General features: G+C 34.8%; 5 protein-coding genes across 9 annotated transcripts; 2 read left to right on the forward strand and 3 right to left on the reverse strand.

Annotated features, from left to right (window-relative positions):
• The first annotated feature begins 3,701 nt into the window (after positions 1-3,701).
• On the forward strand, positions 3,702-15,237 carry LOC121257096 (splicing factor SF3a60 homolog). The gene is given in 13 exon segments (XM_041157979.1): positions 3,702-3,972; positions 5,441-5,554; positions 6,027-6,131; positions 7,000-7,145; positions 8,767-8,831; positions 8,834-8,862; positions 9,465-9,629; positions 10,041-10,112; positions 11,024-11,182; positions 11,341-11,418; positions 12,345-12,473; positions 12,777-12,923; positions 14,521-15,237. Coding segments are annotated over 13 exon segments (1,530 nt in total). The 5' UTR covers positions 3,702-3,798; the 3' UTR covers positions 14,668-15,237.
• An 877-nt stretch (positions 15,238-16,114) lies between these two features.
• Positions 16,115-25,303, forward strand: LOC121257097. 2 transcript variants are annotated; one of them, XM_041157980.1, is made up of 5 exons: positions 16,115-17,139; positions 20,914-21,847; positions 22,637-24,020; positions 24,117-24,200; positions 24,565-25,303. In XM_041157980.1, exons 1-5 carry the CDS (start codon positions 16,569-16,571, stop codon positions 25,252-25,254), a joined length of 3,663 nt encoding a protein of 1,220 aa, XP_041013914.1. In that variant the 5' UTR covers positions 16,115-16,568; the 3' UTR covers positions 25,255-25,303. The 2 variants fall into 2 exon arrangements, with proteins under 2 accessions (XP_041013914.1, XP_041013915.1); XM_041157981.1 differs by having other exon boundaries at positions 17,009-17,144.
• A 2,003-nt stretch (positions 25,304-27,306) lies between these two features.
• On the reverse strand, positions 27,307-39,519 carry LOC121257098 (histone-lysine N-methyltransferase ATX5-like). 4 transcript variants are annotated; one of them, XM_041157985.1, is made up of 23 exons: positions 37,658-39,519; positions 37,492-37,547; positions 37,190-37,406; positions 36,611-36,739; positions 36,427-36,495; positions 36,246-36,314; positions 36,062-36,162; positions 35,663-35,755; positions 34,597-34,732; positions 33,632-33,737; positions 33,424-33,523; positions 32,318-32,442; positions 31,713-31,858; positions 31,197-31,301; positions 30,398-30,462; positions 30,017-30,230; positions 29,548-29,634; positions 29,371-29,430; positions 29,196-29,285; positions 28,241-28,327; positions 28,050-28,124; positions 27,704-27,804; positions 27,307-27,612 (listed from the first exon to the last, which is right to left on the reverse strand). In XM_041157985.1, exons 1-23 carry the CDS (start codon positions 38,615-38,617, stop codon positions 27,522-27,524), a joined length of 3,282 nt encoding a protein of 1,093 aa, XP_041013919.1. In that variant the 5' UTR covers positions 38,618-39,519; the 3' UTR covers positions 27,307-27,521. The 4 variants fall into 4 exon arrangements, with proteins under 4 accessions (XP_041013919.1, XP_041013917.1, XP_041013920.1 ...); XM_041157983.1 differs by having other exon boundaries at positions 37,175-37,406; positions 37,658-39,518; XM_041157986.1 differs by having other exon boundaries at positions 29,371-29,427; positions 37,658-39,517.
• A 10,842-nt stretch (positions 39,520-50,361) lies between these two features.
• On the reverse strand, positions 50,362-54,594 carry LOC121257099. Its single transcript, XM_041157987.1, has 4 exons — positions 54,318-54,594; positions 52,421-52,921; positions 51,460-51,603; positions 50,362-50,685 (listed from the first exon to the last, which is right to left on the reverse strand). The coding sequence occupies exons 1-4, from the start codon at positions 54,420-54,422 to the stop codon at positions 50,596-50,598; spliced, it is 840 nt and encodes a 279-aa protein (XP_041013921.1). The 5' UTR covers positions 54,423-54,594; the 3' UTR covers positions 50,362-50,595.
• A 12,532-nt stretch (positions 54,595-67,126) lies between these two features.
• LOC121257101 (protein BOBBER 1-like) lies at positions 67,127-70,652 on the reverse strand. Its single transcript, XM_041157988.1, has 6 exons — positions 70,121-70,652; positions 69,154-69,326; positions 68,977-69,025; positions 68,529-68,695; positions 67,435-67,518; positions 67,127-67,349 (listed from the first exon to the last, which is right to left on the reverse strand). Exons 1-6 carry the CDS (start codon positions 70,497-70,499, stop codon positions 67,311-67,313), a joined length of 891 nt encoding a protein of 296 aa, XP_041013922.1. The 5' UTR covers positions 70,500-70,652; the 3' UTR covers positions 67,127-67,310.
• Positions 70,653-71,548: the final 896 nt, after the last annotated feature.

Here is a 71,548-nt window from a genome sequence, read left to right on the forward strand (position 1 = left end):
CCTAATCATCATGGGGTAATAAAACCATTTCTACCAACCCAATAATAATAGCTTTTGAAGAGTTTGATTAGTCAAAGATCTACATTTCCTTGATTCTGTTTGTTTCCCTGGAAAGAATCTTGGAAAGGGAGGATATTGGAGAGTGCCACCTTTTTAGGAGTTAAAAGTTGGAGTCTCCTTCTACTCAAGTTGCAGGTTATGGGCTACTTTCATTTCACCTTCATCAACTCTCACTCCGAAACCGTCTTTAACTTCCCTTTTGAATTGGAAATTTCATTTCTGCAACATTATTGGCCCATCAAAAGCCAGCATTCTCATAGTCAAAGAATCATAAGATGTTGCATACTGAAAACATGTTAATAGAAACGGATTCAAGGATGTAATTCTTTTCTTTCTATTTGTTAGTTTAGGGGTAAGAATGATGTCATGTTAGCAGCAGCATCTTTGTCCATATGAAATGTCAAATAGAGACAGAGATTCGATTGGTCTCAATGAGTACAATAAATAGATGGTATTCATGAAGTTCGATCAACTTGGTGTTTATGTTTTGGTAGTTAAAGACACATTTTTGTGTGGCTGAGTACAGATTTCGCAGTGCCTTTTTGTTTTTTTTTTGTGTCAGTTTATACCATTAACAGATCATTATTCGGTATTCATCGATCTTAAAATCGATGTACGCACTCAGTGATGCAATAGACAGTAACCAATCTCGCTTTTAGATGCCTATCCCTAGATAAGTTCCCTAGATGTTTTTTGACAGTGAAAAAGATCTACTTTAAACTCTTGTAATTGTATCTTTTATTCTATAATATGCTTGCTATGAAAAAATAAAAAATATAACATATCATTATTCGGTGGTTGGAAAGGACAAAAAGATGTGCAGTCCTTTTCAATGGCTAATCAGCAACTAGAAAGAAGGCCTAGTTTAAAGCTTGAATTTTTATGAATCGGATGGCTAGTTGGGTTAGAAAATGTTCAGAGAGTCCAATCTGGTTTGTTTTTTGTTTTGTTTTTAAATATGCAAGGAATTGACTTGGGCTAGTCCCTTAGATTATCCAAGATACTAATGGTTAGCCTCTAGGCATGTTTATCAATTGCCACCAACTCCAACCGTTCTATTCTAAAAGCTTGTCACCAAAACAGATGGTTTGCTTGTTAACACTCGTTCTTTTGGAAAATACCTGTCCAAGAGCTCTCTTCCTTTTTCACTCTCTGTCTCTGACACCAGAAAGAAAGGCTAGAGGATAAACTCTCCCACTTTTTCACCCAAAAGAGTTCAGTAGAACAGAAGATGTCAACGATCATGTGAATAACTAGCCAAGAAGCCCACTCCCCGCTTTTCATTGCCTCCTAAAATAGACTCTGGAGCTTCCACATCGTCCAAAAATCAAGTTGAACTCTAGCTCTTTAATGGCCTTGAAGAGAGACCATTAAGTAATAGTTTAATGGTTCTTGAATTACTTATATGTACTTTTGTATTTATCAAGTCCTAGATTTTGAAGCCGAATATAAATTACTATAATCACACCCAAACAGATTACTTATTTGGCTATTATCTTTTCTTTTTCTTTCAATAAAAAGAAAACCTGGTACCACCCCTAGGTAGCCTAAGTGGTAAGAGCGAACTTGTGTGCATGAGCCCCATGTCACAGGTTTGATTCCTCTAGAAATCAAAATGCGACTTAAGTGGGAGGCCAATGAGTACTCATGCATTATTGAAGATATGTTTAAAGATTTGAAGTAAGATATGAAAAATATTAAAAAAAAAATCAATGTTAGAATGTGAGATTTTATTGTGGGAGGCCAATGAGTACGCATTCATTATTGAAGATATGTTTAAGGATTTGAAGTAAGATCTGAAAAACATTAAAAAATAATCAATGTTAGAATGTGAGATTTTATTAATGACCAAAAATAAAGATGCAAGTATGAATAGTTACGCCAATGAGTACGCATGCATTTTCGAAGATATATTTAAAGATTTGAAGTAAGATCAGGCCAATGAGTACGCATGCATTATCGAATATATGTTTAAGGATTTGAAGTAAGATCTGAAAAACATTATAAAAAAATTAATGTTAGAATGTGAGATTTATTAATGACCAAAAATAAAAATGCAAGTATGAATAGATACGCCAATGAGTACGTGTGCATTTTCGAAGATATGTTTAAAGATTTGAAGTAAGATCTGAAAAACATTAAAAAAAATTCAATGTTAAAATGTGAGATTTTATTGTGGGAGGCTAATGAGTACGTGTGCATCATCGAAGATATGTTTAAGGATTTGAAGTAAGATCTGAAAAACATTAAAAAAAATCAATGTTAGAATATGAGATTTTATTAATGACCAAAAATAAAGATGCAAGTATGAATAGATACGCCAATGACTACGCATGCATTTTCAAAGATATGTTTAAAGATTTGAAGTAAGATCAGGCCAATGAGTACGCATGCATTATCGAAGATATGTTTAAGGATTTGAAGTAAGATCTGAAAAACATTATAAAAAAATCAATGTTAGAATGTAAGATTTTATTAATGACCACAAATAAAGATGCAAGTATGAAATAGATACGCCAATGAGTACGCATGTATTTTCGAAGATATGTTTAAAGATTTGAAGTAAGATCTGAAAAACATTAAAAAAAAAATCAATGTTAAAATGTGAGATTTTATTAATGACAAAAAAAAGTGAAAGTATGAATAGATTTTTGAAAATCGAAGAAGAAACCAAGACAACTAAATATTAAGTGTGATTTTTGAAACTTTTTTGAGGGATAAATTTCTTTATACTGAGGCCATCTTTCAAAAAACATATACTAAAGCAGATTTTTAAAAGAGTAATATTATATACAGTCGTAGAGTACACAAATGTCATACAATCGATTTGAAAAAAGTGAGATTCACTATTAAAAATTTGATTTTCTTTTCATATGGGTCTCATATTTATTTATTTTTTTCAAAGTGATTACGCGGTGCTTGCATACTCACGATTGCAACTATCATTTCTTTTTTTGAAAATATTTGGGGGAGCCATGTCCTCCCAGCCCTCAATGTAGATCCATCCCTGGTTGCTGGATGAGTCCTTAGGGCTCGTTTGGAGAGTAAGATGAGATAAAAATTTTATGAATAGTAGTAAGATAGTTTGTGAATAATAGTGAGATAGTTTGAGTTGAGTATTTTTTGAGTTTTGGAAAATGAGAGAGAAAATGTTGAATACAAAATTTTATAAATTTAAAATATTGTAATAATATAGTTTTATAATATTATTTTTGTTTAAGAATTTGAAAAAGTTGAAATTCTTTTTTATTTTTTATTTGAAAATTTGAAAAAATTGTAATAATTAATTTGAAAAAGTTGTAATAATTAGTTTGAAAATTTTGTATTTAAATTATGTTTGAAAATAACTTTTTTTGAATTCGAAGATGAGTTGAGATGAGTTGTGAATATTAGTGAGATTTGTGAGTTAAAATTGATGAATAATAGTGAATAGTAATGAAATGAGTTAAAATGAGTTGAGATTGATTATGAATTGAACCTGAAAAAAATTCTCATCTAAGGCCCAAACCTGTTCACATAAAAAATAAAAATAAAAAGAAAATTTTTGCAAATGCCAATATGCGATAGACACGTCATCAAAAGTATCACATGATTTCCACGTGAAGTTTTCAGCCTCCGATTCGGTATGTGGCGAATCGCGATTGACCATTTGCTTCTGTGGAATCACTGCGAAATCATTTTTCCTGAGCCCTAACTGCAGTGTTTACTTTTTAGTGAGAGAGAGAGGAGGAGGAGAAGATGTCGTCGACGTTGCTGGAGGTGACGAGGGCGGCTCACGAGGACGTGGAACGGCTGGAGAGGCTGATAGTGAAGGACCTGCAGAACGAGCCTGCTACCAGCAAGGACCGCCTCTTTCAGAGCCACCGCGTTCGGAACATGATCGACACTATCATTTCCACCACCGATAAACTCGTATCACTCTTCTCTATCTTCATCTTTAGTTCCTTTCTTCTTTCTTTGTTCCTTTTTACTGAGAAAGGCATACGAAATAAAAATGAAGAAATTTCCTCGAATCCGTTCTTATATATAGGAACGGTGTCTATATATATATATATATAATTTTTTTTTCAATACACACGAAACACCAAGCCAAATGTAAGTCAGCATGTTGGAAGAAAATGTTTCTGTGATTCTACGAAGTACTTGGGTGCTGGGAAAAAAGGAGGAGAAGATTGGAAGTTTGAATCCTCTTTTGACATTTGCACTTACGAGGATTAGTCTAGGTGAAAATATTTTTTGATTAATTTTATAGTTTTGGAAGCAAATTTCTATTTGTTTATTTTTCTGAATGGGAATAGCTGTACCTTCCTAAATGATAACAGACATTAACCGAGTGATTAATATCAGAATTAAATCTGACTGACTCGAAATATCGACAGGGTTTTGTGGAAGAGAACTTTTTTTTAGGTGAAACATCACTAAAGTAGGGCGCTTTGGACCTACTTATACCAAATTATAGATGCTATTAGGTAATTTAGGAGTACTCCTAGTGAGAAATAGAACCTACGACGCCTACTTCGACCTTCATCGAAATTGACCACTAGGTTGCATTCTGGCATGTTTGGTGGCAAAGTAAGTTTCATTAAATGAGAAATAAGAAGTAAAAAAAGAAGAAAACTTTGAATCATGTTTAATTGTAATTTTATATTTAGAATTATTGGGGAAATCATGTCATTGAGGAAGAATAGTTGTATTCAGTCCGAGTAGTTGGAAATTTGTTCTCATCTTAAGTTTAAAGCAATCTGGAAAATGGTCCCCATATGTATGTGTTGGTGTATTTGGCAGGAGCGAAATGATAGAAGCTTCGAAAACCACAAGAGAACAATGGAGGAGTTGAAAGTTTTTTTCTTTAAAACATTGTTTTCTTGGGTGGGGGCCATTGTTTGTAACAGACTAAATGTCCATGACTTTCTACTTTCAGTTGTAAACTCTAGTTAGTTACTTCTCATGTATACTCCCTGTGTACTTGGGCTTTGCCTATTATTATGAATAAAATTTCTTGATTACCGATAAAAAAAAAATGTTTAAATTTTGAAAGATACTTGAAATTAGTTGTTTGTTTTGTTGACAACATTTTCTTTGTGATTGTTTGTAGAATCAATCAATTAATCTTATATATATATTTTTTATAAGTAATACGAATTTTATTGAAGGCACAAAGGGGCACAACCCAAGTAAATTAATCTCATAATCGTTGGAGAGAGTTTGTTATGCTTTCAGAGTAAGTCTTGTCTTGTATTGTCTTTGAAAGGATTGAGGTTACCTTACTGTTTTTAAGGCCTAGGTGTTGCTCTTGTATATGTCCCATGTACCTAGGTTATGCCTAGTTCTCATTAATAAGATTCTTATGTACTGATCAAAAGAAAATAAAAATTTTCAGGTAGAGATTTATGATGATAAGGATAATGCCAGGAAGGACGAGATTGCAGCTCTTGGAGGCCAAACTGCGACGGGAGCAAATGTGTTTAGTGCATTTTATGATAGATTGAAAGAGGTATCTGCAGAAGTACCTCTTTTTACTGAGCAAAAACATCTCACACATTATTCAGATATAGCCATCCTAGTGTACCGTATTGCTATATTCTATTAATATGTAACCAGGAGGAATGCTCTTTATTTTGTCATTGAGCATTCCAATGTTGTGCTTGAGTTACTCTGTAGGGACTGGTGGAAGCATTGAGAAGTATATGTTTCAAGTGGATATTTTTCCTTTAGTTAATAGTTTGGAAAATTTAGTTTTCATTTTTACATCTCTATCCGTTCAAAGAAAAGTAAGGCTTATTCTGGTCCTTTTACTACTTTATTATCATATATGTAAGAAAGCATATATTATAAAAACAATATGTAAGAAAACATACGTGAAAATATCACAGGACATGTGCAGTTCGTGTTGTGAAACTGTGCTATACAATTGATTGGTTGGACTTCTTATTGGTTAAGATTGTTAATATTTGCCGTATATGCAGATTCGAGAATACCATAGAAGGCATCCGGCTGCACGTGTTGTTGATGCTACTGAGGAGTCCGAGGCCCTACTTAAAGATGAACCTATAATCGAGTTTAGTGGAGAGGTCTCTGCACATATTTAATGGAATGCTTAATTTTAGTTAAGCTCATTTTTGCCCCCATGAAAATTATTACAATCAACGCTAATACACTTTTGTTATTTCCTATAAATTTTATGGTGCAATTTAACCATGAGATGAAAGTCATATGGTTAGATTTAGTACTATTCAAATAAGTGTTTCTATTAGGTATGCAACTTAAGCAAGCTAGCTGAGTCCAAATCCAATGTTAATTTGGGCTTTAAGCAATCTTGGCCTCGGGTTTTTCATGCCCTGATTAGGTCTAAAATTACTGCAAGATTACAATTCTGGCTGGCCTAGGGTTAAAGTCTCTAGAGCCAACCTGTTTGCCAAGAGCAACCCATGGCCCATAATTCGATTATTTGACTCTGTATATTTGCATTTCATGTTTTTATTATTAAATTTTGTTTTTTGTGTAGTGAGGCATGTCAATGTTAATTTTATGGCTTTCTGGGCTTTGATATTGTTGAACTTTTGGATTCCTAATGATGATTTAAGGTAGCTTCATGGTAACAAATTATGGGTTAGTTTGTAGCTTTAAGTCAACTGATTCTACTGGCTAGCGGAAAATCCCTAAGATTAGACCAGTCCAACAAGCAATTATAAGCCAGCCAAAGCTCACAAGATTTTCTATAAGCTTAAGCTATTCAAAAAAATCAAATCCAACCTTTTCTTGTCTTTTGTTTTTTGTATTTTTGGGGAAGGGCAGTTTAATCACATATATATAATTTGAATAAGCACATCTTATATTTTCTGTTTTGTTCCATTTGCTTGAATCTGACTTTTATTCTAATATAGTGTAATTTACAGGCTTTCACTTGTCTTTTTTAATAGATTTTGTTTTAAATTTCAGGAAGCTTTGGGGCGATACCTAGACATGCATGAATTATTCAACCAGTACATTAATTCCAAATTTGGGGACCCTTCTACTGAGTACTCTGCTTACCTTGATGCTTTTTCACTACCACATAAGATTCCTCGCAAACTGAAATTAACGAGGTAAACTACTTTCGGATTATATCTACATTTATATATTGGTTTGCAGTCCTCCCGCAAACATCAGGAAAAAGTCTGGTTGGCCTTGTTTACACTTACGGAATTAAAGTTGATTGAGAGGCATCCTTGGGTGATCAGGTCATAGCGGACTGAATAATATAAATGAAATACCTTGATTCAATCTTTGCTAGTGTATCGATTAAGAGAGTAGGCCTTGTTGAAATGGATCAAACGATGTTGGTGATGGCTATAGGTGGAAGTGCCGAGGGATATGGTCAGACCCATTGTGAGAGAGAGCCGCAAATGAGGGGCAAAAGGGGGACATGGTCAGGCCCAATTAGACATGGTGGGACTTGGAGTGGGGGCTTTAGGAGGGTGTTTTTTTACAGTTTTGGACAAAATTGGTTTTGACAGTAGAATCGGGCTCCCGTTTTATGTTGCCCGTCTGACGTGGGAAGGCCAACTGGCCTTTCCGTTTTAATTTTTTTTTTTTTTTTTTACTTCCTCCCTCACATTTTCTCCCCTCCCTGTGCGATCCCTCCATTTCCCTCCCTCACCCAGCTCTCTCTGACTCTGTCTCCCTCGCGTCTCCCCTGCCCAATGAAACCCATTTCATTCTCCATCTCCATCGCGTATCTTCGTCTCCATCTCCCATCCCTCACTTCTCCGTCTCCGTCTCCCTGTCCCCCCCCCCCCCCCCCCCACCCACTTTCTTTCTCTCTCGTTCAAACTTTTCATCTCAATAAACAACACCTGGGTTTGAAATATTTTGGTCTCTCTCACTCGCTTTTTTATTCCTGAAACGCCGTTTCCTCTCTTAGCTTCTAGCTCATTGAAGGATTTGTTGTTATCGCATTTGTTTGTCTAGGATTTGTTGGGCTTGTTTAGCTCTCTCTGATTTTCAGTTCAGATTTTTGAGAGGGAAAAGATGCAGACTTGTTAGTTGTTGGCGAAACCCCACCTGGGATTTTGACTTTGTACCTAACATTTTATTTCTCTTTGGACTTTTTGGCTGTTTATTTTCTTTTTCTAGTTTGTCACTCCAAAGTCACTAGAGATAGAGAGAAAATGGGAAAGGCCACAAGATGGTTGAAAGGCTTGTTGGGAATGAAGAAGAAGAAGGCTCATGTCGAAAATTCAAGTCAATTGACGGGAGACCGGAGGGAAAAGAAAAGGTGGAGTTTTGAGACGGGAGGTGGAGGGAAAAGAAATGGGTTTCACTGGGTAGGGGGAGACGCGGGGGAGACAGAGTGAGAAAGAACTGGGTGAGGAGGGAAATGGAGGGATCGCACGGGGAGGAAAAAAAAAAAGAAAAAGGAAAGGCCAGTTGGCCTTCCCAAGTCAGACGGGCAACATAAAACGGGAGCCCAAGTTGGGCTCCCTAGCATTTCTCTTGACAGTAATGGACAAGTTTTTACATGGTATTGAGAAGATTGGGGGGGGGGGGGGATATTTGGCTAAATAAAAATCAGATACTTGCTATCCTTCGCTTGAATGTCGAAACGATGGTAGACCCCCATATGTAAATTTGTATGAATATGTGTGTATGTGTATGTAAAGGTTTTGCAACAATGATTGTTCATTTTTGTTGACGTGCATCTCATGAAAATTTAATTTTCTGCAGACAGTACAGGGAATATATGGAGAATCTATTGGAATACCTAATATATTTTTTTCAGCGAACAGAACCTTGCAAGATCTTGATAGAATATTTTCAAAGGTACTTGCACACTTCATATGATGTTTTTCATTCAAGAGTGGATTGTAGTTTTAAAGTATAATTTCGGCCACTGTACTAAATTAATGATCTATAGTGTGCGCACTAGTACTAAAGTGAATTATTTGCATTAAAAGGTCCATTAAAATCAGTGGGCCTTAGACTAAATGGCATTGCCTGGCCCTGTAAACAAGTGGTGGACAGCGGGTTCGTAGATTCAATCCCATTCCGGTGCATGATTTTTACTTGCCTATAAGACTTTTTATACAATTATTAAGCTGTGGCAATTGGAGGTTGAAAGGCCTATGACATAATTGGCTATATTAGAAATTCATAATGTAGAAGGCTTTTTAATTGCTATGTAAAATGTGTCGGGAGGCATTTACTTGCAAAAGCCAATTTATCATAGTCCACTTTAGTGTTCTTTTCCTTGCTTCATCTATTGAGTTCTATTTCTTGTTGTTGATGGACTGTTGTATATTCATGCATACATGGAACGTGAACAAGATTTCATCAGAAGGGTCATGGATCCTTTTCTTAGATATGGAAGCTCTAATTGTGTTTTCTTTTTCGTGAAAAAATAATCTATGAAAGGCTTGTGGTAGGTTGTGACTGAATTTGAAGAGCAATGGGCAAATAGAAAGGTACAAGGATGGGAGAATGAGGGTCAAGAAAATGGACATGTTCCTGCTCAGCATACTGTAATTGATCTTGATTATTACAGCACAGTTGAAGAGCTGGTGGAAGTTGGTCCTGAAAGGTTAAAGGAGGTAAGGGGTCTGTGGATATATTGGTATTCTTGGCGACTTTTTGTTTTGTAAATGTTTTTTTTTTTTCCTTCATTTACAAACCTGTAGTTGCAGAGCCCTAATTCTAGAACAGATGTTTAAGTTGCTTTGAAGATCCAAACTTTAGAATTTATCACCGCTTTTCTTGATATTATCTTTCTTCTTTTTCCTGTAATTGATAGTGAAACTTACAAAATGAAAGGACCCTCAGCCCTGGTGCTGGAGGAGGGAGGGATTAATCAATGATTACATGGGAATTGGAAATATACAGGGGAGACAATGGAAAGAAAATGGAACCAAACCGAAAAGCAAAATCTAAATTTCTGGGTTTTGACTCTTTTTTGACAAGTAGGTCCGTTTTCCTTAACTGACCACTGCCTTGTTGCCTGGCAGACATTGGCTGCATTTGGACTAAAGACAGGTGGTACTGTTCAGCAGCGTGCTGAAAGGCTTTTCCTAACAAAGGTAATTGATCAGCTTTTGTACCTGAGATGTAAGGTGCAAGTCAGAAAAAATTTTGAAATGTGAATGAATGTTGTCTGTACTCCACTTTTCAAATTATTTCTTTAGTCAAATAAATATGTCATTTGTGTTATTATTTGGTGATACTATTTTTTTCTGATGATAAGGAACCCTGGAGACCATGCAAACACATGTCCTATATCTTGTTTAGTGGTACTAATTAATTAATTAATTAAAGGTGATACTTTTTACTTTTTAATTTGGATCTGCTGGATAGGGAGAAAACTTATCTTTCTTCTTTGGATTATTGTGAATGATAAACATGCTTTAAATTGGATTAGCAGCAGTTGGATCTACTTGAGATCCTGTAATTATATGCTCTTTCTGCTTACTAATTTTATTTAATATTATAGTCCTTTGGTATCCAAACGTGTACCTTTTTTGTTCTCTCAACTTATGCCTTTGTAGTTCTGTAACCAATGGATTCAGAAATACAATTGAATTTAAAAGAAGTTAAGGAATCTTTCCGTTATGAGACTTGATCAGGTTTGGCACATTATATAAATATCTCTTGGTCATTTTCTTCATTAAAGCAAAAGTAGTGAGGTTTCTCACCATTAACAGAAAAAGGGGGAGTAAGGGTAGAAGATTGAATTACTCAAATAAATTCTGGAGGTCGAAATGTTGACATTGACACTCTTTTAAAAGTTCTGTTTATTGTATAATGTTTCAAGGTATGCTAACTTAGTTACAAGGTACTTTTCGTTTAAGAAATTTAGCTATTTCTACACATTGCATATGTTCTATGACTAGCTTTATGTACTGTTCAGCTCACATTTGTCTTGAAATTTTTATCTTTACCGCAGCACTTTAAGATGACATAATTTCTCAATTACCTCATTTCTTTTGTGTAGCACACCCCTCTTGAGAAGTTGGAAAGGAAACATTTTGCCAAAGGTACTCGTGTGTCTGAACAAAATGGGGCTGGTGCTGCTCCAGAACAAAATGACAATGCAAAAGAAATAGCCCTAATTGAGGCCAAAATGAAAAAACTGTGTATCTTATTGGACGAGGTTAGCCTATATTTTTATGTATATATCCGTTGTATGTATTTGATGTTTTTAGAAAAGAAAATTTTTGGATGGGACATTTGAATATCGGTGCACAATTGCATATGTAAAAATGTTTTCAGAGACTGCTACATTTTTGAATTTTCTGTGACCTTGCACAGACGATTGCACGAACAAAAGACAATATCGTGAAGAAGCAGGCTTTGACATATGAGGAAATTGAAGCAGAACGTGAGGAGGTGAGTAAATAGACCTTTATTACAATCTTTCGAGTGTTTGTATTATAAGTTGACATCCTTATTATTATGGGACTTTGTTAAAACCTTAAAGTTTCTGTTCTATATAATTTTCTTTTTTGAAGTGTCTGTTCTGTGGCATATTATTTCAACCATTCAACACATTTAACTTACCACAAGTATGTTGAGCAAGTGTAAAACGCCCATTATAGGTGGCAACACTGGCAAGTTTGAGGGTGCAGATGGTTAACCTGTCCATACCCTATACAATGTCAATTTTGAACTGCCACAAGGTGATCCCAGCCTGTCACGTATCTCTTATCCTTGTCTCTTGACTAGAAGTGCCTATTTAATGAAGACTAGTGAAATTGCTCGACCAGCTGTTCTCTTGCATACGGCCCATATACTTGGGATATGCCTTGCATTTTTAACAACACTATAAGTGGTCCTTGCAAAAAATTTAATTAGGGCATGCCTCAAGTAAAATGAAAACTAGGAGTTTCAAATTCATCACAATTTGAGTGGCTTCCTCTTCAACGCCTAATTTGGCGCTCAACTGTCCAGCTGGGCAAACACATAAGCCAACTATCACTTTGGAAGCTATGCATGATATAATTTGTTTTCTGTTCCTCAAACCCACTACCCTCAGGTAAACAAATAGGAGCGTTATATATTTTCTGGGGATTTTTGCCTGTGCGATTATTTGTACCTACTTGTTGATTATACATGCAGTTTTTTTGTCTAATGCATGCGTTATTGCTTGATGTTTAATAGTCTTGCTCCCTATCTAAATTGGGGATTTATACCCCCACGCTTCATGCTGAAATATGCTTGGAGTTGGTTAGAGAATATTTTTGTTATAGCGTGGATCTTCTGGTTTGTGTTGGTTCTCACAATAGATAGTCACTTGGATTTGATTATTTGTGCAGGAGGAAACACAAGCTGATACTGAAAGTGATGATGAAGAACAGCAGATTTATAATCCCCTCAAGTTGCCAATGGGTTGGGATGGGAAGCCTATACCATATTGGCTGTATAAGCTTCATGGTCTTGGTCAGGTAGTTTTCCCATTTAATTGTAAGAGCCTTTTGAGCTATATTGCCTCCTATATTGGTTAAATTGCATGCATTGTAAGTTTTTAGTTATTATTCCAATCATTTTAGTGTTCTTGGAAGATTCTTTGATTAGCTTGGATCAACTGCATGAAAAAAAAAAGCACTATTGTTTATTATTGATTTCCAAACCATGGAGACTGGGGAAATAAGAGTGGCTTATCAGGCACTGGTGTCTGTTATGGGAGACATCTTTTATGAGGTTCTTTGTGGATCTCATGATTGTATTTTTTTTTCAATGCATCTCAGGAATTCAAGTGTGAGATATGTGGGAACTATAGTTACTGGGGCCGTAGGGCTTTTGAACGGCATTTCAAGGAATGGCGTCATCAGCATGGGATGCGCTGCCTTGGTATTCCAAACACCAAGAACTTCAATGAGATCACATCAATCGAGGTATGCTTTTGCATAAATTCTTTGTCCAATGGATTTCTCTCTGTATCACATAGTAGCATGAGTTGATCAGGTCAACAGTGTCAACTGTTGTTCTCTCACACTGGCATCCGTGTTACTCTGGTTGGGTTCTTGAACAATTGGACTAACAACACCCAGCTTAGACAAGGATAGCCAAAGTGATAGTGGGTTGTAAATTTGTTAATAATAATCCAAGTATAGTTTATTGAAATTACCCAAGTACTCCTATATTGTAACTCAGCGAAAATATCTACCAATTTACTTAACAGATTGCGGAAATATCTACCAATTCACTCAACAAATTGATTAGTCGTTAATCATGCAATTATTTAATAATTAAGCAATAACTTAAAGTAAATAAATTGCATAACACCAAGATTGGTATCGAAGGGAAACCCTTTAAAGAATTCTTTAAAGGTAAAACCCTACGGGGCAGCCAAACCCAGGAAAGTCAATTTTATTATTTGAAAATCAATTACAAGTAAAGCTCAATTACAAATCCTTTGTCAATTGACACTCTTACTTGACTAGACAAATGATCCATTTGTCTTCTACTGCAGTAGCAGCCAGAACATCTGACGATCTTCAAACATTGGTTTTTCTCCTAGAACTCCAGTGGCTGAAACTCGACCAATCAATTCTCCAACATGGAGCACGATCACACTCTTTGAGAGAAATAGTATAAAAATTCCCCAAGAAATTTCTCACCAAAATATGCATTGTAAAGTGCTCTAGAAAATATCTAAATCTGAATCCCTACAGATTCTAACCAGTAGGATCCTTTAAATAAATAATCTGAAAGCAATTTTAGTTTTAGTAGGACTCTGTTGACGGTCGCGAAGTCGTTTCTTGACAGAATGCTAACATTTCGCGATAACTCTTCACTGCAGTAACAGATTTTAGATCAACCTCTTCTCTGGATAAGTGCAGATTCCTTGGGACTCGATTTTCCCACTTATGACTTATCTAAACAACCTCTAATACCTCTTAGATAAACTTAATATTGTTATAGATAAAGTTAATAAATAATTTGCATTCATTCAAAATTACCAACTTAATGATAGGATAAACTCTATCATTTTAGTTACCTAATCCTATACAAACTTATCAATTTAGTCATCTAGTCCTAGCTAAATTTTTACATCTACATTTATCATTGGTATCTATGTGGAATTTTGGTTCATTTGTTCTTGTTGTCCTGCCATAGATTAAAAATCCTGAAAATGCCTGCGTCTTTGTGAACTGTTCTGGGTTTTTGAAATTGGTTTTAAATTTGACATCATAAAATTGGTTTTAAAACTAACAGAACTCAACTTCAAAACACATATAGAAGTCTTACATGACTACTTGCTTATTGGTTAGTTATTATGCTGCATTCTGGTCAAAGAAAACAAGGACTACATACATATTGATATGTACGCTATCTCTCTTGTGGTAGATCAGGAGCACGTGCTTATAATCCATGATGAACTGATGAGAGCATGTGAAAAAAGTTTTTTTTTTTTCCTTGTTTAGTGCTAATAATATTCTCTGTTTTTATCGTGATAATTCACCAGTATGTTTCAACATTTTAACGCAGGAAGCGAAAGATCTGTGGAAGAAAATACAAGAACGGCAAGGAGTGAACAAGTGGCGCCCGGATCTTGAAGAGGAATATGAAGACAGAGAGGGTAATATCTACAATAAGAAGACCTACAGTGATCTGCAGCGGCAGGGATTGATTTGAGAAGAGCAGTTATTTTGGAAAATCTTAATGCGTTTTGTGCTTTTGAAGGCGAAAGTGCTCTTCCCTTGGGATTTTACTGTATTTTTGAACTTCATGAAGGCGCCCCTCTCTGTGGGGGTGAAACCATTTGTTGGTATCAAAGCCTTTAGCGTTTAGACGAAACACATGAGCTCTTTATCCCTGCAATCTCCAGACCATGCAAAATACTGGAGTATCATCATAACGTGTCCCGTGTTCGCTCATCAATGAGACAGTCCAGCTGGCAGGTTCTCTCCTTTCTGTGGAAGAGAAAGCGAGTCCATGGTGAAGCAAGATGGCATTAAGTGTGGAATTCCTCCCATCCAACCATTTACCTTACCCATAACTTATACAGTAATTTGTAATGTTCCAAATTTTAAATTTGAAGCAAGAGTGTTGTTATATAGTATTGCTAATTGGAATTGCTACGAAAATTAAACAATCGCTGTGCTAACTAAATAATGCTTCTATTACATTACCTTTTCTCCAAATAGATGTAATAGATAATTTTGGTTCATTCTTTCCAAAGACATCCCTGCATGAGAAGGTGGGCACTCAAGAATTGATAACGTTGTACGTGAAAAACAGGAACTGGATACTTGTCCCAATGAAGACATAGTGATATGAGAGCCAGTGAACAAAGATTAATGGGCATGGTGTAGTCGTCTTTGTTTCTTTCAAAATACTGTTGATTTTATAGAAGTTTGGATCTATACTGCAAGTCTGCCACACTCGGTGGCAATAAGCGAGTTGACGACTAATAATGATCGAGAACGAGAAGGACGCTTGCAGCCAGCAGGAGATAAGTTTGGTACGAGCTTATAGCTGAAGGGAGTCTTGATTTTTGTGTTTCATCGATTCAAAGACACTGTGGATTGGATGGTTGGGGTGCTTTTACTTTTCCTTTATGCTAGCCCACCCAACACAAAAATGTAGCTACTTTTCCTACCTACTCCGGCTCACGAACAATATAACAATAATAAAAATTCTGCCAATATAATAATATTTATGACATGTAAGGAATAACGTTTATCGCTTATATTATAATTGGATTATATGATATCTCTTGTGGAGGCTGTTCATCGGTACAATTTGTCATTTGTCAAAGATATCAAAAAAATTAGAATACATCAGTGCACTTTGGATTTAATGAGTTTATGTGGAACCCAGCAAGCAGGTCTGGTCGAACAGATAAAAGGGGTATCCTGATTCCTGATCGCTTAGTTCCGCAATGCCTCTGTCGGGACTCGGGAGCACCCGATTACTCAGCATTGCACCTTCATATTTCTTACTAGCGCGTCACCTTTTTATTGGACAGTCACTGAGACGTGGTCACTTTCAAGACTACAGTGAATCAACACAAAAACCCCGAGGAATCTTCCGTCAAAAATACCAAGGGTAATATAGTCATACACCCACCAACCCCGCTCGGAATCTGGGGCTGAGACTCCCTTGGCCCTTAACTTCATATACAGTTCCACATTTATGCCCCTCCTCTCTCGGTGGCTCTCTCGTCCTTTACATTTGATTTCGATCCCAATCTCTTAGCACCCCGGCGATCCCTTCGTACCGATGAATGGCCGTCCGGTTGCCCTACTTCCGTCCACTTGTTAGGGTTTTTGTTTTCTCATAGTGGCCGGGCGGTTCAACGTCAGAATGTTTCGAAATTAGGGTTCGGGTTTCTGATTGGAGTGCTCGATTTTGTTGAGAGGCTTCACGGCTGGGGTTCTGATGCCTAGTCTCATTGGCGAACAACCGTTCGGGTTCTCGAGACTAGGGTTTTGAATTTCGATCTGAGTGCCAAATTTTGCTTACGAATTTGAAAATAGCTTTTCCGTTTTGGTTCGGGAGGCTCCTGTTCGGTTTTCTAGTTTGTTTGAAAGATGCCGAAGAGTTCGCGGCACAAATCGAGCAAACACAGTTCGAGGGAAGTGAGGGAGTACTCGGACTCCGAGAAAGATTCGAGCTTGAAGGATCGGAAGGGCAAAGAAGAGAGTGGCGGTGGCTCTAGGGTTTCGAAGGAATCAGGCTCGAGTGACAAGCGGAAAGTAGATTCTCTGAAGGATGCCAAGGACCTGTACGGGTCTGGGAATGGGGATTATTCTGAAGATCATGGCCCTTCAAAGCGAAGGAGGGAGCGGGCTGCCGACGGAGTTAGTGATCGGTGGAATGGCGGCGATGATGATCGGACTGAGGTTTCAAAGAAGTCCAAGGAGTCGAAGGCTATGGGTGAATTGAAGAGTAGTAGTAGCAGTAAGAGGAGAGAGGAGGGTGTGGGAGTGAATGGTGAGAGTGAGGAGGCAAGGAAGAGTAGTGGGAAGCACCGGGATTCGGGTCGAAAGGAGAGTAGGGAAGGCTTTGAAAAAGAGAAGAAGAGTAAAGATGGGAAAAGTGAGAGGTTGGCCGTTGATAACGAGGAACAGCGGGAGGCAAAGAAGGGGGTAGAAAAAACTGGTAAGGTAACTGGTTAGATTGTTGGTTAATATGATTTTCTGTGATTTGTAATCGCATTGTAACCTTACCCTTCTCTTGTTATGACTAATGATGGATGTTAAAGTTTTAGAACATTAGGTCGTATCCAGCATTCGAACTAGATACCGTTAGAACTTGAGGTTGTGTGAGATATTAGGGAGGACCTTGTGGTTTTTGAGTGCTGATCTCAAGCATCATAAGTGGAAGAATATTTTCTTTTTGATCTAGTTTTACATCCCCATTACTTTTTGAATTAACTTTGTGCCATTTCAGTGGCCGAGGGGCCTAAATACATTAGATTGCTTACTTATGTTAAATTCTTTCGTTCCCAATCTTTATATCTTAGTTATATCTCTAGTACTTCTAGAAAAATATTTTAGATATTTCTCATGTTTTCTTCTGATTGGAAAAAATGATACTAGTACATTGTGATGCGATAGTCTTACATATCCAGCAATTGTTCTCATGTTTATTACAAGAAAACACTGCTAAGTGTGTTTCTGCTCTTTAACCTGAAGCAATTATTAGAATTAGAAGCATCACGATTACTAATTAGGAGCACCATTTTACGTAGTGCCTAAGATGCACTGTAGCTATGCTAAAGAAGGTAGTTATTGAACTTCAAAATCTAAATTGTTAGTTTATTTATTATGCTAGTCCAATTCATGGGATCGTGTAATGAACACCACAAGTTATTATGCTAGTCCAGTTCTCGAGCCTATCAGAGTTTTCTCTACAGAATGCGTGGGATTTGGAGAGAATGGGAGTTAGATTAACCAAACCAAGTGAAGTGTTATGCCTTTTTTTTCCCTGGATTTTCTCAAGATAATCATGGGTTTCAGCTTATTTTACACGAGTTCTGATTAATTTGGTGGAATAATGTTTTAGGATTAGTAGTTAAAGGTGGTTTATTAGTAGTCAAGAGAATTAAATATTGGGAACTAGGAATCTTTCTTGAGATTCAGATGATACATGCATGTTTTTACACTTGAATTAAAAAAAAAAGGAATGTTAAAACTTATTGCATACAAATTAATGTTATACCATTTGTATGTTCACAATTATGTCCAGATCCTATGAGAAGATATTCATTTTTCTGAACTTAGTTTTTATGCCAACTTAATTGGATTGACTATTTGAATAATTTTTTCCATCTTTTACTTTCGAGGTCAACATACTTTGTTAAGTCTTTTGTAATGATGTCTTTTTGTGTCGCCACCCGTGCCTTTTTGGGCGTTCCTCTGCTTTCTTTGGTACCTCAGATTTTACCATGGTAACACTAGAACTAGCAACTGTGTTGTAATACTATTTTTGGGTGTTCCCTGGGAGATAGTTATAACAATCATAGATGGATCTTCAGTTTTTTTTTTTTGTTTCTAGTGTGATGTAGGTATTTCCTTTGTATATGTCCTGTGTATAGTGTCAGAAATAAATTCTTAGCTTTTAGCCTTTTCTATTCCCAGCTTGTATTTACGTGTTTTTTCTTGTATACCTCCTGTGTACTTAAGGCTATGTCTATTTACTTGTTAATATAATTCTCTTATTACTTAAAAAAAAAAAAAAAAAAAACTTGGCAACCCCTAAGGATTGGCTCAAGTGGTAAAGACCTTGGGTTTGGGGGTATACTCCCCCTAGGTCTAAGGTTCAAATCTCCTTGGGTGCAAACAATCTCTAGGGGCCATCAGACTAGGGGATTTTTCCCTTGAATTACCAAATGTGCACTTGTGGGAAACTCCTTGTTGAGGGCTTGTGCACCCCGGGGATTAGTTGGGACGTTGTGCTCCCAGACACTCGGTGCCAATCAGAAATAAAAATAAAAAATTCTTACATTTTTGTTAATTGTGATTTGTTGAGTCGGGTTTTATTTTTCCAGATATTATTATGAAGTAACGTGCTTGGTTTGAGTTTGGGGTGTGATTGCTCACATGATATGACTTCAATGTTCAGCATTCTGTTTGTATATTCCTGATTTTTAATGCACTGCCCACCTAACTTATCTTTTCTGTAATTATACCGATAAAAAGATTATCTTTCCTGTAATTATGATGATGTCTCCTGTGTTCACTAATAACATTTCTCTATTTTAGTATTAATCTTCTTTCTAGAACATCCTTCTTTTCATGTGTTTGGTGCCCATCTAATGTGGACATACTGAAAGCAGGCTGATGATTTCTTTTTTTTTTTTTGAGATGAATAAAATTTTTATTGAGACAAGTAACAAGGCAAAGCCAAGTACCCATGAAGTATACAAAAACTGAACCTATTACATGTCAGGAACTAGAAAAAGAAACAAGAAAATCATGGACACTAGTTCTATTAAATACAATAGCCGAAGCCCACTGAAATAAGGAATTAAAGAAAAAACATCTATTCCAAACAGTGGCTATTTGCACATTACCCCTTAAACCTCTCCAGCAAGCAAAAAGGTCTACCACCCACCTTGGCATCACCCAGGCCATACCACACCTATTGAATACTTCATAACATTACAAACTGGTTACATCACAGTGATTGCATAGCTTTTCTTGGATTAACTATTGCCACATCATGCCTCGAGAACAAAAAAATAATTGCATATACATTTGCTTGGTATGATTACTCTTTATGTTTTTTTTTTTTTTTTTAAATCACAAACTCCTTGATTACCCTTACATCCTAAGTAGTATTCAGGGTGAAATTCATGCTTGATCATAGTTTGCGGTTGCTTGTTAAAAAGCTTTGTCTTACTCATAAAAAAATAATCTGTGGTTGCTCATCATGGCATGACAACTCCTTTTCCAGTTTTTTGAAGATATAATGGTGGTTGAGCCATTATATAATATTTTAGTAATAGTCCTCAATGAAATAAGAAAAGAAGAAGACCCATTCACTCTTGTAACTTTTCAACTGCCTAGTAGTCTCAGATAAGTATTAAGCTTGAGTGAGGCATACGAGGAAATAGCATTTTATAATTGTATGCACTGCAATTATACCTTATGAAAGACATGTATCACATAGAGGAGTGTGGAGAAGTGATGTATCTGTAATCTTTGGTAAATTTTCGATCGGTTTTTGCTCTTGATTTTTCTTTGATAAGAAAGAACAGTTGACGTGGAGTACAATATATTATTTTTGAACGACCTTGAATATGGTGTTGGATGTAAAACTGGACTATGAACCCACTGTGTTAGTCAGTTTTCACAAGTAATTGTGCTCTTGAACTATTTTTTTAATTAGGTGCTTCTCTTGTATACGACCTGTGTGCAGGGGCTTTGCCTTTTGTCATTTAATAAAATTTTTTATTAACTATACAAAAGTTGTGCTAATGAAGAGCTGAGTCGTCGATATTACATAATTAAACTTTGTTTTGGGAAGAAAGTGTTTTATTAATAAAATTAGTATGTAAATGTGTTATATAATAATAAATGCTGTAAACTCATAGTGGCTTAATTCATGAATTGAGTCAAATGGGTGCTTTTATGCATTCATTTTTTTTATGATAACTTGATTGATCAACAAAGAATCTTCTTAATTTCAAGTTCAACTTAAACAAGTATTAGTCTGACTTGTGACCTAGTTCCCTGTCTCTTTTATTGTTACTTCCCTGATTTTTTCAGTGGACTTCACACGTTTTATTAATGAGATATGACTTATATGAGAAAACCATAAATGAGATATAAAGACTGTGTTATGAACTTTTATGTGAAAACCATGTAGATGATCCAAACTTCTCTGGTTGGAACTCCAATTAACATCTTCAGTTCTACCTGCTTGTAGATTTGAATGCCCGGGATGAGCTGCGAAGTACTGATGAAAACCAGCTTGAGAGACGAATGAGGAAAAGAAGAGATGGTTCTGGTGATTGGGAAAAGCATCAAGATGACATTCGAGAGATTAATGATAGACGATTATCATCTAGGGATGATATTGGCAAGGATGGACGACAGAAGGATGAAAAGCGCAAGGATGAGAGGTGTAAAGACAAGTATCGGAATGACATGGATAGGGATAACAAGCACCATGATGAGAAGAAAAGTGATGAGCACCTTGCCAAAGATCATACTAGCATCAAATCTGATGATAAGCATGCAAAGGTTGAAAAGGATGCTGTAGAAATACGACATAAGAGAATCAAGGACAGTGACCGTGATCGAGAGCGTGATAAGGATCATGGTAGGGAGCGAGACCGGGATCGTGAGCTAGAGGTTAGCCGAGATCGTGATCGTTGCCATGACCATGAACGTGAACGTGATGGAGACCGTGGGCGTGATCGCAACTATGATCGTGACCGTGACCATGACCTAGATTGGGAATGTGATCGAGATCGTGACCATGGTAGGGATCGTAGTCGTGATCGTGGGCGTGAGCATGACCATGACTATGATCGCGACCGAGAGCGAGACCAGGACCGTGACCGAGATCGGCATCGTGACCGTGATGGGTCCCATCTTGATGACCGGAGTGCTAGATACAAAGATGGCAGGGGTAAGAAAAGATCACCAGATGATCGTGATGATTCTAATGATAATAAGACTAGACTTGTCAAAGCTCACTATCCTGACATGGAAAATAAATCTTTCATTGGTGGTAAAGTTGACTCAGATGCTGATAGGGGGAGATCTCAATCACGCCAACCTCATGTTGACACTACTATTAGTAGCAACAGGCTCAGAACTTCGCCCAGCTCCAGTGTTGGTGCAGACGAGTACAGGTAGTTGTCTTACTTCCACTCCATTTAGTTGGGATCTGGTTGGAGTTAGCATATTTGTTTATGTAAATCATCTTTTGAATTGTCTTTGCTCTGTTAATTTTTATGGTGATTTTCTAGGTATGCTTGTGTTAGTATTTATCACTATCAGGCTATTCGAGTTTATTATATTTGAAACATGTTCTTGTACTATGTTAAAACTGTCTCAGGCGAGCCTGCTTAGAAATGCACTGTGGCAAACTCTTTGTTTTTTCCTTAATTTTCATATTTGTGGGGTTTTTTTTTTTCTTTTCTTTTTTTTTTTTGGGGGGGGGGGGGGGGGGTTGGTGACATAAGTTTTGTGTCAAATGACAAAGACATTGTTGAAAAAAAGATGGCTTTTCCCGGATGAAACGAAATTGGATTCATGTTGTGTCACATGAAATATACTTGTTGGTCCATGTTTATGGTTGTTCATTTGTTGCCCTAGGAAACCATCTTTAGTTGTATACTAGTTAAAATTATTTTGATTGTGGGTCCATGGTTAAAAGTGGTGATATTATGTATAGATTACTGTGTTGATCATGTCGAGAAAATAGTACTACGAGTGATTGTTTTGTAACGAACATTGTGTCATTATCTTTTGTACTAATGTATTTTTATGTCTCATTTGAGATGAAATATATGGAACTTGAATTCACATGAAATAGGTCAATAGAATTTTATTGGTTTGTGATTTGAACCATATATATTCTTTTGAAGCATATGGAATTCATAGTAAATTTGATTTACTTTTATTTCTTTGTGTTTCAGGCATTTAAACCCAGAAGATGTTAAGTACAGGGATAATAAGTCTGAACAGAGGCCCAGAGCAATTTCTTCGAGAGAGGTAAGTGTTTTATCTGGAGTGCCAGAAAAAGGTACCAAGTACAGATCCACGGAGAATTACATCAAAATGGATGACATCCATTTAGGGGATATGTCTACTGAAAGGTCTTCAAGTTCCAAGGCATCACCTAAGGGCTTTGTTGAAAGATCTCCTTCATCTACAAGTATTGACCGAAAATATATGAATAGAACTGGTGTTAGACGGAGTCTTGATATTGAAGAAACAGGGCGGAGGAGCATTGCTTCTATTGATGCAAGAGATTTCTCCACTACCGAGGACAGGCTGTATCGTGACCTTCCATCAGAAAAGCCTCTTTTGGATGATTCCCCTCGGGCAGATTCACCTTATTACAACAGAACTAGTCAGAGCAATGTGTCTTCTTTGATTCCCCTACCATCTGCTTTTAGAGCTGGAGGTGACAGCCCTTCTTTTGTGGGTTCATTTGAAGAAGATGGTAGACTGAACTCCACTGCTCGTTATAAGAGGGGTAGTGATTCCAGTTTGGCAAGAGGACATGGAAACGCGTGGAGAGGTGTCCCAGGTTGGTCTTCACCTGTACCAAATGGCTTCATTCCTTTCCAACATGGACCTCCTCATGGAGGTTTTCAGGCAATGATCCCACAGTTTCCATCACAACCTTTGTTTGGAGTTAGACCTGCTGTGGAAATTAACCACTCTGGGATTCATTATCATATCCCTGAAGCTGAAAGGTTTTCCAGTCACTTGCGCCCAGTTGGCTGGCAGACTATGATGGATGGTTCAGGCCCTCCTCCTCACTTGCATGCATGGGATGGAAGTAATGGTTCAGGCCCTCCTCACATATATGGGGGTGCTGAATGGGACCAGAAAAGGAATTCGATGAATGGTAGGGGGTGGGAATCTAATATGGACTTGTGGAAAGGACAAGATGGTGATATTAAAAGGGACTTGTCTTCCCCATCCCATAAAGGGGATCATCCAGTGCAGGCCCCTGTAGATGATACTTTGGCTGTGAAGGCAGGTCAGAGGTATCGTAATGAAGAGAACCATCAGGAGGTTTTGGCAAAAACCACTGAATTAAGTTTCACAGGCACTTCTCCACCACAAGAGACTTCTGAGGTTCTGCCTAAACCTGGCCATGGGAATGCAGCTGATCATTCTAAATTTTCAAGCGATGATCTCTCTCATTTCAGCCGCTTTTATCTTTCTAAGCTTGATATCTCAGCAGAATTTGCACATCCTGAGTTGTATAGTCGGTGTATAAGCTTACTGGATATTGAACAAAGCACAACTATGGATGAGGACACCACTATGGATGTATATGTGGAGGTAGAGAATCTTGACAGAAGTCTGTTACTTGCTTTGCTTTGGAAAATTTCTAGACTTATTGATAACTGTTGCATCAATTCTTTTATGATGTGACAGGATGGAGGAAGAGCAGATCTTAAATACTTTAATAACTTATCAAGTCATTCGCTTTTTCCTGCCATAAAAGATTCTGTTCTTCAGGTAACTTTTATGATGGATGAACATAGTAAAAAGTTGCTACTCCTGGATATTTATTTTTAGGTTGTTTTAGTCGTCGCTTGTAATGGTTTGCATAGTAGCGTGTCTGTGGGCTACACCTGGTGGTCAGGATGCACGCTTCTAATTAGAGGTTATTAAAGTCTTCAATTACTGGAAGAGAAATCTTTACTTTAGAGCTAAATAATACCTTTAGTTGCCTAGTATTTACGTATGATAATTGCAAACTAATCATATCTGTTTTCTCTTGTTGGACAGAATATTGCCCAAATTTTATATACAAAGACTAAATGTATGTATGGGTATTGATTCTAGATTCTCGTTAGTTGATATGCTTTCTGACTTGCAGAGAGCCATGGACCTCTACAAGAAGCAGAGGGTGGAAGTAGTGGGATTACTGTCAATTAGAAGGGGAACATTAGGCATTATTTCAGCATCAAACCAGGAGACAGTAGAAGAGCAAGCCCTTGTCTGTGAGGTGGTGGAAGCAGAGGAGTCAGTCCCTACTATGGACGTTAAAATGCCAAGTGCGCACATATCAACTGTAGATCTGAATAAAGTGGAAGCTGTTTCAACTGATGTCATGCAGGAAACTGAGGAGTCAGTTTCATCCCCCGCTCTGGGGGTGCAGAATTGCATCGGTACCCCTCGGATGGAAGCACCAGGCCAGGCTATTGGTGGTGAGAACCCAGGAGAACCACTGCCAGTTTCCAGCAGTGAGAACATGGTCAGCATGCCTCCCAAAGAGATGAATTTGGACGTTGCAGATGGGGCTTGTCTTCTGACACGGGAAAATGATACACAGTCGACCACCAATTTCCCCATGGATGGTGAGAACATCAACTGGGTTGGCAAGACCACCAATGGCAGTAGCTCTTCCTATTGTGCAGAGGAAGGGCTTTTGAGTGATGCCATAAATGGGCCTAAATGTTTTCCGGTTGGTTCTCCAAGGGCTTGTGAGGCTTTGATGCCTGGGTCAAATGATTCTGAGTCGGTAATTTTAAGTCGGATACATCGTTCTCCTGAAAGTACACATTGAGACAATTTCTATAACTCCGCTTTCTTTATTGCATTTTTGGTTTAAGGTATTTTTGTTGCTTCTCTTCAGCAAGGAAATTAGAATAAAAAGAAAAGAAAAAAAGAAAAGAAAAGAAAAGAGAAATCTCCTCTTTTGGTCCCGTGACAGGGGGGTGGTCAAGCCCCACATCATTTTGTGCGTTTATGCAAGATTTTTGTGTGCGGTGGTCCTCCATTGAAGCCCATTCTTGAGAAGGTCAGGTATCTGTGTTCTCTTTTCTTTGTTTTTTTAAGTTTTAGGTCGAAAGGGTTAGTATACACACGAACACTCTTACAACATGCCTGCATTTAGGTTGGACAACAATTTCCATTTATATTTGCTTCTTGTTTTATTTTTGAGAATCCGCACGCTCACACAAGCCTGCATGCTCGATGCACGTACCTGCACTTTGAACATTGACAAAAGTAAATACATTCCTCCATTTGTGGCTGGTCCATCGTTAATTTTTATTTCAATATGATATGCATTGAAAAAAAAAAAAAAAACTGGATGGTACATTGGGCAAGCACCTTTTTATGCCAATTGGTCTATAAAAGGCATAGTCCATTTTCTATGCTACAATAGACAGATGAGTCAATATCAGACATTTAAAATGTTCCATGCTCTAGAGCCACATTTTTCTCACTCTTTTATTCGAGAGAGAAACGGCAAATCTTTTGGACAAAGAAAAATCCGAAAATAAAAAACATATCGGAGTATTTTTGTGGAAAAAAAAAATTGTGAGATAGATTACTGCAACAATATTACCCTGATATTCACATATATCCTATTAAAGAAAACTGTGTACTTCACCTTAAGAATGAAAAATGTGTTATATGTATAGGTAATTTAAGTTAAAATTATTAAATTACAGTACTTTTCTTTATTGAGTTACAATTGCCCTCAATAGACTTCAAGTCTCTTTTTTATCGGGTTAGAACTACCATTTGAGAAAGGAGCCCGGCTATACATCAGCCGCACTCTCTGCACACCTTACATGTTTTTTTTTTTTTTTTTCTAACTCAACACATTAGGTGTGCTGCGGTTACAACCAACAGTAGGCTGATGTAAATAATTTTTCTTAAAAAAGATTACTGTCAAGAGGTGTCAAATTTTGTTAATGGGTCGTGTCAAGATATGTATATTATACTATATGGGTCAATCCGAACACGTCCCGTTAAGTTTATCGTGTCAAAATATCAAATCCTAATATGACCTATGTTATACACGACCCGACCCGTTTTGACAGGTTAATGAATATTACGAAATAGGTTAACACGACACGACCTGATCCATTTCAATCCGTTTATGTAAATTTGTTGAACATACCCGAAATTAGCCCGTTTGACCTTATTAAGCTTAGCATAATTTTATATAAATGTTAAAATCACAATATTTATAAACAATATAAAACTAACTACAAATCCAAAATTACAATCCAAACAATAAAAATATCAAAATTAAAATTTCAACAATTTTATTTTTAGGTATAAGGGTATAATAGTAACTTTGAACTTTCTTAACGAGTCATAATTGGACAAAACTAGTTGACCTATTATCAACCCGTTAAGCAATCATGTCTTAAAGAGTCAATTCGTTTTGACTCGAATTCGTTAAGAAAAATTTTCTTTAATGACTAAAAAGATTTACACAACTCGGCCTCGTTTGTGTTTGTTTTTGTAAATGAGATGGTATGAGATGAATTGAGATTAAAGTTAAAAGTTGAATAAAATATTATTAGAATATATTTTTTTAATATTATTTTTGTTTTGAGATTTAAAAAAATTAAATTGTTTATTTTATTGTGTGAAAATTTATAAAAATTGTAATAATTAAATGAGATGAGTTAAGAGGAGTTATAAAATCAAACGAGACCTAAACTCAAACTCACTATTATCATGTTGTGTTTGTGTTGGGTTAACGGGTCGTAAACATATTTTCACCTCTAAATTTATTTACACAAAACTTTGGAGATGGCATTTGAGGGAAGAAGCCATTGCCAAAAACACAAGTAAATGAATTTACAAAAAAGCCGAAGGGAATTAAAGCTTTTTATTAAGCTTTAAAGATTGTCAAGAGAAAATAAAATTAAAGAAAAAGAAAGAAAAATACATAAATGGCATTTTTCTCTTTTCTTTCCTCAACAAAAATGAAAATTTCAAATTTTGTATGAGTGTGAGATCCCACTAGAGAGGGAATGGGTTAGCGTTCCTTGCGGAGAAACAATGGGGCATGCACTGTGTATCATCCTAATTCATGAATTTCCGGCAGTTTGGAGCTTTACATAAACAAGGGACTTTAAATTCATCAGGCTCATCAGGATCAAACAAGTAGTCATACCTGCAATATGCAAAATCCATGATAGCAAAGTAAGCCCGAGTAGAGAAACAGAGGGAGTTCAAAAAAACAAGTGAGTTGGTAGAGCGTTTACGTCAGCTCGTCACCAGCAGATACGTTAGTCTTAGCAATAAGTACAATCCGGCTTTCATCATCACCCACACTCATGATTCTCGCATAGCAATTGGGCATACACTGGATGATTAAGGTAGTAAACAAAATTAATGACATCAATAACTGTATCATTAGGTGAAGAAATGAAAATAAACATGAATTCATATCCCTTCTATATTCCATCACATGATGGAAGGCTGCCTACACGATGAAGTTCAGGGGGTCAAGCAATTTATTTCAGGTTGATGAGGAAATGAGAAAAAGAACTGCAAGAGAAAGCAGCAGCATCTTAGAGCGATAAATTATTTCCTTCAATCACAACTCACCGAATGGTTGATAAGGCGTGCTATGTTTCCTTTCTCCGTGGCATCCACCACAACCTCTTCGCTGATCTTAAAGAGCTGCAAGATTATGTATCAGAAAAGTTTATGCATGAAGCAATATATATATATATATATATATATATATATGTGAATATATATGTATAACAGAAGCAATATATTCTTTAACCACTCACATAGCAGTCCTTGCCTTCAAATCTGTAGCGTGCCTCCCTTAGATCTGCAACACTACGCCTAACTTGTTCACCACGATATTCAAGAACCTACAGCACGTACAAGTTACTCCATATGAAACATTGATTGAATTTCAATACACGAGAGCCAAAGAAACTGTAGAATCCTCAAGCATGGAGAAACAACAGGGAAGAAATAAAAGGAAAGCGAAAAAAGAACAAAGAAAGGTAGAAAATGGAAAGAAAAAGTCAAAAGTTCAGGCTTTTTTTTACATACAGAAATCACACATTAAAAACCCTGAGAGGTATGCACAGGATAGACACAGAGACATAAGATACTTCGAATGTGTACTTAAATGCACATACCCTTCAAGAATCAATGTTCATTAGAACGTTCCATTGTGTTTTAATTTTTATTGGAAATAAACAGAGGAAAACTGCATTTAGAATAAGTTAATAACATTTATCAGCCTTTTAAATGGCTGTGATTCCATGAGCAAGGTCATCGTATAATTTCACATTATGAGAATGTGGTTGAAAATATCTTAGTAATAAGTGAACAGTTTCAGCAGTGGCCTGTTTTTCGGGCCATCCATGTTGGCACGCTCCCTCCTATTGTAGGCTTATTTTCCACTGGACAGTGTTACGGAAACTTCCAACGAAAATGGCTGCTTTATTCATTTCTTATAATAAGGAAAACACAAGGGAGCCATTTCAGTATCACAAGAATTATTTTTTATAGGTATTCAGTATCACATTCAGATACCCTCAAAAGTAATCGGTCAAAAATCATGCTCAACTACATAATTTCTGTATACGCAAAATCTTAAAGAGGAAGAATAAAAAACATACTTTTGCTATCTTATATATATATATATATATATATATATATATATATATATATATATATATATATATATATATATATATACATATATTCTAGCTTTAACCAACATACCATTTCTCCTTCTTGAATGTTTCTACGTGCAAAGAGGCCCCATCCATGTATACCAGATCTACCAAAGCAAACCCTATCATTTTCAGTTCTCTGCTATCATACATGTACCCCAAAAATAGTCAGGAAGCCAACACAGAAAGTAGATTAGTATACAATTGGAAGGATGGAAATTTGCCTGTAAGTGGTTGAGTCGTTCCCTGAAAGAAGAAAAGGTTTTAGGCTCGTCTAGTACCTGCTAAGGGGAAAAAAGAAGCATCATGTCACCTCTAGATTGATTTCTAGTGAATCCAAGAAAATCACGAAGGATAAAACTATAGAGTTGCATTTAATCTAGAAAAGATAAGAAAATTACTCTGAAGATGTTCAAACTTTGTATCGCTCCTGAAGGATGATGACAGGGACTCGTCACTTTGTGGGCAATGGCTTCATCCTCTACTCTCTAGCGAGGATTGGAAAAAAAAAAAAAAGGTGAGAAAATAGCAAGGTTAATGTTATCTCCAGAAATTGGAAAACTTATAAAATCCCAAACATGTATACACAACAGGAAAACTGGAACCAACCAGGTGTTTATGTTTAAAGCATGCCAAAAATTCAATTAACTTAGCCAGAAGATATTAACAAGTCCAGCACTTTCACCACTTTCCGGTATATAAATTTGCAACCCATTTTAGTGACTGCAAGTCCGTTTAGCCCAACACCGCATTTAGGACTATTTCTGACACAGGCAGCCCCTCTCCAAGAAACCCCAAGGAAAAACTCTACAGAAAATTATATAGGATATGAAGATAAATAAATAAATAAATAATTCTAGGACAAAGCACCTTCTTGTTATTGTTCAATCTTTTAAAGATCCGGCACCTAGCAGCTGAGAAAGGCTCTAGTTCAGCAGTTTCTTCTATGGGTATCTCTTCGATCTTTTTTCTGTTAGATGAAATTAACCTTGACCCAGCCTTCTTCTTATTTTGGAGAAGGCTTTTGGCAGAAAATACCCCAAGAGGAGTTTGGATAATCAAAACAGTATCCGGATTTGGAGCCCTGCAATGAAGTTGAAACAATAAAGACAAAAGGCTAAAACTGTTGACCGCACAGGTGTAATTGCTTGTAAAGGATGATAACAGTGTAATCCAAATCCACATATTAAGCAGAAGTGAGGGAGAAAGAAGAAAGAGAAAAAGACAAATATTGAAATGAAGATCCTATACCTGTGGTAAGCACAATAAGAAACCATCTTCGTGATCTGTCTACCATTCTTCTCCAAGCTATGCAACTGAAATTTACAAGGGAGAAATGCAATCTTTTATATCAGCGGAATAATCATAAATCTAATCCAAAGAAAAGCACATTATCAAGAGCCATTTAAAAAACCATATGAAAGAATGCAAAAGGCCAAAAACACAAGTTGGTTTTGATAGAGTTGGATGAAGCATCTTGTAGACTGATGGTTTGAGGACTGGAGGCAGTATATCATTTCCTTGGCAGGGGCTCATCAGCATATCAATGCAAGCTATTTTTTTTTTTTTTTTATTGGTAAACAAAATCTTATTGATTATAAGAATAGGCAAGAGCTCAAGTATACGTGACATATATCAATGCAAACTATTTTACAGGCACATCAACATTTTAGACATCTCACAATCAAACTCACATTTTAGACATCTCGCAATCAATCTGAGCTCCTTTGTGTAGTTATCATGTGAAGTTGACTAAATTTCGAATATTCACATGCAATTGCCCCAAACTATGCCATTACAACTCAACCGAGAGGCTTTTAAGAAGTAAGCATAGAATTTATCCTAGAAGAAGATGCACAAGAATAATGATTACAAGCAGCAGATGAGAATCATGATGCAAATATCCTTCAATTTCCATAAATTTAATTTGAAACAAGGTTCCCAGCACATAACACTACTAAACTTCAGGAACTTGTTTTTCACTTTTTATATAAATGATGTATGCCCTCTAAGATACAGATTGTTTTTAGAAATACTTATTCAAACATACCTCCATGCGATACCCTGCTCTCGATGCACACATGGCATGGAAATAAGTGGAACACTTGCAACATTGTGTGCACGAACCATGAATTTGCTTGCAAATTACACAAATCTGAATTTCAAGAAAACGGGATGCAATCAGATTGATATGCTTAATATTTTCAATACCAGTACCAACCGACTCATTAAAATCAGAACGCATTCATTAAGACCAAATGAGATAACTAAACAGGACTCAAATCACTCAATTTACGCAAGTCACAGAAAACACTCTTCACCTGGATGATATTGAATGAATCATTTATCATTATTTTCAATGTACCAAAAAAAAAAAAAGAAAAAAAAAACTATGGATCAGGATAATAATTTAATGGGCTGCATTAAAAGATCATTACAAGATTCAAGCAACAAATATTCAGACTTTTCAATATGACTTCCATCCTAAACAATGAGATAAAAAATTAAATAGAGGAATTAAGCTGGTACAGCAATGAAGAAGCCGCAAGTAGATCGTATTTTCCACCTTCACAAATGAATTAGATGGTATGCTCAAGATCCCAAGAGCTGGCTCCATCATTTCATCACTGGCAAAAGAAACTTCAGGTCGAAACCAAGCGCATGTGACATGAACCCACAATGTGTCGACATCAGTTGGCTTAAGAGCACCTCCTGAGGGGCCCAAAAAACATAATCAAAATAACATTAAGATATCAATACAGGTCGAAACCAACTTCACAAATGCTTGATGAATAATGGCAAAAGAAATCAGGACAAGACTCAGGAGTTAAAAAACCATCTTTAGGTGAGGAAAGCTGCCATCATAAATGTGATACATTTCTTAAGTAACGTACACATTAATAACTGGGTAAACACAAAAAAGCATGAAAGGCAGGTTCTGCATATAGAAAATGGAAGAATTTGGTTCAGTATTTTGCAGAACATACCAAAACGAAAAAGAAAAATAAGAATATAATAATTATGATAATAATAATAACAAAAATAATAATAACAATAATAATAATAAACAGAAATTTTCTAGCTTGATATCAAAATAATGCAAAGAACTTTAAATAGTCAAAATGACCGACTCAAAACTCATGAAAGTTAATCCTATGCAAATGAACATGCCTTTTACAGGGCAAAGGCAGCACTCCCTCTTGACTTCAGGTGTTTCACATGCTTTGCAAACCCAAGAAGTCAAATCCCTAACATTTCTGGCGCCATAGCACTCTTGATGAACAGCTATTTGACATCTGAAACAAACAATGAATCAACAATGAGATTCATGTAACAGCAGGACATACATCTGTAGTAAAATCTTGAATAAAGAGTGTCTTGCTTTATGATTCCTTTTGAAGAAAAACGAGAAAACAATCTCATCTTTGGTTAGCAGGAATAATTGGACTGACCGATAATGAAAGGGAGAAAGCAGACTAACTTGCATAAATGTGACTGAGAGCAGAATTTCAGTGCATATGAAATATTTCATGGGTTCAACCAAAAAGATATACCTCTTCTACTCAGGGCAAGGGTAAAAAAAGGGAGATATAATGTTAAAGAAGGTCCTAGGCAAATATGGTCATTCTGTGGGTAATTAAATTTGGAAGTAAATTCCATCTGGTCTCGTGTGGACCTCTATCATAGAAAGTATCATTCCTTCTCTTTTCCTTTTTTTTTTTTGATAGAATTTTTTTTATATTCTAGATTTTGGATTGAAAGTCTTAAGGAGTTGCCTTTAGTGCATTTCCTTTTAGTGCAGCATTATCCTCTTGTTAACAGAATGACTTCAAATGAATGAGCCCGACACAAAAAAGTCTCAGTTCACGAATTAAATATAAAGAGTCACCATCTGGTGCTAGTGCCCCCACCTTTTTTTCTTTTGGGAGGAGCTCTCTTGGATAAAATCCAACTCCTCAGCATTTTTTTGCATAACACAGCTACTCTCAAGACTAAAAAATATACACTAGTTCTTGGTATTCTGAAACTATATCGCTCTCCAGATAATGGTCTCTCTATTTACTAATTAAGAATTCTTTAACGAACTACATAAAAAACAAGACAAAGAATAGGAGTTTTGGTTAAATAGAAAAACAAGAAAATGTCCAAAGAAAGGATCCAAAGTCGCTTGATGTAATATACCATGCATTTCTCTGGTGTATTTAAGTGCCTGTTTAGAATTATTACGATTTAATGATTAATTATAATGCACATAAAATAAGACATATTGACTTCACCGGTTGCAGATTATAATTTTGTTATAGTCCCAATCTTCTACCCATCTACATACAGCACATCGCTCTGATGTCCACTTAGCATAAACAGGTTCATACTTCTCTGCACAGAAAATTTGAGAATGCCATTAGTACAATTATCAGTGGAAGAAATTCAGTTGGTGCAAAATCTTTGAAGTGTGAAATTCTACAGTTGGAGGAACGTAAATACCTTGCAAAAATGTAAGCAACTTCTGCTTTCGTTCTTTTATGGAAGGTTTTTTAGAAGGTCTTACAGAGACAAGGGCATTTTCATGATAATCTGCTAACTGCAGCATCTGCAGAGTACACCAAGAAGGTATTAGAATACATATGAATATATTGAGGTCCATAAATTTATAAGGGAAGTGTACACAAGCATTGTTCTTATCATAGAAGATGGCTCAGTAGAATAAAGTGAATAAAAGAAATGGATGATATGTTCTACGCAAAGGTTCTAAAATCCATAACATATGTTAAACTACAAAACTGAAAAGTGCAGCATGAAGCCCCTTGAAACTCATTACGGAACACCAAATTAGCAACACTACAGGAGGAGAGAGAGAGAGAGAGAGTAGATAATATATTACAATAATGGTTATAAACTTTCCAGAAGATGATTGAGGGCCCATTTGGATACTATATCTTAGTATCTGTGAATAATAGTGAAATTGTTTGAATTAAGATGTTTTATTGGGTTTTGGGAAAGGAGAGAAAAAGTTGAATAAAAATATTATAAAGCTAAAAAATTGTTTGAATATAATTTTTGAATATTATTTTTGTTTTGAAATTTGAAAAAGTAGTATTATTTTTTGTCTTTTGTTTGGGAGTTGGGAAAAGTTGTAATGATTAGATAATGATTAGATAAAAAATTTGAAGATTTGAAATTGAAAGTGTTTTGTATTCGAGTGATGTTTGGGAAGGCAACATCTGAAAATATCTAAGAATACTTGAGAGCAGTTGTGTTGCCAAACAGACCCTGAGAAACTTATTTTGTAATCACTACTTGGTGTTTTCCCTATGCAGATAACACCCTAATATCAATCCAACAACAAACACACTCTTCACATAAAAAGAATCTATCTGAAAATGTCAAGATAGACATGAATGACAAGATATGCAATATGAACAAGTAAAAAACTGAAGCATAATACAAACCCATTGTTCCAGTGACAGCATGGAGCCTTTCACCCTAACACTAGTCCTCCAATTTTTCAATTTGGAACCTGTATGTTTTACCCAGTCGGTAAGCGCTTGCTTTTCTGTCCCACAGAACCTACACTTGCAGATGACTCTGAAACGGAAGGAACAAAGAACTTAAAGAAAGCATTTTGAGATGTTAAAAAACACTTATATTGATTATCCCAAGTATGAATTTTTATTTTTTATAAATAAAAAGAATTTTTTTTTATCAGTAAATAAGAATTTTATTAAAATAGGCAAAGCCAAGTACATGGGACATATACATAAATAATAAGACTTTTATCATAAAATGAAAAAGGCATAGCCCAAGCACAGAGGAAGTGTAACAAGTAAATTGAACAGAACTTAAAACTAATGTCCCATTTTCCACAAATAAAGTGTTGGTAATCTAAATAAAATTCTAGAACCCTTCTAGGTCTTTCTTTTTATAGACACATAAGATAATTATCAACTAAGAATATCCAATTATGTATCGATATACTTGCCATTAGGGGAGGAAATAATTGTAGAAAAGACAAGTATAATGTAACCATTGTTCATCCTTTGATCCGAGAACATCACAGATCATCAACACAAATTAGTTATTAGAGTGCCCTGAGAGTTTTAAACTTCATGCTTCCTTTATTTACTCTCAACATAAATTCAGCACACGAGTTAAGCATATAAACAGTACACCACAAAGTGTAGCATTATGCTAATGATTTCCAACCACAATATTAAAATGGATTAGCAACTAACTTCTTTTTACGAAGTAAAGGGAAGAGATAATAAGACTATCGTGAATATATGTGGTGACTGTGATTGATTCGAGAGCTTTACTGACTACTAGATTGAAGACCTACTATAATGATTACTAGTAATATATTCTTGTGAGGAGAAAATCTTTACCATGCTCAAATCCATACTCATCATTTATAAAAAAATGGTTGAATCCACTATCTCTACTCGAGTTTTGTTGGAGGAAGACTTAAAGGATTATGGTATGAAAAATTTATGCACTCATGAAGCTATTTACTCTTACAAGTGAAGACTTGGAAAATATATGCCTTCCATGTCGTTGCAGAACACAGAAACCTTCTTAGGCAGAACCAATTGACCATTATTTTTGTTCCATCTGCAACAAAAGCTCCAATAATTAGAGATACGGAGGTGAAGAAAAATCTAATATCGATCAGAATGCCACACCAGAAATGGCTTGCAAATAACAATAAGCTATAACTATTAAAATAATAACAAAAAGGAGCAAATAACAAGAATAATACAACTGCTGCTGCTGCTACTCATTACCATTGCCACTACCTCTATCATCCTCATTCCGTTTGCAACCATGAACGTTACCATTGCAATATTTGAAAAAACAACCATGAAGAAATGTAGAATGGAATTAACTCATCAAACTTTAAAAGAAAAAATGACTTACTTGAGTTTTATCTCTGACTTTTCCGACTTTCCGGAATCTGATAATTCAAAATCAAACTTTGCTTTGCAAGTCGGGCAATAATAATCAGTTCCACCCAGATTCTACCAAACACAAAGAACTTTTTACCATCTCATCATGCGGACAGAACAGAGCAGTAATGTCAGAAATCAAGTGAGGGATAAACCTTAAAATGGTTACGGGAAATTTTGCCGCACTCAGCATGCACCCAGACTTTACAACCATCACAGCGTACCTAGTTCAGAGAGGACATCCAAACAGATTTTTTTTTTTATGTGATACAGTTCTAATCTTCCAGCAGGAAAAAAATCATCACGACTCTGGAATAACTTGTAGGGTGGACTCACCCAACTTCCACTGTCTGGATGATTCCAAATCTTCTTGCATATGCCACAATGATGATTTGATTTTGTTAACTGGAATAAGAATTTGAATAAGTGGAAGATAAACACAATGTAGTACAGATGAAAACTTAGTTGGTTTACAAAACTTATTTAAGAAGCACCATATGACAAGACAGGACATACGAACCCTAGCACATGTTTTACATAAGAATTGGCCTCCAGGAATAGCATTCTTGTTTTTCTTTGTCATTTTGAAAGGAAGACCCATACCACAGCCTTCACAAGGACGTGTGGCTTTCTTCTTCCCGAATACATTCTGCAATGAAACACTTTGATTATGGAGATTTTAAGGACAATATATTGTTTAGAATAAAGAGAAATCCTCTAATCTCCAATTGGTTGCATAGAAAACAGAGACTAGGAAAAGAAAATGTAATTTGCACCTAAGTCTTATCTTATGTAGGCTTCCTTAGAAAACGCAAGCTACCAGAGTTTTATCCCCTTGCGTCACAAAAAATTAAAATCATATCTATAAGACTTGAATCTTGTTTTATTCCTTGTCGTACCTTTGCAGACAAGAAGAGCAATATGCATAACCCACAAATTATGGAGAATGCAATCAATAACTCGTGCACAAATTGCAATTGCAAACCAGATTCTGCTGATATTTTAGTTTTGATTATATACTCATCCAGATGATTTTTGAGCAACTCTATTCAGTTACACAGTAATGAAAAGAAGAAAGTGGTACCGGGAAGCAGCTTGCCTGGTTGGCAAAGTGACAGTCCAGATCCTGGGTTGAACAAGTAGCTTCTTCAACCCCCCTAAGCTGAAGAGATTCATCAAAAGTTGTGTTCCCAGCTGCAATATTTATATCTGCTATCAACTTCTCTGTAAACCCATTTTCTGCCAAAAGCGCCTCTTCCATAGCCATCTGAAATTCACATGGCTTGCAGCCAATCAATTCAGACTGCTCCTGGAACCTAGACCAAGCATATTCCCCAGTGTGCACAACAGTCAACTTAGATGACACAATTCAAAAGCAAAATTCAAAAGCAATTTACATACCTGTATACATAATCCATAAAGGGAAAAATCATCCCACGCTTGACCCATGCATAATCCTGCTCAAGATTATTCAAAGCATCCCATTAAATACCAACAGTATTCAGGCACAATAATCACAAATTTCATAAATATAATGAACAAGCTCTACATAAAACTAATAACATACCCTTTGATTTTCATTTCCAGAGTACCCAAAAAACATAACACAGGCTGCATCCGCGATACAAGACCTCAAAACCAATTCAGGCGCTTGTGTCATTGGATCAATCACAATGGCAGGCCAATACGGCTCCTTCTTCCCCGGCTTTGCCCACACTATGTCACTTGAATAGAAGTCCTCCGGCCCATACAACCCGTCTTTCCTCCTATCATTCTCCAAAAACTCAACCTCTTCCTCAACTTCCTCGATCAGGCATCTTCTATCTTCCCCCAACTGCTCGTTTGCCAATGTCATTGTACACCGCAAACTCGAATACTTCCTAATATCATTGAAATTCTTAAACCCCACATACCCTTTTTCCTCTTCCTCATACAATGTCGCATTTTTCCTACAATTGAGCCTGGGTTTCTCATCGTATATAGCTCTTTTCACATCCTGACTACCCATTTTTGTCCTGCTAAAGCTAAATTTATCTTTTTTGCATTCAGTCTCTTCATCAAAACCATAATCACGCCCACTAGTCTTACTGTCTTTCCTCCAATCCTCGATAACCGAATCATTAAAGCGTGAAGGAAGTACCTGAACTCGGCCCCGAGATGTTTTCACCAGTGGCGGCCGTGGAACGTCAGCCGCAACTGTACGATTACTTTTCACCTTCGCTCTTGTCAAATTCCGGACCTGCTTTTCCGACTCGACTTCCCCGTGGGAGAACGACAATTCGGTGCACCACGTAGCAGAAAACCCCTTCTCCGAGCTGATTATCCCTTGGAAGCTCATGGGGATTATGCCGGCGGCGATTTCTCCGAGAAGATTGAGAGGGTAATACCCGTTTTTCTTGGAGTTGTTCTTAGTCTTCCTCTTTTTACGAGTCACGGCCAAGTTCTCTTCGTCCTCACCCGACGAGTTACCGAGTTTGCTCCTTTTCAGACTCGGCATTTGAGATTTCAAATTCCGCTTGATTATCATTGTCTCTAACAAAGAAATAATCAAATGCCCACCACTTGGAATTGGAATTGGGAGACTCCAAAACCCTTGAAATTCACATCAGAACTCCAGTCACATAAACACCCATAAACCCTAATTTGCTAGAAACAGAGCAATCGCAACAATAGGGTCTGAACACCTCTATTTTCCCGATAGGCAGACAACGAAACTCGAATGAGAGAGAGAGAGAGAGAGAGAATGTTGTAGGAATCAATCAAGAAGATCGAATAGATGGAGCCTGTTAGAATAGGGATCTGCTCGCTCTCTCAAAACTGCTTCAGAGCACAGAGAGAGAGAGAGAGAGAGAGAGAGAGAGTATAATATAAAACAATTTAATACAAAATTGTAATCTTTGATTACGGAAAGCAAGAACATGAAATAATAAAAAAGAATGTTTTCTTTTCAAATTTATGGGAAAATTTCCAAAAGAGAGAGGGTGACAGAGTCTGGGAGAATTCTACAAGTAATTCAATTGTACCAAGAAAAAATCGTAATCTCTGAGATTATGCAAAGAAATATAAGAACTAATAAAAAGATTTAAAAAAAAATTGTTGGGAAATTTTGCAACAGAGAGAGAGAGAGAGAGAGAGAGAGAAGAGAGAGAGAGTCTCGGCGTTATCTTGTGAAAGTGTTTAGGGTAATAAAATGCGTGAGAAGGAAGGGGGGGATTGGGGTGAAGGGCTAACGTGCGCCTCGCGTGTTTGGAGAGCAATTTCTTCTTCAAAGGTTGTCAGACTGAAACAAAGAGAGCTTTGATGGCTTGGGCTGGGTTTCTATTGATATTGCTTTATGCAACAAGTGAAACTCTAATGTAACATGAAAAACAACGTCACAGATCCTTTTTTTCTTCTTCTTCTTCTTGTTCGCTGTCCTATGAGAATTCTGTGTATTGGAGTCCCTTTAGTTTTTAGGAACTCCATGGCGTTTATAACCATAGATTCATATAGTTTTTAGTTAAATTTGTCATGGGCTTGCTTGGTTTGTAGCGCTGCCACTTTGAATCCCATGATCAATAACATTTCGTTCTACAAATGTTGTTGTCGACAATGACTTCGAAATCTTTGCAACACAATTTCTTCGTGGGATTGTGTTTTTGGTTTGAAGGGATTTTGTCAATGTCATGGATCGGAGGTGTTCAATGTTTTTGTGTTTAAACTATAAGCTTCACCAATGGAGGTCGTGGATTTTCCCACCAAATTTTGGAGGGGTATTTTGGGCAGCTTATTGACAAATAAGTTTGTCAACGGTTTGGAAATCAGTGACACTATTGGTACGTCGATTTTCATTTTTTTTTCGTAATTTAATCTCTTCTATTTTTTGTTATGGTTTTGGACCGCTGCAGATTTACTTTTCAGGATGCATCCCATCTAGATCGGTGAATTTTCTGCAAATCTAAGGTTCAGAAAAAAGGATACGTCATTTAATGCGTAAATCGTAAGCTTTTATTACTCTTTTTTTTTGTTCTTTTCGAGTTTTTGTTTTGGAATGTTAAGATGTGATGATCGTTTCGGGTACCTTAATTGTAGCTTATCAGATTTCTTGGGGGTCGGTCGGATTTCAGAGCCACCATTGAACGGATTTCTAATGGTTTTGGTCCTTTTTATCTTCGGTTTTCTACTGTTATGTACTGTAGAGCTTTGATTATCATCCAACATTAGGTATGTTGTACAAATTTTTATGAATAATTTTACATTCAGGTTTTCTGGGCAGTCTATTGTTGCTGGAAGTCGGGACTGAAAAGAGGCCGATCTGATCACATCAGTTTGCAAGAAATTTGGCAGAAGGGTTTGTTAATTCATTTCCGACTATGTTGTCGAGAAGATGCACCATGCTGTGCCATGAAATCTCATGAATTTCTGAACCATTTCCCAAGTTCAGTTGATTTTTGTAGGTTTTTAGAATATAGATTTGTAAGTTGACGGCTTTTTTTTTAATGGTTGTTTGACAAAGAAAACATGCCCATGCTCCTAGTGGTTCTGCAGATTTTTATCTTTCCTAAATAATGACTTGCTATGGTGGGCTTTCCATGCTTTTCCACCTTTCCTTTTCACTGAGGGAAACTTGGGTCATGTTGCTGCGAAGAAGAATAGGATGAAGAAGGAGAAGCCTTTACATAACTAAACTGGCATTGAGGTTTGAATTATTTTGCCATGGCCTTGACTTTAGTACAAGAAACAGAGGCATATTTCTGAAATCTTGAGAATTCTTATTTCCTTGTCTTGTTTGTGGCGTGTTCTGGAATTCGTGTAGTGGGGTGGATTTCAATCATGATGTTTGAAATAAGAGTTCTGAAATTCCACACAACGTTTTTCCTGAAATGGTATATGCGTAGCTCCAAGGCAGTGGCCAGAAAATGCGACCGATTTGGGGTTGTTTCAAAGCTACGGTCGCTGACTTGCTGTAAGAGATAAGAGTTCCCATGTAGTAAAAGATGGTAAAGTTCTCCCTTTTTTGTTAGTAATTTCAAACAGGTTTTTCAATGGATTTATGTTTTGAAGGAGCAATTAGGAATGGAAAGAATCGGCAAAAATAAGTGAAAATGATTTGTACAAGTCTTAATAGACAAGTCTTGCACAATCTTTTTTGTAAAACTATATTAAAAGATGTAAAAAAAATCTATTCTTTTTCAGTAAGACTCATTTTTTTTAAAAAGATCTGCACAAAACTTATATGTTAAGAATTTGTACCCAACGTTATTCCAAAAATCAGTTATGGATGAAAAGGAGTTGGGTGGCGATGGTCGAGTCAAATAAAAAAATATAATATATTTGATTGAATTATTTTGTTTTATTTAAAATTAGAAAGTCTTTAATTTTCCTAACATGTTCTTTTTATAATTTCTCAACAAATGCTCATTTACTCTAGCACACTACAAAATATAAATACCTTTTGGTCTATATTTTCACTCGAGCAAAGTTTGCGAGGTTTTTCATTACTAATATGGAAACAAGAGGAATAAAGGATAGAAGATCAAGTTGCTTAAACCAAAAGTTTGAAGATCAAAATACTAATATTGATACCGTTCTGCTTCCGCTTATGATCGGTTGGGCTGATATTAGGTGTTTAACAGCCCCCAATCCAAACAATACACGTACGAAGTATTATAATAGATACAATACATTTGATCTCATCTAATTAATCCTATGAAAGTAAATTTTGAGAATGTGGAGAACTGAAAAGATTTGAGCAAGTCTTGTGAAGAACCAGTCTACCACCACACGAAATCCAGACCATCGCCGCATCAAACTAGGTTCGTCGTCGCCACAACCGGAAAATGCCATCGCACCACCAAGCTCTGTGGCTCCCACGAAGCTCTTTCTCCACCAGCTTGTTCCGTCGCCCATCATAGCCTTCACCCACCACAGCCATCGCCACCATCATCTGATTTTCTCACAGTAATAAAGCTGATAGTTTTTCTGTTCTTCAAAAGTTATTGTGGAGAGAGAGAGAGAGAGAGCTCTTCTAACTATTGTCACACAGCGGTGGTTACTTCCTGCAGAAGGTTTTGTGTGTTTGTGTATTGAAAAGATAAAAAAGAAATAGAGAAATAACAGATAAAAATGAGTGAAGAAGAGGAAGAGGAAGAGAATCTCATAGTTGACATAAATAGCAATCACCACAAAAGAGAGAGTTCGAGAAAACTTTGAGTGGAGCCAAAAAAAAGTAAAAAATCTAGAAGATTGGTATTTCTGTGAAAATTGGTGTTTGTGTAGGGATTTGGGTAAGTTTGTGCTATTTAATGATGGGTCAGTGATAATTTTTGTGTGAACTGGTTGCTTCGTTGGCAAGTTGTGGTTAATTTGAAGATTTTTGCAGTGCGTTACAGTCAATTGCTGTATTGGGAACAATTTGCGATTAAGGTTGGGATTCCTTTTGTGGGAAAGTCTCCGAGGGATAACTTGTATCGGCAAGCTTCAATGCTGGGTCAATGAAAGTTTTTCTTTTTTATAAAATCCTTGGTGGATTTGTTGTAAGTGGGGTTCTTTTGCTGAATTTGGTGGTGGGTTTGAGTTAATGAGGTGTTTTATTGACTCTTAAGGTTTAAAAATCTGGAATCTCTCCATTTGAGTGTGGATTATTTGTCAAAGGAATTGAATTGTATAGTTTTTGGGTGTTTTTGCTCTAATTGAGAGCTTGTTTAGACCATTTTTGCGATTTGGCTGTTTCTGGTTCTGGAAGAGAGAGAGGGGGCTTCGAGGTGGAAGAGAGGGAGGGAAAGGGGAAGGGTTACGGGAGAGCGGGGTCACGACTCGAGGTCAAGGGACGTCGTTGACGTTGGTTCTTGGAGAGGAGAATGGTTAACAAGAGAGGAAGCAAACCAGGGGCTTCGGTGGAAGATGGAGAGGGTTTTCACGAGGAAGGAAGAGGTTTTTTTTTTTTTTTTTTTTTTCCTTTGATATCAGCTGTAGGCAGGCATATGAGATGTGTAATGGAAGAGCTATGTGACAAACACTTATTGGGGAGCTGTTATTTAAGGGATAGCAGATGGACCAATGGGAAGATTTTCTCATATTGATATTCTTTTAAAGGTTTTATTTATGGTATAGTGTATCAATATATATTAAGACTAACTTGAATCAATTTTACCATACAAAGTGGACTAAAATGTTTGAAAAACTCAAGGCCACATAATACAGCTCTATACACTTGTCTTTAAGGTATAAAGGTTTTTCATATAAGGTGAAGCTAACGTAAGTTAGCTCTGAGTTCTATGCTCTGCTTTGATACCATGTAAAATCATCATTTGTTTCAAAAACTAAAATTGATTGGACCAACTAGAAAGAGAGGTCTAGGAATGTAAAAGTCCAACATCCCAGGGTTCGATTCAAACAGTAGCTGTGGATTATTTTTCGATCATCAATCAACTTGTTATAGATTTGTGTCTATCCATGCCTGTCTAACCGGAAGCCACACTTCAAATTTTCTGCACTCAACTATTTCCACACGGATCTGTCTCTTAAATGGAAATGCAAGTAGGTTTCGGTAGTGAGAAGTGTTGAGAAGTTATGAATAGTAGTGAAAAAATAATGAAAAAGTAATAATAGAATATTGAATAGTAGTGAAAAATAATTAATAATAGTAAAAAATAAGTAAAAAGTAATAATAAAGTAATGAATAGTAGTTGAATATTTTGAGAATATCTAAGGTATTTTTGGTACCCAAACGCGGGCTTGCTTTTCTTGACATGTTTTGCCTGCAATACACAAGCTCCGATGTCCCAAAAGTTCACAAGTGTGCATTAAAACAACGACTCCATGAAAAAATACAAAAGAAGCCAAGTTATAATCTAAACAACGTTGTGCTAACTTGTGTATAAAAATCAATCGGCATGATTGTTTGTTTTGTCTTTGACAAAGAATGTAAAACTGTTGGATACCTATAAACTAACCAAAGCCGCTTCACGGGGACCAAAACTGGGTAATGACCTTAAAACTAAGTAGGATTCCGTATAGAAATAGTGACAAATTTCTAACTAAACAGCATAACAAATCATAATCCTTCAAAGTTCAACCTTGAAAAAATAGAATAAAATGTTAGACTACTGGTTTCCCTAGAAAACTATTTGTCTTTCTTAAGGTGATTCACTTCATCTATCAAGTATAGGTAATTGCCCTTAGTAAATAAAGTGGTTAACCCGTGTTATTTTTTTTATAGATGAAATAATGAGGGTAGCCCAAAGGTTGTCGGAGTAATAAGTAAGGGTCCCAAGTCTTGCCTATATAAAAGGGCTTGTATTTTCCATTAAACTCACCCATAAAGTTCCAAGGCAAAAGATTAGAAGTCTATTCTCTATAGAAAATCTCTATTTTCTTTTGTAGGCTTTTCAGTTCTCAAACTCAAATGGTTGGAGGTAAAAAATCCTATGGATCTCTTTATTTTTTCAAGAAGTTTTACAATTGGTATTAGAAATAAACCTTTCAGCTTTCGGCTTTTAAGTTTTTTTCTTTGAATTCATATCCGGATGGTTATGTGCTCATAACTATATTAATGGATTTCAAATGCATGTTTTGACTTTGGGCTTAATTTCAAGCTTTATACATATTGATAGGCCTTTGGGCTAATTTACAGTTAATGGGTTTTTACCTATTGTAGTAGATGTACAGTTGTATTTCTTTTGAATAATGAAGGTAATGCTACAGCATCCTTATTATTTAAAAGAATATATAAATAAATTTAGAATTTCATTGTAATTAAATCATAACTTTGAAGGATTTATCCCTACAAGGAAATCTTTAATTTTTGTGATTTAATTAGTATTAGAAAATGATTTTCGGTATTGACGGTAAAATTTGTCTTCTACCTATAGGTGTGGATAGTTTTATTTGTTAATATTCAGAATAATTTGTCTTATAAATAAATATAAGTAATTTTATGCTGTTATCCAACTTTTTTCCCACAGGAAGGTTAAAATTTACTTGAATTCATAGCATTAAAGTTTTTCTTAGTTTCTAAAGCTGTTATTCCACAATCCTTAGCTAATGAAGTTTATTTTATTCCAATGCTTGATGACACTAATTATTTTGATTGGAAATATTCGGTTAAGCTTACCTTGGGGTATATAGACCTTGACTATGCACTCCATGTGGAGCAACCACCTGCTGCTACGGATACGGATATATAGGAAGTCATCGAAAATCGCCAATGGTGAGAGCGATATAATTGCCTAAGTCTAATGCTCATAAAGTCTCGTGTGAGTAAGAGCATTAAAGATTCTATTGGTGACTGCTCTACAATTAAGGAATTAGTGCAGGCAATTTAGGAACAATTTGTTCGCTCTGACAAGGCTTTAACTAGCATTCTTATCAGGCAATTCACTACTAAAGTTTTTGACAGTTCTAAGGATATGCGTGCATACATTACAGAAATGAGAGATATTGTTTCTTAACTTAAGGGCTTGAAGATAGAGATATATGAGCTGTTCTTGGTCCATTTCATCCTTGACTTACTAACATCTGAGTATGGGCTTTTCAAGATCTCTTATAACACACATAAGGAAAATTGGTTAGTACAAATCTTCTGACCATGTGTGTGCAAGAAGAGGAAAGGATGAAGCACGATTGACCTGTAGGTACAAATATGATCGTGAATGATAAAGTTAAGATTGAGAAAGGCCAAGGTGGACCTCAAAAGAAAAGGAAGCATAATGTGCCATCAAAATCCAATGGATCTAATGGCAAAAATGTGACCTACTTCTTTTGCAAGAAAGAGGGTAATGTAAAAAAGAGTTGCATCAAGTATAAAGAGTCGCTTGAAAAGAAAGGGTTTTCTCACCAGAAGGAAACCAACAACAAGTGAACTTTGGGTTTTCAACGGAAATAAAGGGTGTTCACAAGTTGTTGCAGTTGGAGTTTTTATAATGATTCTCAAATCGGGACATGTTTTGGATTTAAATAATGCCTTTTATATTTTTAGTAGATATTTAATTTCCATTTCCAGACATATTATCAAAGGTTACAGTTTCTTTTTTGAAAATACTATGACTATTTTTAAGAATAAAATTCCTGTTTGGTTTTAGAACTTTGGTTGATAACTTATTTAAATTAGATATTCATCCTGATTTTGAGGAGAATTATCTCTCCCTGCATTCAGTTGGCATTAAGAGAAATCTTTTGAATGAAAAATCTTCTCTACTATGGCATAAGAGATTGGGACACATATCTATAGAGAGGATGAAACGGTTAGTAAAAGAATGGGTCCTACAGGATCTCGATTTTACTGTCTTCAAGAATTGTGTGGACTGCATAAAGGGCAAACAGACCAACAATAATTGTAAAGATTCAAGAAGGAGCTCAAGTGTTCTTGAGATTATACACACAGATATCTGTGAACTATTTCCTACCCCTTACCTGAATGGTCAGAGATATTTTATCTCATTTATTGACGACTATTCTAGATATAAGTATCTATATCTTCTGAATGAGAAGACTCAAGCATTAGATGCTTTCAAAGCCTATAAAGCAGAAGTAGAGAATCAAAGTGAAAAGAAAATCAAGATCATAAGATCTGATAGAGGAGGGGAATATTATGGTAAGTACACAGAACAATGACAAATGAATAGTCCATTTGCAAATTTCCTTTAGGAGGATGGCATTATTGCCCAATATTTAATGTTTGGCACACCACAACAAAATAATATTGTAGAAAGAAGGAACCATATGCTAATAGATATGGTAAGGAGCATGATTAGTAAATCTAACATGCAACTTTCCTTGTAGAGTGAAGCTTTTAAAACTACAATGTATATATTGATTAGAGTTTCATCCAAGTCTATCTCTAAAACACATTTTGAGTTGTGGAAAAGGTGGAAACCTATTAAATCATATACACATATGGGTTGTCCTGCTTAAGTTAGGATTTATAATCCTAACACAAATAAGTTAGACCCAAGGACAACTAGCGGTTTTTTTGTTGGGTATCCAAGTAACTCCAAAGGATATAGATTTTATTGTCCCAATCATAGCCCTAAAATTGTTAAATCTAAAAATGCAAGATTTCTTGAGGATGTTGAATCTAGTGGGAGTGTGAATCTTCAAGATGTCACTTTTGAGGAAACACTTGGACATTCTACTTTGCTTTCTTTTGGAGGAAGAATGGTTTTCTTAAGGTAAAACAGATCGCAAGATCATGCGATGACGCCAATTCAAGAACAACATGTTCCCGTAAATGAGGTTCGATATGAAGTTATTTCGCATTTACAGTCTGAGCCAATTGAATCATCTCCAAATAACGAAGTAGTGGCTCTAAGAAGGTCCTTAAGAATATGTAGGCCTGCTACTCCAGATAATTACATTGTATACCTAACTGAGTCTGATTTTGACGTTGGATTTTTAGAAGACCAAATTATGTTTTCACAAGCCATGAGTGGAGAGAAATCTACATTTTGGTCGGATGCCATGAGGAATGAGTTAGAATCCATTTATAAGAACCAAGTTTGGGATCTTGTTGAATTACCAGAAGGGGCGGCAATGGTTGGCTGCAAATGGGTTTATAAAACCAAACGAGATTCTTCTAGTAATGTTGAACGATATAAGGCTAGACTTGTCAATAAATGATTCACTCAAAAGGAAGGCATAGATTATCATGAAACCTTCTCTCCGGTCTCTAAGAAGGATTTGTTGAGGATAATCATGGCCTTAGTAACTCATTTTGATTTAGAGTTACATTAAATGGATGTGAAAACGATTTTTCTTAATGGGGATCTTAATGAAGTGATATACATAAAACAACCTGAGGGTTTCAGTGATGACAATCAGAAATTATGCAAGTTGAAAAAGTCTCTTTATGGACTAAAACAGGCTTCCCGTCAATGGTATTTAAAGTTTCACAAAATTGTTATCTCATACGGTTTTATCGAGACTCTTGTTGATCAATGTATATACTTTAAGGTCAGTGGGAGCAAATACATTTTCCTAGTCCTATATGTAGAAGATATTCTTTTTGCAAGCAGTGATTTGGACTTATTACATGAGACTAAACAATCTCTCCCTAAATGTTGAAATGAAGGATATGTGTGAAGCCTCTTATGTCATTGGCATAAAGATTCACAGAGACAAGAAACAAAGAGTCTTATGACTGTCTCAAAAGGCCTACATTGAAAGAGTTTTACAGAGCTTCGTTATGAAAGATTGTAAAGCCTCTATAGCTCCCGTAATCAAAAGTGATAAATTTCATAAAGGTCAATCACCTCAAAATGCATTGGAACAAGAGCAAATGAAAAGTGTGTCTTATGCATATGTAGTTGGTAGCTTGATGTATGCTCAAGTTTGCACCCGTCCAGACATATGTCTATCAATTGGATTATTGGGTTGCTATCAAAGTAACCCAGGTCTTTAACATTGGATAGTTGTAAAGAAGGTGATGTAGTATTTGCAAGGAACCAAGGACTACATGCTAATCTATAGGCATACAAAAAATTTGCAAGTGGTTGGCTATTCAGATTCAGATTTTTTCGGTTGTGTAGACACTGTAAAGTCTACTTCTGGATATATCTTTGTTCTTGCTGAAAGAGTTATATCTTGGAAAGTACGAAGCAATCTATAGTTACTATGTCTACTATGGAGGCAGAACTTATTGCGTGCTATGAAGCAACGACACAAGCCATGTGCTTGAAGAATTTTATTTCTGGTCTTAAAGTTGTCAATTCCATTCAAAGATCAATAAAGATTCTTTGTGATAACATCGCTGCAATGTTCTTCTCAAAGAACAATAAGAGCGAAAGCATAAGCAAGCATATTGACATAAAGTATTTGAGTGTGAGAGAGAGCATAAAAAATAATGTGGTGTATATTGAGCACACTAGTACAAATTTGATGTTAGCTGATCCAATGACCAAAGGTTTATCGGTAAAACAGCTTCAGGGTCAAGTAGATCATATGGGCCTATCTAAAGTGTAATCTCTATCATGTTGCTATATATTCCACAAAAAATAAAGTTGAATTCAATTTCAGTTTTAGGTATAAAGTAACGAATTCGTTATATCCATTGGGTGATTAAGTTGGATCCGAATGACTTTTATTAGTTGTTCATAAAGTATTTTAAGGAATACTATGTATTGTGACGTATGGAAGGGAAATGCTCACTATAGAGAGCAATACCATCATGGTTCATGTATAGGATATCTTGACAGAATTGAAGGCATTATTTTTTTGCTATTTCAATTTTACCTATTAAGTGAACCAAGTGGGAGAATGTTAGACTTTTGGTTTTCCTAGAAAACCATTTGTCTTCTCTAAGGTGATTCACTTTATCTTAGGGGCACCCCCTCCCCGCCCCGCACCATGCGGGTGTTGGGGGTTTTTCCCCCTCCCCGGTGCCGGGGGCGGGGGAAAAACCCCCATCTGCCCTGCCCCCCGCCATTATGTTAAAAAAAAAAAAAATTTGGTCTAAAAATATTTTTTTAGACCAAAATTATAATATAATTTAAATAATAAATTAAAATTTATAAATATAAAAAAAATTTAAACTCATTAGAGTTAGATTTTGGATTGATTTGGCCTCCTAGGCCAAAGCAATCCAATGACTTGAATATAATTTTAAGTCTTTTATAAATTGTGTATATCTATATACAATATATTTATTTAATATATATAAATAATTTTTTTTTAATGTGGGGCGGGGGCTGGGGCGGGGCCCCGCTGGGGTCATCCCGCCCCCCGCCCCCGCTATGCCCTTTCTATGAGGGGCGGGGGACCCCGCCCCCGCATGGGCGGAGCGGGTTAGCCCGCCCGCCCCGCCCCCGCTGCCCACCCCTACTTTATCTATCAAGCATAGGTAATTGCCCTTAAAAAATAAAGTGGTTAACTCTTGCTATTTTTTTATGTATAAAATAATGAAGGCAGCCCAAAAGTTGTAGAATAATAAGTAAGGGTCCCTAATCCTGCCTATATAAAGGGGCTTGTGTTTTCCATTAAACTCACCCATAAAGTTCTAAAGCAAAAAACTAGAAGCCCCTTCTCTATAGAAAATCTTTACTCTCTTTTGTAGGCTTTTCAGATCTCAAACCCAAATGGTTGGAGGTAAAAGATCCTATGGATCGCTTTATTCTTTCAAGAAGTTTTACTTAGAAAAGACTACACATATTGAAATATATTTTCTAGGAGTTTTAGTGCATGATGATGGCGCAAGAGCAACATCGTGACGGATCATATCATTTGTCAAGTGGAAGCAAGAATAGAGAAATAATAACGTTGCCATTACATAGCATATATATATGAATAACTACAAACTTTTGCTTCCTCGTTTATTTAGCAAACTCATGTACAACAACTCTACTTGAGTATTTCAATCTACATAGGTGGTTATTACTACAAATAAAGAGATGAAGGGAGGCTACAAGAGTTGGGGTCTCTGGTTTATTGAGAAATATCTATTTAAACTCTTCATCGAGTCTGAGTCTATTTTCCATGCTTCGGCTCTCTCTTTCATTACTTCACGATTCCTCGTACTGAACTAGTGAACAATTACTCCCTCTTGGCATCTGGTTCCTCAGTCTTTGCAAACCTTCCACGAATCCTTGGTTGACTGTCAGCAAGAGCCTTCCTGCAAGCATACTGAAACAAAGCCAAATCATAAGCGCAAGGAATCAATTCAGGGGCTGCTGTGTATTCAGTGAATGGCAAACAAGTGGAAAAGATTGCAAGCGAAAGATATATTCAAAGTGAGAGCATAAAATATGGGAGTTAGGCATTGGTTGTTCTGTGAGTTCTCATTTCTTTTGGTGTTATACGCAAAGCAATGTGCAGCTAAATTTGGGTACAGTGGGCTGCTTTTAGCTTTTAGATTTAAAGGATAAGTTGCCCACTCTCCTATATATGTAGGACAACATATGAGTAAAGGGCAAACAATGAATTAGCTTTTAAACTTTATTATAATGTGAATGACAATCATCAAACATGTAGATCAACCAATTAAAAAGAACTTCCTGAGGCCCCTGAAAGTAACGACAAAGGTCAATCAGTGGCTACTTTGAATCAAAGATCATTAATTAAGGCCAAAGACAGCAATATTTCCAAGGGATTAATTAACAAGAGTGGCTTTCAAGAGATCGCCAGTAGCAAACTTGAAAAAGACCATGTGATAAGTCCATGCTATTTGATGTGATGCACTCATTTTTTGCATTTCCAAGGGATGGCAACATTTGGACACAGCATGGTTATATAGCTGTGAATTCAGATGCTATGAACACAACTTTAACTCTGATAATTCTGAAGAAATAGCAGTGGACAAAATATTGTTTCTGATAAGTAAAGACAATCAATCATCGATTAATATTTCTTCAAAATTGTTAAGAGTTAATTAAAGGACACACATTGACTATTGATTACCTTGATTTTCCGGCCAAAGTTCCTCTTTGTCTTCTTATTCCTATATCTGGAAAGCTTTTCCTGGCGCTCTTCGGTAGTGCAGTTGCTGTTAATTAATTGGCGCTCACAAGGAGAATGGATGAGGTTCATGCCATTACCAAGAGTCTGTCACAAAAACTAAGTATCAATGATCCATCCCCATCCTGTTGGAATGGCCAGAAACATCTAAACGTTTCTCAGTCCATGACTTGTTACAAAGCCGATGAATGCTTGGTGTTCAATTATGGGCATGTTTGGACAGGCAAAAAATTCTCATAATTTTATTGTCAAACATCATTCAAACACAAAACACTTTTCAAATTCAATTTTTCAATTTTTTATCTGATCATTACCTAATCATTATCCAAACACAAAAATCAATACAACTTTTACAAAATTCAAAACAAAAATAATATTAAAAAATTATATTCAACATTTTTTAACTGGCAAAAGGACATAAAAAATTAAAGCCAGTTCTTAACATGTGTAGCGTCTCCGCATTGAGAAGCCTGAAACTTCTGATAAAATGAGCCTCAAGACATTATCCAAAAACTTGTATGCGTTTTATGAGTATTATGAAATACTAATGATATAAATGCGGTCCTTAGTAAATTGAAAATACAGCATACTCAATTCAACTAAGCTTTAATCCCAAATATATGAGTCTTAAAACCACATAGAAGAGTATCCTGTTAACTCCACAGCAAAGTACTAAAAGTGTTTCCTAAATTTTAGCATCCTGTGACATATATTCTTCTTTTCTTCTTTGCATCAAATTATCTTTTCACTTTTCTTAAAGCCATGCATAACCTCTTGTTGAACCGAATCTCTGCAAATAAATTAAATGCCGTTTCATTGTTGGGAGCGAACAATAAACTGTATAACAACCTCAACCTCAAATTATAAACATTTCAGAAAAATTGGTGAATTAATTAGGGCTAACCTTTATGTCTCCTTCACTAAATGCCCTCCGCATTCCATAAACTGCACCAAAATCCATGCCGTGAAAATCCAGGAAACTTGGCTTGGCGGCAGCTCCATGCATCCAATCCATTGAGCTTAAACATTCTGAGCTGACACTTTTCTGGAATGGCACAACAGGAAGTTTGTTCTCTTGAATTTGATTTTCATCTGTCCTTGAAAGAGGAATCTTGATATCCAGGACCTCAGAGAGTGGTGCTTCTATTGCGGCTTTTTCCAATAAATCCTTCCTGCACTCATAGAAAACCTCACTCAAAAGCTGCTCATTTTGAAGTGATTCAATGTCTGCAACCTTGAGTCCTTGGGTCGACATAACATCTTCCCCACAAGATATGATTGAAATGGCGGCCATCATTGGATCAAGGGTCACAACTGGTTCTTCAATGATGGGTTCAGGAGCTTTGAACAGATCCCCTTCTCCTCCCAAGTCATATTCCGATATAGAGGTCTGGACCAGGTTGCCCTGCATTACAAGAAGGGGAAAAAATTAACAAGTAGCCAGTAATAACAAACAAGACACTTTTATTGACCCTAATCTAAGGCACAGAGATTCAGTGGTAAGCAGGTGATTGCAATCGAATGGGAAAGTATTTTCAGTGAGTTTCCCACAATTCCACTCCAAATATAGAATTCAGGAAAAAAGAGACAGACAAAAGGTCACAGTTATCCAGCAAATCTACCCATACCAGCAAAAGAGTCAAAGAAAAGAGAGAAACTGGGGGGCAGGGGGGAAATCTAGAAAAGCTGGCTATCTTTGTATTCCACGTTAAATTTTGGAGAAGTTGGCTTGATATTACCAAAATTTAACTCATAAATGAGCATTTATATAGAAACCAAAACCACAAGCACTTTCCTGCTTAAAACTAAAGTTCGCACTTTCCAAGCACCTGATTCCCTATTTATAACTAAAGTTCGCAGCTTTCCAAGCACTGCACTTAGTAAGAAGCACTGTAAAATATAAAGTTGCCATTGAATCTTCTTTAAATGGCTTAACTCCGAAGCCTCTCATATTTTGCCGTGTAAATCACCCATTTTTAGCCAAAGCATAGATCTTATACCAAATTTAACTGGAGCCTTTTCTTTTCCTCCATTTTCCCTAATTTCCTTTTCAGCTTTTCAGAAAAAATAGACACCTTTGAGGAAAACGAAGGTAAAGATTAACTTTTCCATTTCCCCTACTCCTTTTTCTTAACAACCTCCCCCATCAACAAACCCAGCAAAGAGTTCACATGAAAAATTCAAAGAGAATAGAAGGAAGAGTATGGTACACGGAACTATGACCGAAATTTTTTCCCATTTATACCTTTTCTTTCCATTTCATATCCTTTTCCAGATCCAGCATGTAAAGGAAACCCATAGCTGTTTCCATTTATGTTCTAAAAAGTATTGCTAAAAACAAAAGCAAAGAATTGTTTGCCGTCACTTTTGTTGAGAACCCAACAGCAAAAAACACAAAGACACACCACACTTTCATTACCTTTTTTCCATTTCCCTCTATTTTTCTCAGCGACCAAACATTGGAGTAAACAAAGTAAAAAACTAAAAAATTAAAATAAAATCCTGAATTATGAACTGTGAATATTAGATTGAATTTTCCGAGATCCAAATTCAACGAAACACAATTGTTCCATTTGCTTTTGCCTCATTTTCTTAGCAAGCAAACCAAACAGTGCATAATTCAGAGTACAGAAAGAAACAGATGTAAAAGTACACATTGAAAGATTTCTTTTTTTTAAGAAAAATAATCCTTTACAGCAAATTAGCTCATACGTAGTTTAAAACCAAATCAACGAATGCAATCAATTAAAAATCCAGAAAGAGTAAGCAGCCGAATTAGAGAGAAGTAGAAGAGGCAGCACCATTGAAGCACCGGACCTCTGGGTTTTACAGTATTCATCAAGCTGTTGAGCTTCCTGAGTGAAATTCTGAAAATAAGGAAACAAAAACCCAGTGTCTGCATACATTTCTCCCCAACAACTTGAAGCTTCAGAGAGAAACAGAGCCTTTATATAAGAAATAAGAGAAGAAGTTATTACTTGCCCGAATAAAAATCAGAGCATAAATAGAGTTAACAGAGCAGCCTAATTGTTATTTGTTGGGTACTCACTTTTTTTTCAATGGGTGGCTTCCAATTAGGCCTAAGGAGAGAGAACTCGTATATATAATACTGGGACCGACATTTCTCCTCCAGAAAGTTGACCGTATAAATGTATTTTTTTATTTTTTGTTTTTATTTCAACTATTATTTATTTATTTTTTTTAAAAAAAAAATCAATTTATTAATGATGACTTCCTTAACTATCAAATTAAAAAATAAAAATTATAATTGATCACTCTTAATAACATTTTTCATATAATAAAAAATGGGGGAGCTGATGATGCAAGAAATAGAGTCCGGACAAACTTGGGAAAAGGACATCATCATCTTCATAATGCACTGTCCCACTCCTGTGTCTCTTATCTTGCTGCTGCTGCTGCTGCTCCTCCTTTTCTTTTTGAAGATGTTTATTTATGAAATTTTTTAATTTCAAAGATGTATTTTTTTAATATTATATTGCAATTTGTAACAGAGGAGTTGCACCAGCCACCAAGCCAAGATCTGTGGACTTGTTCGTGGGCTGGACACTGATCATCAGTCATCAGTGCGTAGTAAGATGCTCTTTAGACACTCTTGGGGCATCTTTGTTTTATTTGAAGGAAGTTTTATTTCATAAAAATAATTTTATAAATTAATAAAATTTAAGTAATTTATTAGATTTATTTTATAATAAAAATAATTTTATAATAAAAATAATTTTATAATTTGACAAATCACATTAAATCACATCAATTTATAAAATTATTTTTATATAATCATTTTGTAGTTAGAGTATTTCTCTTTATTTAAATTTCTTCGTTTTTCTTATAAAAACCAATACACATATATATTATATATATATATATATATGTATATGTATATATAAACACCTATATATGTGTTACTCGGACTAGAGGTAACATGCTCCAACCTTTTTGGAGAAAACAAATGCAAGTCGATTATCATCGTCCACTACTGCATGCTGCCATAGGTTAGATTAGCATCCTACCAAAAGAAAAAAGATTTGGGGAATTGCTAGATTAACATGCCAGTGCTCACGATCCAAGTAATATATGTAAAATAATCTGAATGCAAGTTCGCTTTTTTAATGTTGTGACTTATTCTATGGAAGAGTAACGACAGTTATTCCTATTAATAGATTGAGCAAGAGGGAACTCAGTAATATGGAAAGAAAAAGGCTATATTTTTTTATTTATTTATTTTTTATGATGAATTCATTAAAATGAATTACATATGATGAAATTTATATAGCAAATTAAAATGCTTAAACAAATGATCTTTGTCCTATAAACTCTAGATCGAAAGCATTAGCGTGGTTAATTAAGAGAAAAAGAATGTAAAAAAACTTTTCTAAGAATCTTAAAAACCTATTAGCATGAAAAAAAAAAAAAAAGGCCAAGGTACTTGTGTTTAGATAGGAGAATTTGAACTTAGATTTAAGTTTGGATGCCAAATCAACCGTATATGATTTCGAATATCCATGACTTTAGATTCCGAACCTTTATTTAGGCTCAATGGATGCCAAATGAATTTTAAAAGTTCTTTATCCAACCATATATAGGCTCAATGATTCTCGATCGTATAGAACTCTCTTGATTTTTTTTTTTAATTTTTTTTATACATTTCTGGAAGGAGAGTTTCGAATTCAAGACCTCCATTTTAGAGGTTGGAGGTTTATGCCAATTAAGTCACAATCCTTTAGCGTAGAACGCTCCTGAATTAGATGACCAAATGATCAATTAATTCAGCCAGATCATGCCAATAATAGTTCTAGGAACAAGTACTTGTGGAATATTAATTAATGGGCACTACGGCCGGGGGGCAGTCTCGACTCTTTCTCTCATATATGCTTAGTGGAAATTAAACTGTACATGATCATATTAAACTCAATTATCATGTTACATTAATCAAGGATGATATAATAACTCGTTGAAAGATAACAAATACCGACAAAATATATCCTAATCTATGCAGACTGAAGAGAAGCAAAAGTAGAACAATACTTTCCTTCTTAATTTCTTTTGCCTAATAAGTTAAATACAGAGCTTTCACGAGTTGATTTTAGAGTGTATTTGAATGTTGAAGTGAGTTGAGTTGAGGTGATAAAATATTGTTAGAATATTATTTTTTAATATTATTATTATTTTAAGATTTAAAAAAGTTGAATTGTTTATTATATTTTGTGTTGAAATTTGAAAAAGTTATAATGATGAATTGAGATGAGTTGAGAGTAGTTCAAGATCCAAACAAAGCCTAGTAATCAAAGAATGCCGTAACATTCGGTACTGGTTTAGATAGTGAGATAAGATAATTTAAGATTAGATAATTTTAGATGAGTTAAATAAAATATTGTTAGAATATTATTTTTTAATATTATTATTGTTTTGAAATTTGAAAAAGTTGAATTATTATATTTTATATAAGAATTTTAAAAAATTATAATAATGAGATGAGACGAAATGAAATCCAAACAGGGCCTCATAAAAACTTCACAGTCATGTCACCAACATAATTAAAAATTAACAACTTTTTGGTGCATTAATTGTAGAGAAATGCTACAGGTAACTATAAATAAATCTCATAAAAGTAAACTTAATTATAAACTGATATGACTTTATATAATCTACTTTATAATAAAAATAATTTTATAATCTAACGTATCACATCAAATTATAAAAATTTATAGATTTATTTTTATAAAAAATTTTTTGTGTCTAAAACATTTCTGTTAATTGCAAGTGTGAACAACTAGTTACTAGCATTATTGTTGTATACTGCATGATGTTTTGTATTCTGACATCCTGCCCATCCACGAAATTGTCAGCATGCATGCAATTTGGTAAGTATTTGTCCTGGTTTTGCAATAAAATGATACAAGTGGATCAAAAGAATCTCCAAAGTGTGTACAAAAATCTCACTTCATGAGCATTGCCTAAACAATCATAAATTAGACCTAATCAGATAATAATTTGCTGGTGTCTGCTCAGAAAGCAAGCAAGCATGTTGATATTAGTTAATGAATTAGCTGGTTTGTGATTTAGATTGTAAAAGTAACTTTACAATCTAACAAATCGCATAAAATCACGTCAGTTTGTGAGATAATTTTTGTTGTAATTTCTTTGTGGCTAGAGCATTTATCTATATATATATATATATCCAAAAACCATGTTAAAGAATGAATTAATTACCTGATAACTTTACCATATAATATATATATAGCTTTATGATACAACTTTTATCTGCTCCACTTTACCCATGTCGGATTGTAAAACGGTGGACCAATCGATTTGTTCATCTTCTTACAAAAGAAGAAAAAATAATTAGTATATCTAGATATACTAATTTATTTTTTTCTGTGAAAGGAAGAGATAAAAGATAAGATTCTGTCCATCAATTTGATCAACTTATTCAAATTCTCTGTCAATTTGAATTTAAGAATTAGCAAATAATCTAAAGCTTCTACCAAACTTTTGTCCCCTTTGCAAACTCAAAGAATGCATGACGAGTAGAGAATAGTTTTATTCCATAAAATAGAATTCATATATATACATTTCTCCAAAATTCATATATTTTTTTAGGTGAAAATTAAGAAATAACATATATATAAGTTTATTAATCCCGTTTGAATAGTGAAAATGTTTCATCTCATATTATTATTACAATTTTTTTAAATTTTCACACAAAATATAATAAACAATTCAATATTTTTATATCTAAAAATAATAATAATATTAACAAATAATATTTTATTTAACTTTTAACTTTTTTCTAAAATCTATATCATCTCATCTCACTATCCAAACTGTACTTAAATTATTGTTCTCGTGCATGTTCAAACAATGTAGTGATCATAACTTTTTTTTTTTTTTTAAAGATCTATATATTTCTTGTTTTCTCTCTTCTACCAATGAAAAATAACTTTAGTAATTTGATTTACAAATTTCTTAGAATATTAATGATTACTTTCTATTTTTTTTTTTTAATGGTGGGTTGGGGAAAGCTTATCATTTAGGGGGGGGATAGCGACAGCTTGGGATGAATGTGAACACTGAACACAATACCTAAATAGGAAAAGCCCACCATGGATTTCTTTTCGGACATAATAATTTAAGAGAAATGATAGATATAATAATGAGTGTGTAAGTGTCATATAATTATTTTTAAAATAAATAAATAAATATGAAATTTATATAAAAATTAATTTTTTAATAATAATTTTCATTCTTTTTTAAAACGATTGTATAGTACTTATTCATATCACAATTGTATATAACATTACTCATAATTTAATTATTATTATAGGTCAAATAGCTTTTAAGTTTGAAAGGAAATTTGTGGACTCGACATGGAATTTGAGATTGTAAAGTAGATTAATGATACTCACGCAACATATTTCACAACATATGTTATAAAATCATGATATTTTGATAAAATGATGTTACTTTTACAAGTTAATTTACAAAAATAACATTTTTTTAAAAAATATTATTGTATAAAATGTTGTAAAAAGTGATTCGTATTTATCATTTTTATGTAAAATAAGGAGAAAAAGGATGAAAGAATTTCAACCAAAAAGAAAGTGTGGAGCGGGGTATATGCCCCTAGGTAGCTCCTTTCTTTTGAGCAATGAGGAGTACTGAGGTGTACGTGTGTGTGTGTATATATATATGAGTAGTGATAAATACACAATACTTTACATAATATTTTTTATAATACATTATAAAATAAGGATATTTTTATAAAATGATGTTAGTTTTATAAGATATTTTATAAAAATATCTCTCTTTTTAAAATATTATTGTATAAAATATTGTATAAAATGTTGTGTATTTATCATTTTTTTATATATATATATACACACATAAAGACCTAGGGTTTCCTCGTGAGAGCTACACAACCTTAAATTCCCACATTAGGAAAAAAGAAAAAAAAAAAAGAAAAAGAAAAAGAAAAGCTCCCTAGAACCTCAATAAAAAAGATGATGTCCATGTACTGAATGGGAAATTATGGATTGATGCCCGTGCCACCTTGTCGGCCGAATTTTTGTAAGAGAATATAGCAGACAAAAGAATGAAAAGGAATATCTTTTTGTTTTATAAAATTATCATGTGAAATTATTGAGGCTGCATGCCACATTACCTGGGTCGATCCGCATAATATGATTGCTTCATCCTGTTTGGCCCACCCAGTATTGAATTGATGCTATCATATTATATTATAATTTGTAATCACTCAAAAGCAAACGGCGGACTGCCCGCTTACTAATTATGTTATAATTAATGAGTATATATGGTCATGAGTTATTTATATTAAAAATAATATATTTATTTTTTATTTGATAACAAATAAACAATTAATAACGTACTGAAATTTGAGATCATCGGACCCATGGTTGAATTCAAAAGAGTATATAAATAAGAAATGATTTGTATAAGTCTTAAATACATAAATTTTATATAAATTTTTTATAAAATAATAGATCATATTAATAAATAATAATTTTTTTATTAATGAGACCTATTATTTTATAAAAAATTTATATAAAATTTATCTATTTAAAATTTATATCTAGTATTACTCTATATAAATTGTTAACGGAGGAGGAGATGAAGTGAATTTAGTCATTCCTTTGCAAGCTTTGCAGCATCTATGACTATGAATGACTCTTTTTGTCCCCATTCCTTTTCTTACAATTGTACAAAGAAATTAACAAAAAGCTGCTGCATGCCCTTCCCACTCCACTTTGTCCATTAATATAGATTCTAATTTAAATGATTAAAATCAGCCGTCATTACACTCAGATAACATGTATTACAGTTTCTCCACCATCTCGTATTAATTAATACAACATGCTTTCTACTATCGTATAAATATTTTATAATTATCTTTATTGATCTATGTCTCTCCTACTAGTTAGGATTTTGCAATGACCATATTGCCCAACTATATATTTGACTTTTATCTTAATAAAATCATCTGTATCTTTATAGAGGTAGACACGTTATTAAATCACGTAAATTTTGTATGGGATTGGTTTTGTTTTGACTTTATTTTTTCTTTTTCACGTTGTTAATATTCCGGATTAATTAATATTGAGTTAAAAATGGGACAACTAAAAATTATAATAAGTTTTAATTATTTTTACATAGAGGAGAAAATATCAACATCAACATCACATCTGAATATGAATGCAACGGAAAAGTCGTAAAATCGACAGTGATAGAATCATTGTCCAATAGATCAGTACCCATGCTCTGTATGGCTTGATGGGAGAGAAACCAGGTCGAACTGATCGATCTGACTTATCGTATATGCAGCTTCCACAATGTTCTATGGTTCGTTTGGGAAAGAGTACTGCCAGAGCCACCGCTGGTGGCTCCCGCTGGAGTTTCAGTTCCTCTAACATGTATTTTTTAATGTGTTTTTTTTAATTATCTTTTATAAAATTTTTTTAATAGTTTTAAATATATTTAAAATAAATAAAATAAATTTAGAATATTATTAAAAAATACTTTCTTAATCATAAAATAAAAAAAATTATTAATTTATTTTACTTTATGATTAAGAAAGTATTTTTTAATAATATTATAAATTTTTTTATTTTTTTAAAATATTTAAAATTATTAAAAAAATCTATATAAAAATACTAAACAGTAGCTCCCAACGGGAGCGAAACGCTTAGCACTTTCTTTTGAGAAAAAGCATGCATGAATATGTGAAATAGATATATATATATATATAAACAATTTTATTTTATTTTATTTTATTATTATAATTTTTTAAAATTTTCACATAAAATATAATAATATTTATTTTAAATTCTAAAATAATAATAATAATATTTTATTCAACTTTCATATAAAACTATCTTATCTCGTTTGACTATTTAAATAGCGCCTTTATTTCTTTTTCTTGTTTTACATGATCCTTATAAATTTATTTTGTGGGATAAAAATCATTTTCCAAATCCCATTTGAGACAATTCAAATCCCAGTAATTCACATCACATTCCTTACAAAATTTCTTATAATTTAACAAAAAACTATATTTCCTAAAACTTTTCTAGAAATTTTACTCACATTTTAAAAACCTTATACATTTTAGTACCTATCATTTCTCTATTCTATTAAAATAATATTTTTTTATTACTTTTTTTCTCTCACTTCTATTTACAAACTTAATTACTCAATATTTTTTCTTATGTTTTGAATTATTAATCTAGTAAATATTTTAAATAAAAATTTAAATTATTTTTTTTGCGGGTATAATAATATTTATAAAATTAATTTTTTTATATTTTTGTAGTTATTTAAATTATTTTAAAACTATTATTTAAAACTATAATAAATATGAATACGAGAAAAAGTGTGGATAATTAAAAGAAGAATTAATTTAATTAAAATAAAAACAATATTAATAAAAAAAATTTAAAAGATGAATAATAATTTTTTATATTTATAAAATTACTATTTATCTCCTAAATTTTTTTTAAAATAGGAATCCGAATGCGAACTGATCCTTAGAGAAAAAAGAAGTTACAGGGCACCGAATCGGAATTGAAGCTAGTTTGTCAAATCTCAAGTACTTTCTTCCACGATACAGCTAGCCTTCACCAGTACTACTGCCACATAGCCAAAACCACTATATATATAAATATAATTTATTGCTGTATTGTCATTATCTATATATTTCTGGGGCTGTACGTGTTCATCAGGCATGCATGCTGCATGCACAGAAGTACAGTCTCCAAATGGATCTGAAAACCTTACGAGAAAGTCTATTATGCAGTCTACTGTTATTGCTCAATTTGACCGTTTAATTTTTTTTTATTTAATGGTTTAAATATATTGGGGTATTTTTTTATTTTTTAAAAATATTTAAATATATTAAAAAAAAAAAAAAATTACTGAACGGCACGTTCAGCGGTAAGAATGGACCGAGATAATAACCCCACTCAAACATTATATACCATATAATATACAGCAACTTAAAGTAAGTAATTATCACCGTTTCATCAAGTTTTCAAAAGTATTCATACTGTTTTGATATATATATATATATTATATATATATGTTTTGATTCTTTGCAGTACAAGAAGATGGAAAAAGTACAAGAAGAAAACGATAACATGACTTGACACATGACTCCAATATGGTAAAAAAAATAACAACAGCTATATATATATGCCAAAGGATCTGCAAGTTTTTGCGCAACACCCACCAGGGAGCTGATAGGTTCCCAGAGCCCAGAGGCTTTAAATTGGAATAGGGACATATCCAGGGTCGGTCCAATAATGTAGGTGGAGGTCCACTTATACGTATTTAATTAAAATATTAGATATTAACAAAGAAAAAAATAGTAGTAAAATTGAGGGACAGGTGGGATGCCACATCACATTCTAATGTCCAACTTGGCATGCATGCATATATGTTGTTGTTGTTGTCAATTATTTGGAGTACTTGATAATTTGGAATTTTCACTAGAAAATAATACGAACCAGATGAATTGAATATATTAACATCTATGAATGCTCTTTAAGACTTTGTTGTTTTGGACATCATGTCATTAGCAAAAATGTTATAGTGACATGATGTTTGTACTGTATATTAATATTGGACCATGCGTGAGATGAGATAGATATCATGTCACGAAAATTTTAATTTTTGGAGTATTTGAATGCAACAATTGCCTTTATGTTTCAGTTGTCGTAGCCTGTAAAAAAAAAAAAAAAAAAAAAAGTGTATTTTTATCTATCATTTTAGGTCCGTGAGATGAAATGAGATGAGATGATTTTAGATGAATGTTAAAAGTTAAATAAAATATTATTAGAATATTATTTTTTAATATTATTATTGTTATTTGGAGATTTAAAAAAGTTAAATTATTTATTATATTTTATATGAAGATTTTAAAAAATTATAATGATAAAATGAGGTCAAACCGTTTTTATATCTAAAATCAGTAATTGTGGTTCTAAAATAGTTTAGATTTTTCAAAGAGATTCTTTGAAGTGGGTCTCTTTATGCACTCCTCCTTTTTCTTTTGATATTAGTAAAAGATATTTTCATATATAAATATATCAAATAGATTTTCTTGCTTAATGTTACACTTACGGCAGTTATTTTTATATTCACGTTTTTAATCCAGAAGACGCCACCACCGAAAAAAAAAAAAAAAAACAAAGTCCCAGAATATGCCAAGCATGTTCGTTCACCTAGCAGAACAATGATGTCAGGTCATGATCAATATCATCAAGATATTAGGCCACCTTATAATTTTTTTTTCATTCAATTATCGACTTTTGAATGCTGAAATTGCCTCTGAAATTCTCAAAACGACTATATATATATATATATAATATAGTTAGCTATGAATTTTTATTTTTCTATTGATCATGGGCCCTTTCTTTCATTAAAAAATTTGCTGGAAACTCTCAAAGCGATTATAATATTACGAGCAATAATAATATATAGATACAATATGTTATAACTTTTATAAAATAAATTAAATTCAAAAAATAATAATATTTTATCAAAGAATTGTATGAAAAATGTAAAAAATATATATAATTGTCTAATTTATTTGGTAACTAATAACTCACTTTACATGTATTAACGTCGTGTTTCGTACGCCTTTAATCTAAAATCAAGGAAAAGAAATACGGATCAAGTCGACCGACAAAGAAGAGAACATGATTAGCACAAAAACATGTCATCATCGATCCACATCCCTCGTTTGAATAGTTTAGCTAAATGACCTCCTCTTCGTGTAATTATAAACACTAGATTTGTGGCAAGTGAAAGAGAAATAATATTATTCATAATTCTCTTGGCCATCATTCCATGATGTTTCGTTATTAAATAATATATATTTTGTTATTTTTCTACGTCAATCACATTTATAGTATCAAATCAGAAATTATTTTTAACAACTTGCAAGTATAATTTTTTTTTCCATGATATGAACCTAAAAGTACTATAGTTATAGATATATATACAAAATCTGTGATTCAGACCGATTTTCTGATGATCATCTACATATCAGTGTAAAAAATCTTAATCTTTTAGGTGTCGTGTACATAAACTCCAAAATTCAAAATCAATTCTGTCAAGTTTCAATGGAATGCAGGGTGCAAATATGAAACCAGCACAAGAAATGGACAATACAACCCATTCAAATATTGCTATAGAATCTTTATGGCCTCTTAGACTGCGTTTAGATGTTGAACTGAGTTGAATTCTTTATGAATAGTAGTGAATTGAGATAGTACAAGTTTTGTAGGATCCACTTAAGATGAGTTTAAATGTGTTTTGATATTAAAATGAGTTTAGATATATTTATGAAAATTTGACAAAAGTTATGAGTCTCGCGTGTAAAGAGGTGTTGAATTGAAAAAAATTGTGAGTCTCATGTGTAAAAAAGTTTTGAGTTGAGAGATGAATTTAATGATTTATGAGTTAAGTATTTAGATGTTAAATTTAACTTAAAATTAGACTGAACTATATTAATTTTAATAGAGTCTAACAATCAATCGGGGCTTAATTCTTTTATTAGGATTTGAGTCCCCCTCCAAGGGGTGAAAAAAAAATAAAAATTGTACTCTAGAAAAAGCAGATGAAAACAGGAGTCATTTCTTGGATTTGGGCTAAAATCTGTAGGGTCAATGAACCTGCCTCAGAACAAGACAACTGGAGTGGAGCCCCCAACTGAGTCCATAACCTTTTTAAGGAAAGAGTGTGCGAGAGTGACCCCCCAAGAATCATGTACAGTACAGGCAAGTGTCACAAAGTGGTTGCATTATTCACAGATTGGAATTGAAAGGTGTCTGCCTCTTCACTTTCAGGTTTTTGTCCAAACTAGGAGACACTCAGCTACAGTGACAACCAAGAGTAATGAGGCAGGACTTTGACACTATGGCAGGCCTGAGCTTGCCCAAAGTTGTGAAGGGGTCAAAAGAAGGAACCCTACCCAATCTTACGGTTCTAATCTTCAAGCCCAAAGCCTGGGCTGAGCCAACTTTATGGATCCCATCTTTGTGGCTAGCAAGTCTTCTTGGTGCTTTGGATAAATACAACAGAGCTATACTACTCCCAACAAAAGTGTCGAGTAATATATAAAGAGTAATATCAAGTACAAGTTTCAAATAGATAAATTTTATATAAGTCTTTTATAAAAGAATAGATTGTACTAATAAAAAATAATTTTTTTTACACCTTTTTTAAGAGGGGTCTACTTTGTTATAAGAGTTTGCATAGCCTTGTCTATTTGGAGCCATTTTTCATATATAAAATCAACTTCTTAATACGTTCAGATTGATAAAATTAAAAGACATAATTTTAGACTTGAATTTAAATGAAAGGTGTTTATTAATAAGCCATATAAGAGTCTTCTCAATGGCTTATCTAAACTTCTATACAAAATGGTTAACCAAAACTTATTTTATTTATTTTAACTAGTTACTTTAACAAAATAGATCTGGCGTGATTTTATATTGTAGCCCTTCTCTAGATCGCTGCCATCGGTAATTTCACCCATTTGTTTTCTCAAATTAAGCTCCAATATAAAGCCAAGTTCTTAATTGATACGTTGTCTAATTTGATTCAATACATATTTTCTACCCAAATTATCCTTTACCAACATTGTTAAGACAATTGTTTTACCTTGATTTTTTAAAAGGGTTGCTAGAGATATAAAAGAATTTCACAAAGAGATTCCACACATTGATGTGACTCACGTCTTTATTTTTTCTTCCTCTCTTTCTCTCCCCTCTCCCTATGCCTCTCCCCTCCTCCCCTTTCCCACTAGGCGACCACCCCTCTCCCCGTGCCGTGTCGGCGTTGTCTGTTGCCAGTAAGCTAGCATTGTTTGCGCCCCCCCTGGGGGTGCACCCTGATCCAACTGATGACGACCATTGACCATGACACATTGCATGGCAAGCTCACAGCATTGCCATGAGCTCCATGTACCCGCCGGCGGTGCCACTTAGATCGCCGAAAACTTCTGCCCATCCTGAAATGGTCCTTGACTACCATGGCGGGCACGGGAAGTGGGGGAGAAAGAAAGGGAAAGGGGGAGAAGCACGGAGAGAGGAAAAAAAAAAAAAAAGGGAGAGACGTGACACACTGGCAATATGTCACATTAGTGTGTAATCCCCTTTGTGAGATTCCTTTGTCTCTAGTATTTTCCATTTTTTAAATGGTAATTTCACTTGTCAAGTTTTACCCTTTCTCTATCCAAGTGTGCTTCACATTTAGACTGCGTTTAGATGCTGAGATAATCTCAAGTAATCTGAGTTGGACTACGAATAATAATATTTTTTAGATCACATTAAGTTGTGTTTAAGCTGTGTTTGAATATACGAAATAGATTGAGATATATTTTAATTTTTTTATAAAAAATTGAAAAAGTAGTAAGACTTATCAATAATTGATTTAAGATAGATCGAGATGGCTTGACAAACCTATCTAGTTTCCTTTTGCTCAGTCTGCTTGAGCGTGATCCTCTAGTACAGGTCCTCATTAAGGCAAGAAACATGAAGTACTGGAAAAACTTGGAAAAAGCCGCTAGACGAAAAGAAACAAAGACTACATTCCTTTCCATCTTGTAAAATATCATCCAGAGTCCATAACTTGTCCTCCAAGAAAAGGGTGGAAAAAATAAAGAAAAAGTCCAAAATTTCTACCAACATATAAATGGGAAAGCTGGAGTACATTACAGGTCGCGCAAAGAGCATCACCAACCAAAACAGTCCCATTTAAGCCATCTTTGCCCTAGAAAAGTCCATCTCCGGATGCTGCAGCAAATCAAACATTTATTACCATAGCATTTTACAGATTCCATTAGTGAGGGGAATTTAGCAATCAAAAGCTTATATTTACCTCAGCCATAAATTTCTTCAGAATCTCCTGCTTCTGCATCTCATCACTGGTTGGGAGGCCCATAGTCTTCTGCCTCTGATCAAACTGGAAAAAAAGCACACAAAACTCCAGAATCACAAACCAATTACAAAGATCAAAACACTGAGACCAACCAAAATTTTGCAAAAGAAGGGTAGAACATAAGACAAGGGTCAATGAGCAAATAAGGCGCTCAACTTCTGTGGCACCGGAACACGAGCTATATCTTTAGATGCCAGATGGAGTAAGCATACCCCATGAGTGAGTGAGGGAGGGAGGGAGAACTTGGCTAGAAACTCTACTGTAAGGGCAGCTAGAGCTAGACTTGCATACTACCTATTATTTGTCCTCCTACAGAATAATTTCAGAAACTCTATGTAAAGGGCCAAAAGCTACAACTGTGCCCACCCAAGGCTCGACTGGAACATGCCTTATAAGGTATATTGGATTCCTCAACTCAACGTACGGCCAATAATTTGGTACACTCAATAATAATTTTGGGAACTTTACATGAAAAACACAGATGCTTGGTCAGAACATGCTCTTACGGACAAATTAGATTCCCCTACCTAATGTACCACGAATTAATTTGGTACCTAAATAATTACATGGTCCTAGCAAAATTCTACAAATACAAAACATAGAAACCCAAATGTTTATATAAATCAGTAGAGTTCAACAACAAGAAATACAAATGGCTTTTAAACTAACATAACTTCGTTTAACACTCGATTAGTAAAAATTATTTGGGAGCCTGACTCACAAGCACTCGTGGAATAATTAAACATGGCCACAATGCTAAAAAGTCTAACCAGAAGGGAAAGATAAGGAATGCTCACAAGAGGATTTTCATGACCTAAAGCTATTGACTTCAATGGGCTAGATTTTCATGATTTTCTTGTCTCTATTTCTTCCTCTTATCTCTATTGTATTCGCACTTGGGCCTATTCCTATTGATAATCTTTTTACTTATCAAACAAAAGAAATATAAGAAAGAGGATCAGTGAAACAACCAAATATGCACATGGAGATAGTAGCCAAAGGCCAAATTTAGCAATAAAGCATCAATTATTTACCATCATCTTTTCGACAGTCTGCCGTGTTTCTGGATCCAGGTCAGATAGTTTGCTGGACTCAGGCTCAACTTTCTGGGTATCAATTTCAGGATCACCTTTGACCACCGCTTTCCACCACTCCATTTGATTGTGCTTGGTCAAAAGAATAGATATGGCATTCTGATCCTCTGAAACAACGGGATTTATTGAGCAACTAAGAGACTTCATTCATGGCTGTTGATAAAAACAACAGCAAAAACAATGCACTACCATACTCTGCCCAAACATACAAATATGTACAGCATTTATATGATTGATTTAAGCATATATTTGGCATTTTTGTGTGGTAATAGTAAGAACTTCCCACTAATGTCTTCCATTCACGAACTTAATCAACTTGCAATTTGTCTTGAGACTAATCAAATTTTAAGCTTCAACTAGTTCATGCAGGTATTTAATGATAACATACCTATGCTCCAATAACAATCATCAGGCTTTATAGGCTGATAAAGCTCCCCCTGCAAGCATTCAAAGTGCATGATGAGCCAAGGTAAAAATAAGCTGAATGCAGCATTTTACATAGAAGGAAACAACAAATCCAGAATAAGGTTTAGCACACTACAGAAAAGCCTGCAAGCAGACTTACATCAATTATTGGAGGAAGACCCTTGAGTCCAACTTTCAGATGGTTCTTCTTAATATCACAAACAACAAACGTTGCTTTAGTTCCAGTTGGCACTGGGACATTAACGGTGACCTCCTGCAGGGACTGCGTCCAAGAATACTTCTCCAGATCAAGGCCGTTACCTCTATTTGGAGCTGCGCAGACATTCCAAACAAATAATAATAATAATAATAATAATAATAATAATAATAATAAAAATGAAAAGTTGGATGTGCTCATAGACATTTCTTGAGATTGAAGGGCACGCCTACGCAGAAGAGATCTTTCAGACAACCAGACTCACCCTAAAGTAGATTACTGCAACATTCAAGCCACGAGACTCATCCTGAATTATCAATTTAAAAATGTAAAGAGGTCGCAGGATGCAGACTCACGTAGGTGCCAATTAGAAGCGTTAGGAGTCTATGACTCAGAAAAAAAAAGAAGAACTCATCAAATAAATCAACATATCATTGAATAAGTTTCAATTTTGTTTTTGTTTCTATACATGTTTCCAGCTATGCGCAACGATTAACTAAGACCTAGTTGTGGACATGGCTCTATCAGTTTGCCACATGGGGACTCTTATTGTCTTACTCAATTTCTCAGTAACCCAGCACAAAAGAGTCGGTCAAGTGATCAACATTACCATCAAACCCAGGAAATGGGATAGGCAATAAAAAGTTCAAAACTTTAAAAGTTAAGCCCTTTCACTCCCTCTTTATTGTCTGTAGTCTATCCCTTTACCTCATTTTTGTAAGCAACCAAATAAAAAGAAAAAAAGAAAAACGAATCATCGAAAGATGATTAAATTCTTGAATTTCAAATTCCCATTCCGGTATTCCTCTCTCTATCAACCTCCATACGACCCTCAGTTGTCTCATCAAAGTTTCAAACACAACACAGAACAAGAAATTCCAGGGAGAAAGAAAAACAGAATAATCCGTACCTCTAACGCCGCTCTTCTCTTCCAACTTCTCCACCTCCATCGCCTCCTCCTTCTCTTCGTTCACTACCTTCTTCTCTTCCTCCCTCTCCACCTCGATCGCCGCCTTCTCTGCCTTCCTCCTCCTCTCCTGTGCCGCAGCCTCCGCCTTCTTCTTCCTACTTCTCTTTTCCTTCGCCGCCCTCACCGCCGCCTCTATCTCTGCAGCCGCCGTGTCCTTCTCGAGAAAGTCGCTTTCGTCAGCGAGAAAGTCGAAAACATTCTTGAGAAACCCTAGCGGGCTCGACGGATTGAAGGCCGCGCTAAACGGCACCGTCGTTGGTGACGACGAGGAAGTTTTCTTGCTGTCTACCTCTTCTTGGAAATCGGAGATTATCGCCATACGTAACCGTACGAGTGAAAACTAGCGAGTGTACTCGGTGTCAAGTCAAATGAGTTGAATCGCGACAAGGGTTTATCGTTAAGACCCTAAGGAACGCGTATAATATAGACGTGCTCCATTTGCTGACTCCCTCATACTTCTGTAATTTCAATAACTTCCTGAAAACTTGTTTATAGCTGGAAAGCATCCATTTGTGCTTTAAGCAACCTTTGAATATTGGAAGGTTCCTCGTATCTTATTTTATTATTATAAATTTTTTAAATTTTTATATAAAATATAATAAATAATTAAATTTTTTTAAAATTTAAAATAATAATAATATTAAAAAATAATATTTTAATAATATTTTATTTAATTTTAATTTAAAATCATCTTTTTTCATCTCACTATTTAAATCGCAACTCATTATCTTTAATTTTATATTTTGTACTCTCCTATAAGAAAGTCCGAAAAAAAAAATTGTTTTTGTAAAATTTAAAGCCATAGTAACTTTTTCTTTTTTTCAAAGCAAAAGAAAAAGTCAGGATTCTCAATTTTACAGCTAATGAGAGTTCAAATATATCTATTTAACTTTAACTTTAGAACTCAAATCAGTAGAAAAAAAAATCAATTATGTAAACTACAGTCATACTGTTGTGTATGTTGTTTCATTCTCTAAGTACAATACTAGATTAAATATAGAATTTTATAACTCATCATCACCGCATATCATACTTTTTATTATTATTTTATTATTTTTAATTTTTTTAGATTTTATTTTATATAAACTAATTGAATTCTTTTATTTATTATCCATACACTACTTATTTTATAAGAAAAAATTAAAAAATTATGTATAATGTATTGTATGAAGATGATAAGTAGAATTTTTCTTAGATATATAAAGTCGTTTACAGTTTTTATTCAAACTTTAGGACTTTAAACGTCGTAAATTGGGCTTTAAAATATTTATTGATATCTTATTAATCTATCGGAATATAATTTTCTTCCTTTTAAATGATATATGAACAGTATCGATTTAATATAAAATAATAAATATTTTTATCATT

The sequence above is a fragment of the Juglans microcarpa x Juglans regia genome, chromosome 3S, assembly GCF_004785595.1.
Source record: "Juglans microcarpa x Juglans regia isolate MS1-56 chromosome 3S, Jm3101_v1.0, whole genome shotgun sequence".
Lineage (NCBI taxonomy): Eukaryota > Viridiplantae > Streptophyta > Magnoliopsida > Fagales > Juglandaceae > Juglans > Juglans microcarpa x Juglans regia.

What these genes read in the sequence shown, in the direction of transcription:
- LOC121257097 (XM_041157980.1), top strand. Translation starts at nt 16,569, where the DNA reads ATGCCGAAGAGTTCGCGGCACAAATCGAGCAAACACAGTTCGAGGGAA. An exon ending in GAAGGGGGTAGAAAAAACTG is followed by an intron (nt 17,140 to 20,913) that starts GTAAGGTAACTG and finishes ACCTGCTTGTAG; the next exon opens with ATTTGAATGCCCGGGATGAG. An exon ending in CTATGGATGTATATGTGGAG is followed by an intron (nt 24,021 to 24,116) that starts GTAGAGAATCTT and finishes ATGATGTGACAG; the next exon opens with GATGGAGGAAGAGCAGATCT.
- LOC121257101 (XM_041157988.1), bottom strand. Translation starts at nt 70,499, where the DNA reads ATGGCGATAATCTCCGATTTCCAAGAAGAGGTAGACAGCAAGAAAACT. An exon ending in AGACTGTCGAAAAGATGATG is followed by an intron (nt 67,519 to 68,528) that starts GTAAATAATTGA and finishes CTTTTTTTCCAG; the next exon opens with TTTGATCAGAGGCAGAAGAC. An exon ending in TGAAGAAATTTATGGCTGAG is followed by an intron (nt 67,350 to 67,434) that starts GTAAATATAAGC and finishes GATTTGCTGCAG; the next exon opens with CATCCGGAGATGGACTTTTC.
- LOC121257099 (XM_041157987.1), bottom strand. Translation starts at nt 54,422, where the DNA reads ATGTATGCAGACACTGGGTTTTTGTTTCCTTATTTTCAGAATTTCACT. An exon ending in TTAGTGAAGGAGACATAAAG is followed by an intron (nt 51,604 to 52,420) that starts GTTAGCCCTAAT and finishes TTTTTGTGACAG; the next exon opens with ACTCTTGGTAATGGCATGAA. An exon ending in ACTTTGGCCGGAAAATCAAG is followed by an intron (nt 50,686 to 51,459) that starts GTAATCAATAGT and finishes GCTTTGTTTCAG; the next exon opens with TATGCTTGCAGGAAGGCTCT.
- LOC121257098 (XM_041157983.1), bottom strand. Translation starts at nt 38,617, where the DNA reads ATGATAATCAAGCGGAATTTGAAATCTCAAATGCCGAGTCTGAAAAGG. An exon ending in ATCCAGACAGTGGAAGTTGG is followed by an intron (nt 36,315 to 36,426) that starts GTGAGTCCACCC and finishes TCTCTGAACTAG; the next exon opens with GTACGCTGTGATGGTTGTAA. An exon ending in GTTGCTTACATTTTTGCAAG is followed by an intron (nt 33,524 to 33,631) that starts GTATTTACGTTC and finishes TTTTCTGTGCAG; the next exon opens with AGAAGTATGAACCTGTTTAT.